General features: G+C 35.9%; 3 protein-coding genes across 3 annotated transcripts; all 3 read left to right on the top strand.

Moving 5' to 3' along the window:
• Positions 1-11,392: 11,392 nt before the first annotated feature.
• Positions 11,393-13,326, top strand: LOC114366599 (uncharacterized). Its single transcript, XM_028323524.1, has 2 exons — positions 11,393-12,169; positions 12,385-13,326. Exons 1-2 carry the CDS (start codon positions 11,414-11,416, stop codon positions 12,802-12,804), a joined length of 1,176 nt encoding a protein of 391 aa, XP_028179325.1. The 5' UTR covers positions 11,393-11,413; the 3' UTR covers positions 12,805-13,326.
• Positions 13,327-18,268: 4,942 nt separating this feature from the next.
• LOC114366604 (uncharacterized) lies at positions 18,269-29,385 on the top strand. The gene is made up of 6 exons (XM_028323530.1): positions 18,269-19,055; positions 19,310-19,737; positions 24,003-24,223; positions 24,630-24,772; positions 27,677-28,447; positions 28,702-29,385. Exons 1-6 carry the CDS (start codon positions 18,333-18,335, stop codon positions 29,131-29,133), a joined length of 2,718 nt encoding a protein of 905 aa, XP_028179331.1. The 5' UTR covers positions 18,269-18,332; the 3' UTR covers positions 29,134-29,385.
• A 653-nt stretch (positions 29,386-30,038) lies between these two features.
• On the top strand, positions 30,039-31,513 carry LOC114366596 (uncharacterized). Its single transcript, XM_028323519.1, has 2 exons — positions 30,039-30,906; positions 31,009-31,513. The coding sequence occupies exons 1-2, from the start codon at positions 30,142-30,144 to the stop codon at positions 31,432-31,434; spliced, it is 1,191 nt and encodes a 396-aa protein (XP_028179320.1). The 5' UTR covers positions 30,039-30,141; the 3' UTR covers positions 31,435-31,513.
• Positions 31,514-72,089: the final 40,576 nt, after the last annotated feature.

Raw genomic sequence — 72,089 nt, forward strand, 5'->3', positions numbered from 1 at the left:
GCAACAAAGAATTTCTTTGTTACAAACATTCTGCCATTAGACGTGGGCTGTTAACATAACAATAAAAACACTATTGCACAAAATTAAAGTCAGCATACGTTTTTGTACATCAATTTTAATCGAATGTTCTGTTGGGGGGGAGTTCTGATGCCAGTTCGTTCGTTCGTTTCAGCCAAATGACGTCCACTGCTGGACAAAGGCCTCCTCCAAGGTTTTCCACAATGCACGGTCCTGCGCTGCCCGCATCCAGGCTCTTCCCGCGACCTTTACGAGATCGTCGGTCCACCTAGTAGGAGGCCTGCCCACGCTACGTCTTCCAGCCGTGGTCGCCACTCGAGAACTTTTCTGCCCCAACGGCCATCGTCTCTACGAGCTATGTGCCCCGCCCACTGCCACTTGGTTTTAGCAATTCTGCGAGCTATGTCGGTCACTTTGGTTCTCCTGCGGATCTCCTCATTTCTGATTCGATCACGCAGGGAAACTCCAAGCATGGCCCGCTTCATCGCCCTTTGGGTGACCTTGAGCCTTCTTATGAGGCCCATAGTAAGCGACCACGTTTCGGATCCATAAATCAACACTGGCAGCACACACTGCTCGAAGACTTTTGTCTTGAGACACTGCGGTATTTCGGACGTGAGTATATTGCGTAGCTTCCCGAACGCTGCCCAGCCGAGTTGGATTCGACGATTGACCTCTTTCTCGAAGTTGGCCCTACCTAACTGGACTGTTTGTCCCAGGTATACATAATTGTCAACAGCTTCGAGTGTAGAGTCTCCAACCTTCAAAGGAGTGGGTGCGACACGGTTATTAGACATGATTTTTGTCTTGTCCATGTTCATTTTGAGACCCACTTGTTGAGAGGCTCTACTGAGGCCATCGAGCATTGTGCCTAGATCTTCCAAGGTTTCAGCCATGACTACGATATCGTCCGCGAATCGAAGGTGGGTGATGTACTCACCGTTGATATTTATGCCAAATCCGCTCCAGTCCAAGAGCTTGAAGACATCTTCTTTGCCTGGCGTTTGTGGATTATGAGAAAGCCTTCGATTCGGTCGAGACCTGGGCAGTGCTACAGTCTCTCCAAAGGTGCCAAATTGACTATCGTTATATCGAAGTGTTAAAAAGTTTATACAAAAACGCCACAATGTCAGTCCGCCTCCAGGATCGGGACTCGAAACCTATCCAGTTGCAGCGAGGGGTAAGACAGGGAGACGTCATATCTCCAAAACTGTTTACCACCGCCCTGATGCCAGTACTATTCAACTAATATCCCAGTATTTTTTGGTTTGATAAAGTGATCTTTCTCTTTAGAATTGATATGGAAATGATGCGATTTGACGATACAAGTGAAAAAGAGAGTCAAGTATCACTGATTTCTTCTAAATTGGATCTCTTCTTTATTGCCATTTCCCTGTCGGAGTGTTAGATCCCCTGTTATCCGCTAGATCCACTGTTGACACAGACAAGATTGACTGTATCTAATTGTTGTCTTGTCACCACAAAAGCGGTTGAACTCTTCTGTTTATTTGACACCATGTGGGCTGATCCGTAAACAGTTGCGGCATCCAAAAATAATACCATCTAATTGAAACGTACGCAATTACAATAATCAATGCTTCCACTAGATCTTTGAATCGCCGAGGGCTAAATTACCCGCCCACGATACAAAATTAATTACAAACCATAGTCATTGGTTCGTAGACCCCTGTAATCTTATTAGTAATAAACACAAGTTAAGTTGGTCTGCTATAAGCCTAATTCCGAAGGGCAGTGGCCGTAGGGCGGTACGGAAAATAAAAGTTGCGTCTAAATAAAATGAATGAAGCCACGATAGCCGAACGGTGAATATGGAGATAAAATATAACTTTTTATGGGACTACTATACAATGAAGTCTGGTGTGACACTTGACAAAGATGGTGACTAATGAAAAAAATCCTTAATTTATTTTTTCTTTTCCCTTCATTTTAATAAAGGTACTTACTTTACAAACTTTTGTTATATCAATGGTTATCAATGGCTCTATTGTATCGTGTAGTTTTTGTTTACGTCTCTATGTACGGTATTACGGTCCTGTACAGTTGACCACTGTAAATATACGAAACCAACGTGTATCGAATCCGTTTACTTTTCAATCTCCAACGAGAGCTGGTGATAGGATGTTTATCCTCCTGGTTATATCAATACGTGGGAGGAAAATTTGCTACGTGGACCACGATAAGGAATTGTCCTGCAGTTTTCAAGACGCCTATAATATAATTCAATACTCAATAGTTACATAGACAATTAAAACTTACAGAATGGAAAAGGAGTATAGATTTCGTTGTTTTAAATAGGAATGAATAAATAGTTTTCATTGGTGACATGTGAATTTACATTTTTACTGTGTATATTAGCGGAAATACGTAATATTTGTAATGAACTAGTAGTTATTTAAAGATGTAAGAAACTGTTGTGCATTAAGTATTAAATTAGGTTCGACCTCACAAAGCATCGTCATATCTCAAACGGAACGGTTTCCTTAGCGCCTTGGGAAAGCTCCGGAAAATTTACCGACAGTAAGCAGTGTTCTCTCAGCTCGTAACTCAGTGGAAACTTTAAAGTATGGACACGTAACCTCTTTATAACAGTTTCGAGCATAACAAAGAAAAGTAGAAGCAGTGAAAAACGACGTCTGCGTTTCAACATTTCAGAGAGAGTAAAGTTTTCATCCGTGGTACATCTGTGGAGTGCAGTTATCGTTTATAAAGGAAAAATGCTGGAATTTTCATTTGCGGGGCGATGGTTGTCGTAGAATATGAATATTCAAGAGTTGGACAGTGCGACGGAGGTTCTAGGATATTATGTTATGCTACTCGGGATTAAGTACTTACTGTGGTAGCTGTAGCTACTGACTGAGCGAAGCATATGCAACGTTTTTATAATAACGCTGAATTTTTAGTGTAGGTAGGTACTCGTAGGTTTGGTTTATGTATAGGAATATGTTATCTAGTTTCCATACAAGCTCTACTAGCTCTTGATTTGGAATTAGTGCCATATATTTTTTTAATTGAAACGAAATGATCAATGACAGACATGATCATGTTTACTTCCGATCCGCGCTGTCTGCTTAAGTTCATTATGAATGTAAAAGTGGTAGATACAAAATCCGTTACGTTTTTCTAAGGCTAGTCAGTACAAACCAACTCTACCGAGGAGGGACCGTCTATGACACTAGTGCCGAGTTTTTCTTTAGTCCCCATTTGACGGCCGCAACGAAGTCATGTTCCGTAAATGGTGGCGGCTACGTGCTTCTTTTCTCTTTTGAGTATTTCAGGCAATCGTGGTTAGGGTTATGACATCACAGAGATTTTATCCCTGCAGAGCCTTTTTTGAGTTAAAAAGATTGTAGCAGGTAAGTAGTTACACTTAGCTAAGAAACATCTGGCAGCAATTTGAGTTGTATATGTAAGGTAATCAAGCGGTAAAAATACGAGTAATGACATAAAAGTTGGGAGTAAAAAAGGGTGTGAGCGGAAAGAACTGTAGGCCGAATGAGTTAGGTCTTGAATTTTTTTTACCAAATCCTAACTTCATTGTTACATTTTATTCTTCCTTTTAATTTATACCACTGTATCCGGGACATTCGTAACGTAATTGTGGAGCTACCAAGCATTTTCCGCGATCTCAACGTAATTAATTTGTCCAATAAATTTTAACTGCGATTTTTTTTTTGAGCTGAATTTATTGCTTTAATTTCGTCATTCTAAAAAGTTATAGACTTGATAATCCTAAGTTAAACTTCTAACAGCTGATTTTCCCAACGCTGGATTGAAGAAATAAAAATATAGTTACAGAAAAATCCATCTCAAAAATCCAGTCCACCCTGAAATGGAAGGGGCATGTTAGCAAATACGTGAGAGTTTGAGAGGATAGGATGGATGGATATTAGTTACTTGTTCTCGCAAAAAATACTCGACGGATTTTGATGAAATTATTTATTTGTAGTTTCACTCAAATAATAAAAAATGCGGGCACTTTTATTGGAGTTATCAATAGTTCAAATAAACAAAAAGTTAAAGTTTTTATTAATATCGTGGAGAAAATGGCTTTCTTGACCCAAGTCCTTCAAAAGAGCTGAAGAAAACAATTAGAATTCCATTCAGACAGTGCGATTTGTTTGATGACCATTTTCGTTTTTATCTAACGTTACTCCAGAATGGTTTCAAAGAATGATTTGCATTATCACTTGCCGCCTAAAACCGATTTGACTTTCAATAAAATAATTTAAGTCGACGGTAAAGGATATTATCTCCGCGATCGTGGGGTCACTAAAACTAGCGCTGCACTGAAAGCTAGCGCAAATGCTATTTACATAAATTGATATTTAAATAGAGTTGCGATAGAAATGAGAGCAGAATATTGTTTATGCCGTCTTAGCATCTACCTACTTGCAATCGCTTTCGCATATAGGTACCTATCGCATATCCATTGGTGTGGAAATGCCTGATTAATATAAATCAAGAATACTTAGATCAGTATCTACATAGTGCCAGTAATGGACATATTATACTGATTTTCATTTTGGAAGCAATTTAAAGCACATCTATTTTTGGGATGCTAGCTGTAAAAGTATCGTATTTTTTTTACGAGTGATACAAAATTGCGTTTACTTGCTACCCTATCACCTTGCTTTACAAAATGGTAGTTTGACTCGGAATCATTGTTCTAGGTACTTTATCGTCTAAGAAGAACCATAAACTCAAAGATGAGACGATGACGACAAGACAGATATCAACGATTGTTTTAAGCGCTAGAACTTTAAAACATATCTTTAAGATTTATTGGACCTAGCTTGCTATAGCATTACCGTTTAAGGAGCTGCAGCCTAACCAAGATATTCCCATCAAAACGAGGTTGTTTAGTATTCAGCAAGGGTTGTCACCCGAGCCGCGACCTTCGTCAAGGCGCTCGCAGCGACACCTTCAGGAAATAGAGGACAGTCAACTTGTTAAAAATGGGATCGGAAATGGTGGATTGAGTATTCGCGATATTTTTTTAATATCGTAACTAGTTTAAAATAGTATGGAAATTTGGGCATGTTAAATAGGGAGCTTAAATATTGCGATTTTTAGCAGTTATCGCTTTTAGTATCGCGTGTACATAAATGTAGATGTTTGGCTTCTGTATCGATGCTACATCGTGACTGAATAGCCTTTGTATCGCTGCAAAAAGTAGCAATGTAAAACTCTTATGCCCGTTTTCAACATCAATCCCTAATTTTTAAATGATCCCTATCTATTGTTGTAACACATAACAGGAATTTGGTTTTTATAGGGGTCACTCAAAAATTAGTGATCGATGTTGAAAACGGGCATTAAATTTTAAAATCCGCCATAGATTTCTGAAATTCAATAGGGACAACGGTTTTACGTAATCATATCTTTTTTAGTCAATCTGCTTGATATAATTCCTTGATCAAACTTTGAGAAACTGATTCGTCAATTTGCTATCCGGAATTGAAGCCAGAACTTCCACATAGCTCTAGCCGTAGTCGAGTACCTAACTACAGACGGCGTGGCGGCAGCATTAGATATCTGTCTAAACCAGTAGTACTTACAGTAAAGCCATCAATCAGTCTAGTCTAGACGAACTTAAACAAAAGATATTCTGAGGTTGTATTCTCGATAAGGATCGTGTAATGTAACCGACAAACACCTCAATAAAATACTTATCACATTTCGTTTGTCTTGACTAAGCGAAAAATAGTCGATTGATCAAATACCGACTCTGGGAACAATTTATTTACCGTGAACAAAATTCTAACGCGCCCAATGGAACGGTTGGAATAACTAATTCAAGTGTTTAGATGTGTTGAATTCAAAAATGATTCCCGAAGAAACAAAAATAAAATAACGATCATTTAATTTTATCTCATTAAATTCATTAAGGATGAATGACCTACCTACATATTTTATGACTTCGATGTATTTCTAAAAGATTAATACAAGGGTTAGTAGTCTTTTGAATAAATAAAAGAAACTAGGTAATATCATATCTAAATGAACTTTCACAATGTGTTTTTCAATTGCATACCTAAAATCACTAATGTACGAGTACATCATTTGGGGTAGGTATGTGGCGGCGGAACGTTTTGTAATTTAATTATTTATTTTTAGCAAACAAAAATAGACATGCAGCGGACAGTGTCGGTAAAGTTAGTTTATTGGCGGCATTTGAGTGAAACTTCGTCGATTCTTTATAACTATTGCTAATCCCTCAAAGTCAAAGTCAAAGTCAAAATTTCTTTATTTGTTTAGACTAATAAATAGTTCTTACAAATCGTCATATGCTCTTAAGGAGCCTCTACATGTCTCATAATCTTTTTACCCTACCAGCGCTTCGAGACCAACATTTGGCAAGTGCTGAGAAGAAGCGCCGCAACAAACTCAGTCACCACTGTCTGCCGGTTAATATAAATAAATAGAAATAGTAGTAGTAGGTACATTCGATTCAGGAGCAGTTCACTGAATTTACCATGCATTCTTGTATGGTGTATCATAATTAAGTATGGGTATACAAGATTGCGTGGTATATTAAACGAGGTAGTGACGTGCTAATATCTAGACTTACATATTAAGGTACTAGTAGAAATGACTCGCATACATAAATTTGAATAACTTGGATTGACCAGTCCCCGAAAGCAGCGCCTGTTCACAGACATGACGAGTGAACCAGCCATCGCTTCACTCGACCATATTAGAGGGAATGTAACGACCCGCCTCACTACGCCACCACCCCAGAGACATTTTAGTGAGAATGACAATTCCAAGTTATCTCTTTAAAANTTTTCCTTTTTCCTTTCGGTCCCTTCCATATGGTTGACTCTAGTGTCCATCGTTTGTCTGTGTATCTTGCTATATGTCCTGCCCACTGCCACTTTTGTTTTAGGGCATATTGTAAGGCGTCTATAACTTTCGTTTTTCTTCTTATTTTTTCGCTTTTTACTTTATGTATTCTTCTTAATTTCATTACACTTCTCTCCATCGCTTTCTGGCATACTACTAGTTTACTTTTTATTTTATTGTTGTATGTCCACGTTTGGCATCCATACGTAAGAGTAGGCAAGATACAGGTGTCCAGGACAGTTTTCTTTAAATGGAGAGGAAATTTCCCTTTTACAGTGGCAATATATTGTATTTAATATTTATAAGCTGTTCTTGTACAATACATAATATACTTACTTACATCAAAATAATAATGTTTCAGTGCCAAACCTATTTAACTCTCTTTTCAGAGCTAAGTAGGTAGCCATTTTTGTTGACATAGTCAGACCTAGATCTCAAGTTATGAAAATTTTGTACTAACTGCAGGTATACGTATACGAGTACCTATTAATTAATCTAGTAAGATAGGTACTCATAAAAATCGATATAATAACGATAACAACTACCGAAAATTCCCAGAAAGTATATCTACTGTCTGATTATTTTTGTTTGTAGCTACTTTGTTTCAGCAGCTTACTCGTGCTTACCAAAGCTTTCGGTTAGCTTTAAAATCCTGCTTTATAGCGACGTAAACCCGCGCAACGATTTCATAACAAGCGCAGCGTTTTGAGGGCTTTTGTAAGTGAAACAAACTATGTACCGAGATAAGGAGCCAATAAGCAGTAACGAATGCAAAGCCGAGCGGCCGGTTATGGCCGCGGGCATTAGGGGTGCCAAATGCCAAGGCTGCATAAGCTGCCAATATGCATAGCGTATTTAGTAAACGCTAATACTCTAATACCCACAGATAAGATAATACTCTAATGGATTGTCTGTGTTTCAGCCAAATAGTGTCCATTGTCCACTGCTGGAGAAAGGCCTCCTCCAAGGATTTCCACAGCGACCGGTCCTGCGCTGACCGCATCCAGGACCTTCACCAGATCGTCGGTCCACTTAGTGGGAGGCCTATCCGCACTATGTCCTCCAGCCCGTGGTCGCCAATCGAGACCGTTTCTGCCCCAACAGCCATCGGCTCTACGAGCTAAGTCCTGCCCACTGCCACTTGAGTTTATTAATTCTGCAAAAAATAAAACATGCCTAAAAAGTAGTTTTCTACAAGATAGCAACACCTACGTAGAAAATACAAAAACTTCAGAAAATATTTCCTCCACCATCCAATTTGTTAGATAAAGGATAATAAAAGCGTGTCGGCTGGCAAGATATCGGCAATTTGCGGGTGTTTGGCAACCCTAGGCGGGGGTCAACTAGGCTGTTTGCCGTAATAGAAGTCTGGAGCCTGCGGCGGACTGGGGGTTAAACACCGAAATTGATAGAGATTCGCGCACATTATGCAGATACGATGTAGCTTGCGACTTTAGGATTAGAATTTTGATAAGGCTTACCTAGAACTGTATGAAATTAGTGCAATGTTGTCTTAAAAAAAGTTATTCTTAGACAGTAAGATTTTCGAAATCTTCACTTCAATATAATATTATGTCTAGAGTACCTGTATATTCGTCTTAAAACTTTTACCAGTTAGTCTGCGTTTATTCAGCAAGTAGATATCTCTGCCTTAGTTTTGAAGAAACAAAATAATTATGTTCCTTTCTTGGAACTACTGTCCCTTTAATAAGTAGGTATTTTTCAATTAGAAACGTTTCCACGACGACATTGCATTCATAAAGTATCGGATACTTCCAGTAATCAGTAGCCTTATTGATTCTCTACCATTATAGACATAGCGCAGTGGAATCAGTCTGTATTTCAAATGTTTTTTTAGATACCCCGTAATATGAATATGGACCATATCTAAGTAACCAACAACTAATATTTTTAATAATGAGGCAACAATCCTCTTTTGAATTAAACCATATTATTTATACAATTTCTTGTAAAAAATTAAACTGCCAGCAGAATATTACTTGGGATTTGATCTACCAATGCATACCTGCTTTATATTGGACTTCTTGAGTCAGAAAATCAGCTCAGTCATCAAGCTTAGTCCTGTAGATGGAATCACAGGCATATCTTGGAACCCTCTATTCACTTAGCCCGACTGTTTTTTTCTAACTGTGGTTAAGCGAAGAAGAAAACCCCGTTACAAATGAGCCCAATATAAGAACTTAACCTCGAGTGCAGGGACAAATGAGCTCGATTTCTCCGTGAGCTCATAGGAATGAATGACTCCATTACATTTAATCAGAATCGACGTTGTGATTTACATTGGAAGCCTTTTGGGGTAAATTTCAGAATAAGTAACAGTATACAGGGTGTTAGGTAAATGGGTATATGAGCCGACACTAGCCCATGTTAACATGGTCATATAAAATGGTATGGTGAAGTCAGAAATTTGATTTCATTATTTTCATTTTTTAAATTTTCATACAATTTTTTTTTATAAAATCCGATTTGTATGAAAATTAAAATAATTAAAATGAAGATATCCATTTTCTGACTTCACCATACCATTTATATGCCCATGTTAACATGGACTTGTGTCGGCTCATATACCCATTTACCTAACACCCTGTATACCTACCTACTTCCAAAATGTAACCTATAGGGATTTTGAAAACGCTCAACACATCTAATTTGATCTTTCAAACCCATGCATTGTAGAGTAAGCACAACGATATTCAATATCTAGGCATTTTTTTATTTTATAAGTTAACATAGAGGTCTAAAATAAGGTATGCTTAAGTATAATAAAGAGTGAAAAGGGTGAGCATAAATAAAACCCATTGCTACTACATATGTGTACAAAACTACAAAGCTTCATAACGTAAAATTTTGTCACAACGTAGTCTAATAATGTTGGCATTTATTGAAGTTTACGATGAAATTGCTAGAAAACATAAAAACATTATTAATAACTTGTATTAAGTTACACATTAACGTCACAAAGTAACTATGATATAAAAGCCTCAGCAAAATTGAGATAAATTAATTTTAAGCTAATAAAAAGTGTTTATGCCCATACGGGTAATTTTATGTGCAATATGTTAGGCGTAGAATCCGGCGAAAGTGCCTTCAAACAATATTAACTCAATATAGTTAAACTTTTATGTTGTCTTTATTCTAGGCCTTACTTTTAGCACCTACACGGAGTCTCAAAATTGGATACATAACTTTGACAGTTATTGTCTCAATTGTCTCAGTGCTCATACGAAACAAGGTTCAAATCTCGGTCCAAACTCTAGTAAAGATGTCTCATTGTGATTGGTCTCTAAATAATAAATCGAGAATTAGATCTTTCCTTGAGACTGAAAGCTCAAGTTTCTCAATTTCTGTGTTTGAATGCACTTAAACTATGTACTGCACATTTTTGATAAAATGGTACTATGTAGTCTTAAGTCTGTTCAATTTCAGAAAAGACCTTTCGTCGCACAAATTGTCTTAGGGCTTAAAAGTTTGGAAGAATCAAAAAATGTTGCAGAATGTATAGTCTTATCATCTTCTCAGTTCAGTAAGCTCTGATTGTGAGTTCATATTTTATTAGGCACTAAGGCCATTCGTAAACACATCAATCGCCGGTTATCAAAGCTTAAAAGTAATAAATTAAGTTAACAATTAAATTATATTTTACATTATTATTATTGCTTTTCCCATCAGTCTGAAGTAGGCAAAGAAATTAATATAATATTAAAAATCATCCATTAATAAGAGCTGACTGAAATATTATTCTTTATTCATCCACGTCAATGTTTTATTTTAACTGTCTACACTTAATGACGTTTAAAATAGCGTAACTAATTGCATTAACTTCAGATGACAAATGGTTTAATCTATATATATAAAAGAAAGTCGTGTTAGTTACTTCGCTTATAACTCAAGAACGGCTGAACCGATTTAGCTGAAAATTGTCAGGGAGGTAGTTTAGAGCCAGGAGAAGGACATAGGATACTTTTTATCCCGTTCGAAATAAAAAAAGTCTGCTTATTTATTGCCATTAAGGCGGAACAAAGTTCGCCGGGTCAGCTAGTTTTAAATAAAGTATAATGTTATTTAAAGCTAGATAAACGTTATATTAAAAGGATGTCTAATGAATCGAGACACTAGTCGAGTTTAATAGAATTCCAAAATTAGTAAAAGCTAACCATTTTAGTGTTTTATTTAATGATCTAGCCTCTTGTTTTAGTGTTTGGCTTTTTTTGCAACTACGAGTATCAATTAATATTAAATATCCATTTATTTTAAAAACTTTATTAAGTGGGTAACGTTTGGTTAAAAGTATCTTAAAGTATACTTTAAGATACTTTGTGTTTGATGTTAGATTTGTGTAGGCATTACAATTTGTTCTCTAAACAAAATGATTTATTTATGTTAGTACTATTGAACGAGCGTGCATAGCGATAATTAACGACACTAATTATTATTGATGTCGTGCAGACCGGTATATTTATTAGTTTTCACAAGCAACAGATCAGTGGCTAGCTAACCGTCATTTAATATGGATCCACATAATATTCAACAAAGGAATATTTTAGAAAAAGTTCTCGCCCGGGTCGCTGAAAAGTTATACATACAGAGATGGCGCTACGAAGTCAAAAATGCAATGCAGGATATTGTTAACTACGTCGGCTGTCTCATCCCTGTCATGCTGATCGACGATTCCCGTGACGTCACAATACCTTTGATGATAAAACTCAATGAAAGTCATACCGTGCCAGAAATGGATCATTTATTCAGAGGAGCTTACAACAGGGAGGTTTACGTCTATTCGACATTAGTGCCGCTGTTTAAGAAATATGCGAATGTGCCAGAAGATTTCTTCCCGTCGTGTTTCTATGCGGAGTCCACAAATGACAGAGTCTTAGCACTGCACGATATGACTATAGATAAATTTGAAAGATATAACAAAGGAAGATTCTTAGATGAGGATCATTTAACCCTGACTTTGGAAGCTGTTGCCAAATTACATTCGTTTTCCTTTATTCTGAAAGAATTGAATAAGCTGAAGTGCGATGAAATCATGGAACCATTTTCGACACAGAATCAACCCCACTTTGCCAAAAGTTTGAAAGGGTGTTTTAAAAAATATGGTGTCGATATGTTTCAAGGCACTAAGCATGAAAAGTTCTTTATTAAAATGTACAAGACAATGGACAATATGACTGTGTTTTTTGATGAACCTGTAACAAAAGCACATTCTTTGATTTACGGGCATGGTGATCTCTACAAAGAAAACCTTTTGTTCAAATATTCTGTAAGTATCTAAATAATCATGAAATTCTATAGGAAAATATGTTACTTTTTACGTTAAAAGAGTGCGTTAATTTTTATGCTACTCTTATGAGACTAAGAAAAATATAAGACCCAAAATCTTTTGATTCATAAGGTACTCTATTCTGTAGATCTTGGACTTATAGACTCGTTTACAAAACGACATCTGTATTAAAAATATAATATTTTATTTTTCAGAACGAAAAGCCAGTGCAAGTATGTCTACTGGACTATCAGCTGACCCATCTAATGAGTCCAGCGTACGACTTTGTACTCCTAATTATGAATAGCATTGATTCAATTGTCAGAAAGAGGCATTATCATATTTTTTTGTCTACATACTATAATACTCTGGAACGCTCTCTGCGAGCCAAAGGGGTAGATGCCAATAAAGTTTATTCAAAAGAAAATTTCAACGAAGACATCAAAGTAGTGTTTTCAATGTGTTTCGGTATGATTATCTATTCATTTACACTGTGGTTAGACTTAGAAGGTATGGAATCTCTTGTAGATCCCAAAGGCATTGATCCAGAAGACAAAAAGGATGAGGTCGAGTTATTTAAGAAGATAATCGGCGATGTAGTCACAGATTTTAGGAATTTTGGAGTGTATTCTTAGCATTTTGTGGTTTTTAAGAGTTACCTATAAAATTATAATGACATTTTCAGTCTGTAAACATTAAAATCTTTTTATTTGAAGTTTCTTTCAATGATAAAAAAACATCGTAACCGATATTATAATCACATGTGTTTACAAACAAACGATTGATATAAAAGCATGAATATTCAGAGGGCCGTCACGTTTATTGTGACTCGGAAAAGGTTATAACGAAACAATAATCCAATTTGCGATCTTCGCCATTACATTTTGCACGTTTTATTTTCCATTCGGGAGGTTTCCAATGAGATTTGGGATAGCGATGTGAAGTATCGAGGTATCGATTAATTTTAATACTCGTTTATTGCGAAGTGATTTTTATTATGGATTTTTAAAGCTATTATAACATATTTTTTCATGTCACATGTTGGTTGTGACCGAACCTGTAAGTAACGTTTCCTATTTAAATAATAATAGCAATTGTACCTATTTAGGTTGTTGTTATGTAATGTTTTGTATGTCATGTAGTTGGTATACCTAAATCCCAACTAATATTATAAATGCGAAAGTAACTCTGTCTGTCTGTCTGTCTGTCTGTCTGTCTGTCTGTCTGTCTGTTACGCTTTCCCGCTTAAACCTCGCAACCGATTTTGATGAAATTTGGCATAGAGATAGTTTGAGTCCCGGGAAAGAACATAGGATAGTTTTTATCCCGGTTTTTGAAACAGGGACGCGCGCGATAAAGTTTTTCTGTGACAGACAAAATTCCACGCGGGCGAAGCCGCGGGCGGAAAGCTAGTAAATAAAATAAAAATAAAATAATGGTCTCATTTCACTCCAAGTTACTGTAAAATAGTTTTTAAATTGAATCTTTAATTAAAGTCTACGAGAAAAGGACCACCTTGCCAGGAAAGGAGGCCTGTAGGTGAATAAACTTTACATAAGGCAAACAAAAGATAGGAATAAAACATTTTTTTTCCTGCTTGAATTTATTTATCGACAAGTACAAAGCGGGCACATCACTAATTTGGGAACAATAGAGGTGGCGGGAAATCGCCGCGATGTGGATTGTTCATTTTCGTTTTGCATATTATTATTATTTAAATCAGGCAACCCTTCTCAGTGACACCTACGTATTCATTAATCGCGCGGCTTAGCATATTTTGACAGTGATACAATTGTAATTGACCAATGTGGTGTGTGGGAACGTTTTTGGAGATTTTGATCTTAACCGTTTCTTGACCTGCAGGTCTAAAAGACTATTATAAAACGACAATCAAAGCTCAATTCAAGCTCCAACAAAATTAATTAATTTACACAAATAAATAAAAAATAATAAATAAATACTTATCCTTAGACATTTACACTGCGCTTCTAGTCCCAAACTAAGCAAAGCTTATACTATGGGTACTAGATAACGGATATGTAAGTACATACAATACAATATAAACATACAAGATACACAATCACAGGTGTACTTTAACTAAGTACACTGTGATTGTGTATCTTGTATAGTCCTATTTAGTTTAAAAGCAAGATTTGACCATTTCATAATATAGGCCTAAGAATTATTGTAGTGTTTAGGTAGGTAAGTTAGTCCTAAATGGGCATGGGACACTCATTTTCAAGTAAGTGCTCTAGTAGTCAAATGTCTAATTAAACTACTTAGTATTAAACGTTCCGGGTAACTTTTACAGTATATGCGAAAACATCACTAAGTCCAAGCCAGATTCACAGACGTTTATTTGCTTTTAGCCGAAATGCACTCATATGTGTGATGAGCTCATCATAGTTAAGCTATGAGGGAATCCAAGTCATTTCGGCCTATTTTGGCGTGAGCTTTGGTTGCAAAGCTCGAAACAGTCCGCCCTCAGAAACGCCCCTCACTTACTCGTACACTAACAATTAAAATTTAATAGCACAGTCTACTAAATTGTAACAACACACATCAAAATAAACTAACTGCAAAAGCATCGTAGTTTCGTTAGTTGTTATTTTGCAATAAAAACGTAGTCTTATGTTGTAATTAATTGTATTATACCTATATTGTAGGTACCTACTTAACTAAGTACCTATTTAGAAAATGGTAAGTTAGTGGGCACATGATAGGTTTATTATCAGAAATTCTCTAAAGAACTTATCTTAATCGCTGAAAGTAATAGTATAATACACTGTATAAACTCTAAAATATCATATAAGCTGCTTAAGTACAACTTAAATAAGTTTAACAACAACTGATATAGTTCTCAAGTTGTTTAAATTCAACCGACGTTCTTTAGTCGGCGGGAAGCAGATTGCTACTAAAGTTAGTTTAAAGTCCGTAGTTATGGGAATAAATTTATATTTCGATAAAGTTTGGTAGTAAGTCCGAGGTAATAGCATACTGTCGACAAATCATAATTGAGGATTTATCTTCTCTGGTCGATGCAATCATAGATCCGATTTATGAATCTTTAAAGTCGATTTAAACTCATGCTTAGACTTTAGTCTCTCAGCTGTATTGAATTGACGTAGGTACTCGTAGGAATCTAGAATCGAGAAAAATAGGGCTTATTCCCCGTTGATAATCCCCGTCAACGGGGAATAGTGAACTTTTTGTTCACTAATCCCCGTTAACGTCGTTATATTAGGATTTTATTTTTAACGTAATGGGGATTAACGAACTTTTTAGTTCATTATTCCCCATTATAAGTTTTATAAGCTCCAATTGGCGTTAACGGGGATTAGTGAACAAAAAGTTCACTATTCCCCGTTGACGGGGATTGTCAATGGGGAATAGTGGAATAAGCCAAAAATAGTTGATTTAGGTTAATACGAGTTATAATATTTTATCTACAAACTACATAGTAAATGAGTGAGTTTACGCTGACGTCGTTTACTTACTTACGTTATAAATTAAGCCTATTTTTTATTTGCGTGCCTACCTCTATCGTATCGTAACTTATTACTTATACAAGTTGAATATTTCTAATGCGGTTGGAACAATTATTTTTTTGGATCTTGGTTTTTGCGGTTCGCGTTGAACAACGAAAAGCATATTACCTGTCAAAAGTTAGAGGAAAATACCTATAATTTATTAAATTGTATGGAACCAAACAAACAAATACCTACTGGTAGGTAGAAAAGCAGACAATGTAACAAGAGTAAGATAAATATGTCATCAGTAATTAATATAGATTTATTAATTAATAATGTTACGCTCAATTTAAACAAAAGATAAGAGAAGTTCAAAAGGGTTAATTTCTTATTGGAAATAACATAAATTGAAATAAAAGATAAAGAAAATGCAATGTAAAGGCAGTCGACTTTTTCAAGTTAAAAGCTCATTTTTCTTATTAGTTTAAGTAACTTAACAAAGTAAGGTGGGTGGACCATGGAAGACCACTCTAACGAGTAAACGCTTTTTATTCCTTTATTAACTGGATAAATGAAAAAAACAAATTATCAAATAATAGTTTGTTTTATTGTGTAGAAATATAAATCACTTTTTTTTAACCTAGCTTTAATCAGTATTCATTAAACTTAAGTTTTGTTAAGCTCTTCCAAATGGCCTTGCAAGCAACACGGCTCCAAACAAGGCCAATATTATACATCAGTCGTTCAACTTAAAAATAGAGTTGTAACAATTAAATATTCGCTTTTACTAAAAATACATAATAAGCTCTTTCATTTAAGCAAAACATTAAATGCTCAATATATTTTTATCATTTTTAAAAAACTCAAAGAACATTACTTGAACACCATCGTATAACTAAGAATATATTATTGGAAATTATATAAAACAGTAGTAATGAGTATTATATTGACATCAAATAACTTGCCAACGCGTATTATAATGAAATTAAAAACTTTTTTTTTTACCTCAAATGGCCTTCTTATGGGTCCGTTCTTTGTAAGGCCAAAATGAGTTAATATGAGTTAAAAAGTTTAATAACCCTTGTAAATAAAAATATTATAAATATAAAACATTGTTTTAACTGTAACGGTACGTATTTANTACACTGTATAAACTCTAAAATATCATATAAGCTGCTTAAGTACAACTTAAATAAGTTTAACAACAACTGATATAGTTCTCAAGTTGTTTAAATTCAACCGACGTTCTTTAGTCGGCGGGAAGCAGATTGCTACTAAAGTTAGTTTAAAGTCCGTAGTTATGGGAATAAATTTATATTTCGATAAAGTTTGGTAGTAAGTCCGAGGTAATAGCATACTGTCGACAAATCATAATTGAGGATTTATCTTCTCTGGTCGATGCAATCATAGATCCGATTTATGAATCTTTAAAGTCGATTTAAACTCATGCTTAGACTTTAGTCTCTCAGCTGTATTGAATTGACGTAGGTACTCGTAGGAATCTAGAATCGAGAAAAATAGGGCTTATTCCCCGTTGATAATCCCCGTCAACGGGGAATAGTGAACTTTTTGTTCACTAATCCCCGTTAACGTCGTTATATTAGGATTTTATTTTTAACGTAATGGGGATTAACGAACTTTTTAGTTCATTATTCCCCATTATAAGTTTTATAAGCTCCAATTGGCGTTAACGGGGATTAGTGAACAAAAAGTTCACAAAACTTCAAATATTTCTATCGTTGACTTTCGTCCAATTCTGTAATCAATAGATTATCTTCAGCTTCAGAGGCAAAACATTGTATTGGCTTTAGTCATTCGTGTTTTAGACATGTCCCTAGTGAACGCATGAATTATTTATTATTTACAACGAGGTAAATAAAGATGAGACATTGAAATCTAGAAAGATTTCAAGCGATGGGCCTTGTAAGGAACCATTGGCTTTGCTGGGAACACTACCAATATTTTAACTTAAATCGAGGCAAAACTATTATTTTTTTCTTTAGTACCATAAACATATCCTTATACGACAGTTCACAGTAAAAAAATATGAAATAATAATAGGTTATCTAACTAAAAACGTACGTTTTGCTGTGCGCGCGAATAACAATTGTAACGTCGATGACCGAAGTCCACGAATCGTGAGATCGCACTGCCACAATAGCGACGCGAGCGACTCGCCGCCGCATCTGTGGCCTTAAGTTTGATGGATCTTAGTGTATAGCCGAAGGAATATGTGTTTTCATGTCAATAACTACGACTTTTTGATAGTTGGCCTTCAAAGGAGCGTGGCCTTCCATGGTCCACCCACCTTATAAAAAAATAATTTTAAAAATAATACTAAGTACTTACTTACCTACAGGTAACTATTAAAAATATTTTTTTTTGTACAGGGAAAAGAAACATTTTGTGATGGATCTCAAAAAATTTTGTGATTTTTAATTTTCATGAAGATCTTACTCGAGACTTTTTCCAGTAACTAAGTATAAACTTTGGTCCACGCCCATGTCAAAAATTCATCCTGTATTGCATTGCCATATACTTATGCCGCGCGATAAGTACTTAGTAATTAATTATCTTCATTATGTAGGCATTTAATTATACTTACCTACTTGCTGCGAATAATATTCTCGAAGTCTTGACACAAACAAACTAAGTGCTTTGTGAGAGGGGTGTGCGGCAAATTTTCAGTCAACATGGACGAAGTAGATAATTTAAGGAAAGCTCTGAACATCGTGGCCAAGAAATTGGGAATCAAAGAATGGCGCTACCAGCACAAGATTGCCAATGGAGACGCCTTGAACTTTCTGGGCAACTTGAAACCTGTCTTGTTGATAGACGAATCGACTTCAGAGGAATATCACCTTATCATTAAACTTGCTCCTTACCTACAAGGACTGGAATCCGTAATCAAATTCGCCTACGACAAAGAAGTGTACGTGTATGCTACGCTGTTCCCGATCTACAGAAGCCTGGACACTGGGATCGACTACGAGAAGTTGTTTCCGAAGTGTTACTACGGAGATTCAGATAACCAACTGTTGGTGATGGAAGACATGACGACGCTTGGATTTTTCAATTACGTTGGACAGTATTTAGATAATGACCACATAAATGAGTCACTAAAAGCTGTCGCCCGATTACACGCGCTGTCCATGATTTTAATTGAAAAGAAGATTCATCTACCCAATTATAGTCTTCGACCATTTGTAAGCAGTGATCCAGACTTTTATTTCTCAGTAATGACTTACTGCATGCAGAAACATGCCACGTTATTCCAAAATATGAGTCACTACGATTTATTAGTGAAGCTGCTGAATAATTTTTCGAATAATATGAATTATAGCTCGCTGAAGGCTAGAAAATTGGTGTATGGACATGGAGATTGCTGGAAGGCAAATGTTTTATTCGAATACAGGGTAAGCATTCTTTTTTCGTACTTACTATACGTTACCTGCACTCATATTAGATAGGATTACACAGTTTTAGACAGTTCAACACTTACTAAAAAATATTCCACCTCCTTTTTAAGAGTTCCACATTTCACTGCTGCATAATTAAAATAAACTCAATCAGCAAGATCCCGTTGCTGTGCTGTGCTGTTGTCAATCTATAAACATATAGAAAAGTCTTATTTAAAGCATTAAAGTTAGTACAATTATTTGTATTGCAGAACAAGAAACCAGTGGGGGCCTGCCTAGTCGATTACCAACTCAGTCGGCTGATGAACCCAGCACAAGATGTTCTCTACTTCGTCATGACTTCCACTAACTCCAGCATGAGGGATCAGAAGACCGTCGATTCTTTTCTATCCACCTACTATAACGAACTAACGAATATTCTCCAAAAAAATGGCTTAGACTCAAAAATTTTATACTCCGAAGAGGATTTCCAGCACGATTTAAAAGAGGTATTTCCTATATGCTTTAATGTAGCGTTTGTATCTTTCACGATGTGGTTAGGCCTTGAAGATATGAACTCCTTACATTTTAGAACGGAGAAGGATATTCTTGAAGACAAACGCAAGGAGATTGAAAGTCAACTGACGAAGATTCTATGGGAATTATTGATAGACTTTAAGGCTTTGGGTTTTTTAGACGAGTAAAATAACAACTCAAGCAGTTCGCAAACAAACGGCCAAACATTATAGCAATTGAGTTATTTGTGAACGAACATTGGTTAGAGGGGAGGAGTAACCTGTACGTACCTACTTATTGATGATATTATTTAGTTAGTTACTTACCCAATAAGTATTCTTGTTGAGAATCAAAGTGAGCTGTTCTCAAACTTGTCTTAGTCTTGCTGTAATAATATAACCAGTTCAAAAATACAGTTTTTCATTATAAATCTCCTGTAGGGTTCGAAGTTAGGCTCAACTTAGACCTACGGGGAACATATGTTTTTTTTTTTTTTTTCCATAGGTCGCTGGTTCAAATCCGGCTCGAAGGACCATATAAATCTCCTGTAGGGTTCGAAGTTAGGCTCAACTTAGACCTACGGGGAACAAACTCTCTGTCTGTATCGGTATTTTTATTTAGTTCAACCAGTAGGTAACTTATCTCGTCTCATCAATCTAAAAGCTGCAAATCTAATGTAAATACATTAATTATTTACAAAATAAATCATCTATTTACAACTTACTTGCATTTTTACTTCGATGTTGATAGAACCTACTGTTAATAACAAAAGAAAATTAGTTATAAGAAGTTGTATTTAGAGGTTCGAAAATACTACACCTATTTTACTAAAGAAACTGATTTTGAAAATCGATGGCTCCTACGTATAAAGACGAAACTACGTATAAGCAATGATTTCCCTTTGCTCTAATCTATAACATCAGCAAGAAAAAAATTTTTTTTTCCATTAGATACAAAATAAAATTTTAGGCAAATAGGTAGGCGTATGTGCAAAACTACGCCACGTATAAAGCCCAATCATTCGATTCTCCCATCTATTCGAGTAGTTGCTTACATAAAAATATATTTTTTATAATCTTAATCTATACTTATAATAAATCTGTAGAGAGGTCAATTCTGTACATGAAATATATTTTCAAAATAACTTTCAGGGGGTGATTAGTGATCGATACTGATGCCAAAAATGCAATCAGTAAAATTTTTGTCTGTCTGTCTGTCTGTCCGTCTGTATGTTCCTTATAGAAACAAAAACTACTCGACGGATTTTAACGAAACTTGGTACAATTATTCTTCATACTCCTGGGCAGGTTATAGTAGGGGAGACCTAGGAGAGTTGTGACAATTTTTACTCTAGGGGCCATATCTCGCTCAAAAAACATTCCACAGCTATGAATCATACAAATTAATGTAGCGCCGTTCCTTCTGTTTTCAAAACAATCACCAAAGTTAACTAAAGTATTAGGGTTTCTAAGAAAATCACCAAAATCTTAGACCACTCTCTCTGTCACAACTCTCCTAGCACCGAGGTAAGTTGTGACAGGTACCGAGGTGAGTTGTGACAGCATTGTATTTCATCTATTGGACATAAAAATACCATAATACTCAATCAAATATGATTTTTTAGCAAAAAAGTACTTTAATCATCATTTAGTAACAATTAAAACAAATAGTTACAGGATGTCGTTACACAGATTGAGCCACATTTCTCCGGCTTTCATTTTTCTCCCACACTAGATTTTTTTAATTATATTTTTTAGCTAATATAGTTACTTAATATATTTTCTTCCTCTTCTGTAAAAATAAAATAGTCGCGGTGGCATAATCCATGGACGGAGCTTCGCCTTCTGGGTTTACTTGATAAGCCTCTTTCTTCTTAATATGTATATCTTGACAAGTTTAGATTGTAAGAGGTCGCAGCATATTATCTTAAACTTTAACCCTTTTTAACCTATCACTTCATAAGCTAGGTCCTATATTTCGACTCCAGCAAGCAGTTCCTCTATATGGCATTCATGTATAGTTATTAGGCAATCAGAATCAAAAAACTAGCAGCAGGCGATTATACAAATTATGAACCTACTAACACACAAAAAAAACATCTAAAAATATCGTGGAAATCGCCCATCAGAAAAATTAAGTAAGCTAGGAGAGTTGTGACAGGCTTTCACAACTCTCCTAGGTGTTTAAAATGACGACTTGGTTCGAATAATATTTTTTATTTTCTAAACACGATGCGCACACAAAATATCAGTGCTACATTTTGAGACCTGAATAACCATGCAACTTAAGAAAAAATAACACAACAGTGCACATTATACTAAAACATGATATAAACTTAAATAAAATTATGACGAAAAACTTACTTTTCGCATTTTTTTGTACACAGACGTCATATTTACGTAACCGAGCCTCTAGCGCCGCCCGCAGGTCATTTTTTTTTTTTTTTTATGCTATCCAAGGCAGGTATTTGACCGCAATCGCACCTGGTGTTAAGTGAGATGCTTAGTCAAGAAGAGCGTCTTAAAAGCGACAAACAAACGTTTTTACCAGCTTCCTAACTATATTAAGTAAGGAGAAATCGTCCTTGTCACAACTCACCTCTGTCACAACTCTCCTAGGTCTCCCCTATACTTAGGAATTCCCACGAGAACAGGAACTAGCGGGAAAATCCTTTTGTATGAAAAATCTAAACCGCTTAAGTTAGACGCTTGAAATTTGGTATGTAGGTACCTTAGTAAACTTAAAGCTTAGTTACAACAAGGAATTCCCGAAACTCCCGCGGGAACGCGAATTCGCGGGAAAAGCCTTTTGTATGAAAAATCTAAACCGCTTAAGTTAGACGCTTGAAATTTGGCATGTAGGTACCTTAATAAACTTAAAGCTTACTGACAACAAGGAATTCCCGAAATTCCCACGGGAACGGGAATTTGATGGAAAATCCTTTTGTATGAAAAATCTAAACCGCTTAAGTTAGACGCTTTAAATTTGGCATGCAGGTACCTTAGCAAACTTAAAGCTTAGTTACAACAGGATATTGCAAAATTCCCACGGGAACGGGAGTTAGCGGTAACAAACATTTGTATAAAAAAATCTAAGCCGCGTAAGAACGGGATCCACGCGTACGAAGTCGCGGGCGGCCGCTAGTCTTAAATAAAGCCATGAAAATTTTTTAGCAAATTGTTTTATTTATAAATTATGACACATTATACAGTAATTTAATTTTAGCGTTAGGAGTCGCATCTCAAACTAATTTGAAAATTATAAATAACTTGAAAAAAAACGAACTGCCTAAGGCATCGTGGGTTCAATTCCCGCCTTAGGCAGTTCGATTTTTTCAAGTTATTTATATTTTTTAAAAATATGACACATTATGTTAAAAGACCTAACTAAATCTTGAGCACAGTATATGGGCGTATTTGCGTTAAAACGTAATAACGATACATTAAACAACTTTTTCTAACTGATTTATTTATTGATATAGCTCATGATAACAATAAAATAATTACATGCATAAATAAAGAGAGTAATCGCTTAAAATATTATATTTACGTTGTCATTTAAGTCTCTTTACGTTGAAAAATATACATAAAATTATAGAAAGGTTTCGATGGCCCCTACCGAAATATGGTGCAGTCCTGTTGTCCCCCCTGGCTAGGGGAGACAACAGGACTGGATTTTCAATAAATGATTTGAGGACTGTGTAAACATTGGGTATTTAGAAGCCATTTATTTTTATAACATAATTTGTGAAAAACTTGACTGAATACCATATTGCCAAACTAAATACCTAAACGTATGTCAAATAATAATTAAAACATTTTGTTAACGAAAAAAATAGAAGTGAAAACACATTAACTCCATACGGTCACTACGAGTACAAAAGAATGCCTTTGCCTTGCCTCTAAAAGACACAAACGCCATTGTGGCTCTTTAAAATTCCATACATCGATAAAATCGAGCGCCAATTATTTCCCTGGAATAAGGCCCTTATGGAGGTAGTGGCTTTTTTCCACGGGAGATTCTGTAGGTATGAGATTGTGGCTTTTGAATAAAGTGGAATATCTAAATAAGTATTGAACTTTTTAATACAATTGTTTTACTGAAAGGTGTATTAAGGAATGAAGAATTAAAAAATGAAATAAAAGAAAAAAACCCTAATGATCATTGGGGCAGTCTTCGTCGGGTACGACGATATTTATATGAACAAATTAGTATACATTCTAAAATTTCCCTTAGTCATAAATGATTTTACTTTATATCACCTGTAAATTCCATTCCTATATTCCATCCTGATTCATCCTTATATTCTACTATCCTTCCCGAGCGAACTTACATTGCCACTAGTACTACAAGGCAACAGTATGCAATCACAAACTCACTGGTTGATTGCAAGACCTTTACATCGAACACGAAAGTCTGCAAATTCATCGTTTACAACGTCAACGCAAGACCGACCTGCGAAATGTCGATCCTGAGCTCCACTTCAAGAAATGTTCCTGACATCTGCGAAGTCGCAACTTTCTCAGCCTACATCAACACGTTCCAAGAAATCAAGTCGAATAAGTGGATCTTCATCCTACAACATAAAACTCCATATGCATTGAAATGCGGCGACAAAACCACCCATGGTGAAATATCCGGGACAGGCATCATTTCGCTAGAAGAGAATTGTAAAATGTATACAGCGTTAACGACACTCTCAGCTGAAAACGGGAAGACGTACAACACCAGCCATCCTATCATAACTGTGGATTTAGAAACCATTTGTATTCCAGAATACTCCAAACAAGAACCATCACTGGAGTTAATACCCATAAAAATTAACAACATTCCACTAGACTCACTGAAAACATTAAAAGAAGAAATTAAGATACAGACGAAACACATAAATCAAAAGGAAATCTTCATAGAAAAACATTCGTCAAAATTTTCCTATATCAGTTTTATAATTGGATTTACTACTAATATTCATGTTTTAAATGCTGCAAGATCAACATATTCAAGATGTTCCGCACAAACTTTACACGTCATCGTAGCGGGTGTATACAAATTTTTAATAAGTAACTGTTTCGACAGACCTCAACGACGACAGCATGTACAGATACCCATGGCTTCACTTCATCATACAACAACTTCTATATCTGAAGACGAAGACGAATCGCCCACTGCAACGCCCAATCCTCAAACCTTGGGCAAAACCGCCCAATCTTTGTTCTAAGGTAAGGGGGGAGGTGTTAGATAATAGCATTTAGAATAAGTACTTCATATTGTAATTACTATCCCAAGTAGCATTCGGGGTTATATACAGGGTGGAAACGATAAGTGATCTCACTCGATTATTTCTAAACTATACAAGATATCGAAAAACTGATTGCTGATCCTGAAAGTGCTTCACAAGCTCTTTCAAACGGTACCAATAATAGGTTACAGAATAAACTGGAACTATTCGAAAATTCAATGTTTCTAGCTTCCATACTAAATGTATGCCAGCCACACAATATTAGAAGTGTAATTTATTTTTTGTTTAATAATAAACTTAAAAAGTCGGTTAAATAAACTCGTAACTTGCATCTTATTTAAAATTATTTGTTGAAAACATTAGTATTAGGCTTTACTTGCTATAATATTATCAAGATAATGAGTGCCATGCCACTGTGATAGTACTAAATGTATGGAAGATGGAAACATTGAATTTTTGGATAGATCCAATTTATTCTGTAAGAAATTGTTGATACCGTTGGATAGAGCTCATGAAGCACTTTTAGGATTAGTAACTAGTTTTGCGATATCTTGTGTAGTTTTTAATATTATGTAACTTTACCAAATGTATGGAAGCTGGAAACATTGAATTTTCGGATAGTTCCAGTTTATTCTGTAACCTATTATTGGTACCGTTTGAAAGAACTCGTGAAGCACTTTCAGGATCAGCAACTAGTTTTTCGATATCTTGTATAGTTTAGAAATAATCGAGTGAGATCACTTATCGTTTCCACCCTGTATAGCATGTCTAGTCGTTCACATGTACTCCACAAGCTGTGTATGTCAGCTGTATACGAGCTGTATAGCTTGCTATAATGCTTTTATAGAACCAGTTTGGGCACAAATTAGACAGCCTTAAGTTCACTATGGCTGTACATGAGCAGTATAATAGCAGTTTAAGTAGTAACATCGGACTTAAGGCTGACTTACGGCACTATATGGGACGCAGTGTGAACTATACAACGTAAATGAGTGTAATAAAGAGTAACAAGTGGCTAAATGCACAGCTTTCAAAGTCCGACAAAAGTACTCCAATGCCACCTAAAGTTCACGTGTGTCCTAAATTATTTCCACATTTTAATATTAGTTTGGTATTTGTACGTGAGTGCCAAGAGGGAAACAACTCGGGCTGATAATCATTTATGCAAATAATAACACGGGTTTTAAATACTTAATAATGTTAATGCCATTGGGAATGCAACTTTATCGTGAAATGTATATACATATTTACAGCTAAAATATTTACGCGCCTCTGTAAAAACGCGATATTAATTTTAAAATATTTAAAACTGGCTGAGAGGAAATCTACAATTTTCCGTTTTTGATATTGTATTGGCATTATAATTATACTACGGTAATTAATTATAACATGAAACCAAAACTCAATCACTCTATCTGCGAAATTTGTGATAAGTCTGCATTAATTTTGGAGATTTATTTGGTAAATATTTTAGGTTATGTAGAACAAAATGGTGGAAATGAAATACGGCTATGTGAACTGTTATAACTCCAATTTAATGCGGTGAGCGTATATTAGGTTCACATGTGTTCTGTTAGAATGCTGTTATCTATATGCAGTTCCACATTTGTACCACTACAGCGCTAACGTCTATAAATTTATTCTAATGTGAACTTATGTACAGCTTTAAGATGTACCTAGTTCAGGTCAATTGTGTATCTTTAATTCTTTCAAATACTGAAATTTTAGAGATCCGCAATAAAAATTATTAATGTCCGTTTAATCGCCTAGGCCAGGTACTAATAGTCAAGTATGAATACCTAAAGCATCAGACGGTAGTGTTCCCGGTTTAAATTCGTTTATTATGCCTGACATTTATTCAAAGCGGAATGAGGAATACGATTTTCAATAGCCCATGTTCTTATTTTTTTGCGAAATGTTAAATAATTGTCCAAATCAAAATTGTATTCACTATCACTAGAACTGCAATCATCACACTCTGATATCTGTATATTTTGAAGGGAACTTTCAGGTTCAGGTATAATATTTTCTCTGCATCATGTACAGAACCACCATGAACAACTAAAAACAGGCTTGGGGAAAAGTGTAATAGAATATCACATTCACATTCATGTTCAGCTTAAAGCAAATAAGATTAGTACTTGTGGACAAATAAACTGCTATTGATGTTAATGGACAACACATAATAGTCCTTTTAACAGCCTACAGTGCACATGCGAACCATTGAAACACTTTTGTACAGATAGTAAAAAAAGGTTATTTTAATTATCACAAATATCTAAGTCCTACTACAACTGTATAACAGTCTAAAACAAGTAAACATAACAGCCTTTGGCTTTATAAATGACCACATGTGTTCTATTAAAATGCTAGCTCTATAACATCGTACAAGTAGACCGTTAAACAGCGGTTGCCGTATCTCTACCCTCCTATAATGCTGACTAAAGGATAGTTGTTAGAGTATTATAACACCAACAATCGTATAAAAGTATAACTCTACACTCCTATAAGTCCCTTAGACAGGTATAGGTGTAATCACCACGAGTGAACTGTACTAATGCTTTAAGTACACATTGGAACTAAATGTGAACTCTTAAATGGAGTAAAATGCTACTTGGGATTTGTTTGTATGTATGTAGTACACTAATTAATTAACTATCTTTATTCTTAAATGATTTGTTTACCATTCCCATTATTTAATTGTATCATTACTTAATGATTGTTTACTATTCTCACGATAACGACTTTACTCATAAGTGTATCCCCACCATTCCCGAATCCTTAAATACCCAAAACTCCTTAGTTCTAGTTCAGTTGTATTAGTCGTATCCTAAATCTCATTGTAACCAGTTGTACTTTTAAAGTTAGTTTTTAAAAAGCCTAGTTTTGCTTTCACTACGTAACAGGGGTGTGCGGCCAATTTTCAGTCAATATGGACGAAGTGGAAAATTTAATGAAAGCTTTGAACATCGTGGCCAAGAAATTGGGAATCAAAGAATGGCGCTACCAGCACAAGATCGCCAATGGAGACGCCCTGAACTTTCTGGGCAACTTGAAACCTGTCTTGTTGATAGACGAATCGACTTCAGAGGAATATCACCTTATCATTAAACTTGCTCCTTACCTACAAGGACTGGAATCCGTAATCAAATTCGCCTTCGACAAAGAAGTGTACGTGTATTCTACGCTGTTCCCTATCTACAGAAGCCTGGACACTGGGATCGACTACGAGAAGTTGTTTCCGAAGTGTTACTACGGAGATTCAGATAACCAACTGTTGGTGATGGAAGACATGACGAAGTTCGGATTTGTCAATTACGTTGGACAGTATTTAGATATTGACCACATAAATGAGTCACTAAAAGCTGTCGCCCGATTACACGCGCTGTCCATGATTTTAATTGAAAAGAAGATTAATCCACCTAATTATAGTCTTCGACCATTTGTGAGCAGTGATCCAGACTTTTACTTCTCAGCAATTACTTACTGCATGCAGAAACATGCCCCGTTATTCCAAAATATGAGTCACTACGATTTATTAGTGAAGCTGCTGAATAATTTTTCGAATAATATGAATTATAGCTCGCTGAAGGCTAGAAAATTGGTGTATGGACATGGAGATTGCTGGAAGGCAAATGTTTTATTCGAATACAGGGTAAGCATTCTTTTTTCGTACTTACTATATGTTACCTGCACTCATATTAGATAGGATTACACAGTTTTAGACAGTTCAACACTTACTAAAAAATATTCCACCTCCTTTTTAAGAGTTCCACATTTCACTGCTGCATAATTAAAATAAACTCAATCAGCAAGATCCCGTTGCTGTGCTGTGCTGTTGTCAATCTATAAACACATAGAAAAGTCTTATTTAAAGCATTAAAGTTAGTACAATTATTTGTATTGCAGAACAAGAAACCAGTGGGGGCCTGCCTAGTCGATTACCAACTCAGTCGGCTGATGAACCCAGCACAAGATGTTCTCTACTTCATCATGACTTCCACTAACTCCAGCATGAGGGATCAGAAGACCGTCGATTCTTTTCTATCCACCTACTACAACGAACTAACGAACATTCTACAAAAAAATGGCTTAGACTCAAAAATTGTATACTCCGAAGAGGATTTCCAGCACGATTTAAAAGTGGTTTTTCCCATGTGCTTTAATGTAGCGTTCCTATCTTTCACGATGTGGTTAGGCCTTGAAGATATGAAGTCCTTACATTTTAGAACGGAGAAGGATATTCTTGAAGACAAACGCATGGAGATTGAAAGTCAACTGACAAAGATTCTGTGGGAATTATTGATAGACTTTAAGGCTTTGGGTTTTTTAGACGAGTAAAATACTTACAACTCAAGTAAGTAGTTCGCAAACAAACGGCCAAACATTATAGCAATTGAGTTATTTGTGAACGAACATTGGTTAGAGGGGAGGAGTAACCTGTACCTAGGTACTTATTGATGACATTATTTAGTTACTTACCCAATAAGTATTCTTGTTGAGAATCAAAGTGAGCTGTCCTCAAACTTGTCTTTAACTCTCTCTGTATCGGTATTTTTATTTAGTTCAACCAGTAGGTAACTTATCTTGCCTCATCAATCTATAAGCTGCAAAACATGTTACATTAATTTTATTTACAAAATAAATGATATTTACAACTTACTTGCATTTTTACTTCGATGTTGATAGAACCAGATAGAACCTACAAAAGAAAACCTAGTTGTAAGAAGTTGCTATTCGATTAAACACGAAAGAATGCAAAATAAATTTCGAAACTTGATGCGTGATTTCCCGCCAAGAACCTTTTTTTGGTTCGATACTTTTCATTTGCAGGCAAAGGCAAAGGCATTACGCCTTACAGCCAAGGCTTCACTTTTTATTTTTCTTAGTTAATTAAATAATGTAATTAATGGTCTTAGAGAATTAAATATTCCTGTATGTGAATGGTAGATGATATGTTTCCCTTTCCTTTTGAGTTTCAGTAAAGCTTGCAAATAACATAAACTTAATTGGTTATTCAAACTCATCTCCTCTCCTCTCCGCTTTGGTCGAAACCGGGCCTAAGTGTATTGTTTTACTCATTAACGTCCTGCTGATCATTAAATAAATTAAAAATATTATTTTATTTGCTACTTTCATAAAAGTTTAAAAGTGCGATTCGGAACGTTATTTCGTGTAATTTGACATTGACAACCAAAAAAAAAAAAAAAATTGACATTGACATTTGACTGACAATTACATCAGCTGTTTGTGTTTTGGTTTTGGCTTTTTTCTACATTCGCAATTTTATTTTTATTCTAAAAAAATTACTAGTTAATAAAAAAGAGTTCGGAATTCTGTGAGCTAAAAATGTCAGTGACGTCCGAAGAATACATTCGCAGCATCCTAGACGTGATCGCTTCAATTTGTAACCTGGAAAGCTATGAATACTCCCGAGAAAGTTTTAAAACTATTGCGCAGAATTACTTCGGTGTACTTGTTCCAGTTAGTTTAACAGCCAAAAATGATGGGAAGATGGTGAACATAAACTTGGTACTTAAATTGGCGCCGACCGACGAAAGATACCGGGTCAGCGGTGCAGTAGGTGTCATGTTTTCGCGCGAAATTTATGTGTATTCAACGTTGCTGGCAAAATACCATAGAATTCAGGAAAGTTTTCCTTTAAAGGACCATTATTTGATGCCTACGTGCTATTACATCTGTAAGGAATATTGCAAAGAAGCTATAGCTATGGAGAACATGTGTTCGCGAGGTTTTACTCCTTACACACAAAGTCCCTTCTTGGATTATGCTCATATCGCCGTCTCACTTAAATCCTTGGCCAAGTTTCATGCATTGTCATTTATATTAAAGGAAAATGAACCAGAAACATTCAAAGAAGTTGAGATAGTCTGTGTGCCATTCACTCAAGAAACAAATAAGAGATTTATGGAAATAATTTTAGATAGATTACAAAAAGCAATTGAAAAATTTAATGGCACTGGATACGTAGAAGTCTTGAATGAACTGAGGTCTAATTGTGGCATGTATGTGGAAGCTGCTGCTTCCTCCATACAAAAACCGTGTATTTGTCATGGTGATATTTGGAAAGAGAATATTCTTTTTAAATATGAGGTAAACACTGATTTAATTAATTGAATATTATGATTAATGATATTTACATAATTTCTTGTCACATATTAAATATTTTTTAGTAACAAAATTTCTTTTTTTCAGGGTCAGAAGCCTACAAATGCATGTCTTATTGACTATCAAACGGTGAGAATAAGCAGTGCGGCATATGACACATTATTCCTAATCACCACCAGTACCAATTCTCATTTGCGCAAGAAACATTACTACGAACTTTTAGATTTATATTACAATACATTTGATCAAATTCTCAGAGATGCCAATCTGGTTCCCCAACAAGTGTATTCTAGGCAAATGTTTGACCAAGATTTGAAGACTGTTGGTCCAGCCTGTTTTATTATTGCGAACACCGCTCTGTGGTTGTCAAATGGTCTTCAAGAAGTGGGACATGTCCGTAGCAAACAAGTTTTTGAATCTCACGAAGAAAAAGAAGAGGCTGTGAATAGGTATAGGAGTATAATTCAAAGTATCATCGAAGATTATAGAAGTTATGGATACTTATCTTTATAAAATTGTGCCATGTTGGATAAAATTTAATTTGTTATACTAACAATATTACAGGCTTAAAAAATTTTATTGAATTTATTATATTTTTGTTAATAAAGTTTTTGTTATTATAACTTTTGCATTATGATTTATGTGGATTCTGAACTTATGTAGGAAATGTTTTGCATACAAAATAGGCTATTTATGTATTTGAACCTTTATTTCATACAATATCAGAGTGAAAAAAAAACAAACTTAATGCCTTATGGCACTCTGTTCCAGGCAACTAGGTATAGTAGACTATTTTAGAATTTATTTTGGCTTACTAAAATAGGAGATATATTTCATCATAAGGGCCCTTGCTCATATTCCCAATGGTCTAATAGTCACTAGATAGTGGCATAGTAATGAGTTAGGGTTCTATTTGCACTACTTTCCAGTGAAATTGTCCGGTTTAAGTGCACCGCCATTCTGAACTTAAACGATGCATATTTAGTCGGCACTAGTGTCGCCACCTGTCGGATGGTTTGTGGATACTTGGAGGACTAATTTATAGTGTCCGATCGAATATGGATTTTCAGCCGAAAACGAAAACGTAAACGAAGCTTCGGCTACAGTCTCATTTTCGGCCGAAAACGAAAACGAAAACGAAAATGACCTTCAACTGTCAAACAATGTTTTCGATCAAATATCCATAATTTTCGATGCTTTTACACTTTTGAATCGTTTAAGTACTTAGTCTTGTAAACAATATGAAACAATAATTATGTAAAATCTTCGAAAACCGTAAATATTTTGACAAAAAACATATTGTTTGACAGTTGGCGGCATTGAAGTAATATTACTACGTATAGAACAGACATCGCGAACAAAATATGTACAGTGCGGGGTGCGGGGCGGGAATTTGACGGACAGCTGTCAATCAAATCCATGACTATCAAGTTTCATAATTTATGGCGATAAAATCTGCACCAGAAAATGTCGTACTTCATTGATAGGATTGCACGAATAGTGACGTTCCTGCGGTCGCCTCATCATAGACATTGTGAATCGATTGTGAAAATATGAACAAATCNGGACACACTGTATAAATTTTTTTAAGAATACTTAGGTTAAAACTTAGATTACATAGGTACTACAAGTAGCTCCTCGGTTAAGTCATATGTCAAACATTGAAGATACTTAAATACGGCTATTTTACAGTAAATATAAATTTAGGGCATATATGTTAAGAGTCTTATTTAATTTATTGTACAGAAACGGACCGAGGAAAGTAAAAAATCTATTTGTATAAATAAATTTGGAGATGGATTGCGAAGTGCAGACTATGTCTTTCCGTCTTTTATTAGTCCGATGATTACTATATATTTTTAAGCTTATTATATGAGCATAAATAATAGATACAGGACTTTGAAAATGAGACTGCGGCAATTTTTTCGTAAAATGGTTGTGGGAGATGGGGCACTGTGAATTAAGCAAAAGAGTTTTAGTAAATCCGTTTCATTAATGATCAACAACAAGGATTGATCTACCTTTCGCAGTTATTAAATAATCTCTGGGTGTTGCTTAAGATAGTAATTCATGCTTCCAAAATCTTAGAAATTCGCACGAAAATGTAAAATGGCTCTTAATGAGAACTCTTAGACTTTATTTGTATTTAATTTTGAACTTGAAAAATTCCCGCAGGACACCCTTACAACATAATATTAACCTCTTCACACTTTATAACTTCAAAACAGTGTGACAATACCGCGTCCGTTCAAGTCTGATTGGAACCATGAGTGCACCCGATTCACTTCGAAGATATCCGATCGTCATACGTCACCATGTTATTCACGTATTTTTGATATTCGGTTTGGCCGAAGCTTCGGCTGGTTTTTGGCCGAAAACGAAAATATGGCCGAATGTCCATTTTTTGGCCGAAAATGGCCTTAAACGAAAACGAAAACGAATATTCGGTCGGTCACTACTAATTTATCTTCAAAGTTCGTACAAGTTTAGTTTCTAACAGTTCGCGCCATTATTGTACTAGTTGTTGCTCATGGTTCCGCTTGAGTGGTCTTCGTTTTAATTATAGCGAGACTGACGTGCGACTTCGTCAGTTGCTTGGATGAGGATGAGATAACAGTCATTTAGACCTATTTTAGGTACTTATTATCTTATCACGAACTTCAGAACTCTACTCCAGAAGTCACTTATTTTAACCATCTTCGCAATGTCAGATTTTTTTTGACGTCGTTCTATCTGAAATCAAGAAATCTATTCGTAAGAGTTAACTAGGTTCTTTTGAATGGGTATAATTTTAGTGTGGTATCCAATTTCGTTAGATTCCGATACAATTTTGTAGTATATTGAGTAAACAAATGCAGAGTTATGAAGGAATATCTAAGAATTAATCCATAAGTTTACACTTTTACAGTCACCCTACCGACACTACTCAGTTTCAAGATTGAAATAAATTCTCTCCGCCTGGAATCACTGTTTGCTGATGCTGAATGGGGCTAATTTACCTAACTTAAGTGCTTTTTATTTATCATTCGACGACCCTCCGCCGTTTTCATTTTTTCTAGTGCCATCAAATTAATTGGCCCTTTTTGTGCAACTTAAGTTAAAAAGGGAATGTTATGAATTAAAAATGCTAGGGAAATCACTGAGTGGCTGCGGGAAAGAGTGAAAAGAAAACGCGTTAATTTTTAAATAAAATATAAATGATTTATTGCATTTTTTCTTAATCGGAGTGCGTTAACTTATGCCAGTTTCACAGCCATACCTACTTGTGTGATGCCTTGTATTGGTATTTATCTTGTTTTTATTTTTTTTTCTTCCATTATTATGTGCCACTGTCATGTCTATGTAATTGCCTGTCTTTGTGTGATGTCCATTGTAATAAATGTATCTTTCTTTATTTGTGAAAAGAAACACAAATATGGTACCTATACTTTGTTGACCGAAGTTATTGAATTTAAGCTAGTTTCATCCCTTTGATCCTTCGTTAAAAACGACAGTCCTTAGCCCAAGTGGTAAGACCCAATCGTTATACTCGTACTTTACAGGAAAAAACATACTGTTTCAGTACTGACCTGACTTAGGGTGAGAGGTTGTTTGCGGGATAACGCATGTTAACTACTTACGATTTACTTAATTCAGAAAATTCCACAATTTTTCCCTTCTGGATCTTTTCAGCGTTATCTCTTTATCCGCAAATGAAAACTGAGGCCAGTTTAAATGATGGCGTTACAAATCTTCCGTATTGTTAGGCGCCGGTTTGTATCAGGCGTTGAAAACTTGTTTTGTAATAAATTCAGCGTTACAAAGGTGAACTTATCTCCCTTTTGTTATCTCGTAACTGCTTAACTAAAGCCATTATAATAAAACCGTCAACTGAAGTACTAACAACAATTTCCTTCGGTCCGAGGTCCCAGTGACTGCAAATTTTCACAAACTACTTACTTATTAATTTGTTTGGATCTAGGAGTTTCTTGAGTAATTATGCCTAAATAACGGCTTTTTGAGGGTTAGGTATAGTATAGGCTTAACATTAAACAGCAACCGTGTACTAAATTATTTCACAATAAATTAGTAGATAATTTATAGTCAACGGACTTTTAAAGGCCATTTTATGCTCTACATTTTCTTGAATTTTACTGAGCTAATAATATTTAGCAGTTATCTGTAACAAGAACGTTTGTAGTACATACATGTATCTACTGTACTACTTATAGCTGTTTTTGGTTAGTTAGTAGGATGGTGCAAATGCGGCGTCCTTTTGAAATTTATGGTCATAAATCTGTAACTTTACATACATTATGACCAGCAACAGTATGTATGGCACACTGCCAAAGTAAGGCTTCATTCTGAAATACAATAGTATCGCTTGGTATCGTTGTTGGGCCCAATTGTACCTAGGTACCGGTTAAATAATTTTATGGAAGTATATTTTTATTATTGTAATAAAGTAATTCGGTGACTGAAAAATCCCATCCCGTTAGCCTAGTTTAAGTAATTACCTACTCACCTACAAGCTGTATCGTTCCTGTTAAACTAGCGCACAGCACATGTTTTCATTCAAAAGATGGTGTATGTATATCCACAGAAATTCAATCCCGACCCACTTGGACATTTCGAACAACAATGTGCCTAACTAAATAATCCATCCCAACTAATATTATAAATGCGAAAGTAACTCTGTCTGTCTGTCTGTCTGTCTGTCTGTCTGTCTGTCTGTCTGTCTGTCTGTTACGCTTTCCCGCTTAAACCTCGCAACCGATTTTGATGAAATTTGGCATAGAGATAGTTTGAGTCCCGGGAAAGAACATAGGATAGTTTTTATCCTGGTTTTTGAAACAGGGACGCGCGCGATAAAGTTTTTCTGTGACAGACAAAATTCCACGCGGGCGAAGCCGCGGGCGGAAAGCTAGTAAGATATAACACAATATGGTGCTTCTTAGGGTGCCATCACACTGGACGGTTTGCGTCCTTCCCCTTTATTCTTTTGAATAAATAGATTCTGTTCTTATTTCGTTTCGAAGTTGCAGCGCTGTTAACCAGAGGTGTGAATCACAATTTTTTTGTTTGGCCAGGCCTGGCTCACTCAGCGCGGTACATCCGATAATTACCTACAGCGAAGCGCCCCGCCGGCGGGTATTATATCAGTTTAAATTCGAAAAGTAATCTACCGGATTTATCTTTTTTTTTTCGCTTCCCAAAGATGCTGAAAGGTATGTTGGCCATGTAGGTAATCAATAATTCTTAGGATAGTATAGGAACCTAACCTACTATGAAGGTTTTCCATAATGAATGCATACTTACCTACATACGTACCTCATTACAAATAAGTAGATTAATTATTTTTTTCACTAGACAGCAACCCTAACAGCGTAAGAAGAGTTCAGAGGCACGCGATAGAAAGAGACAAAACTTGTAGGTGAATAAAATTGTAGGTACGTAGTGCTGTGCGAGCTGAATTCCACTGTATCGCGTCGTAGCAAGACTCGCATTTATTTAAATCGTCTTGCGGAGTAATCCTTCTGTACCTGTACTATTACTTATTCTGTGGTTTGGCCTTGAAAACGCACGCACGAATGCGTACAACGAAGTGAATGTTGAATTAATTAGAAATTGATAAATATTATTTACATGTTAATTAGGCGCTGTTTTAATTCGACGCATTTTTTTGTCTATCTAAACATAGTTAAGTAAGATAGGTTTGTGTAGGAAGTAGGTCTTTTGATTTGGTTACTTTTGTATATTGAAATGTTCAGTTTTTTCGCAGCGTGCCGCAAAGCTAAAGGCAACATTGTCAGAGGCTGAGCTCACAAAAGCTTTGACTGAAAATAGAGACCAAAATTGGTTGATTGGGCTTCCATTTCGAATCCAGGTTTTGTTCGGCGCCCGGTTAAAGTTATAAAAAAGCTTTTTGGATTAAGCTTCCATATAGTCGGGGTTAAATGGACGGTCGATTGATCGGTAAAAACTATTTTACTCTAGTTTTTTCAGCTTACGTTTCAAGTAAATCGAGCTTTCTAAGCTGTGATAAACATTTTTCATGAATTCTGATATTTACGAATTACGGGAGAAACCGCGGGACAAAGCTAGTTATAATATAGGTAAGTTTAAATTGATAAACATGTAGTTAAGTAAGATTTATAATGAATTTTTTCCATTCATTAATATAACCATTAGGTAATTCAATTAAGTATTGGTAGAAACAATGAAGATAAACAGTATCAATTAATGTCCAAGGTTATCTATTCACATTCACGGATACGTTACGATGTCTTAAATCACATGAGATGTGATCATAAAATACATAGTTGCAGCCACTTAATTATCAACAACAACATCCGGGCAACATGGAAAGCATTGGGGGAGGCCTATGTTCAGCAGTGGACGTCCTATGGCTGAGATGATGATGTTGAACTATCAAGTAGATAGTTTTGTTGTGGGATGAATAGAGTGACTGACACAAGCAATAAATACAGACTTTATCTTTGGAAAACAATAATAATAATAATAACAAGTATGAGGCTTCCTGAGAGTGTCATCATCATCATCATTTCAGCCACAGGACGTCCACTGCTGAACACATAGCACATAGGCCTCCGCCACATAATTTCTCCCAAAATCTGTCTAACAAGGATACGTAATAATAAAAAATAAAAGCGTATTTTGAATCGTTATACTTCTAGTTTCGTTCGTTTCAGCCAAATGACGTCCACTGCTGGACAAAGGCCTCCCCCAAGATTTTCCACAATGAACGGTCCTGCGCTGCCCGCATCCAGGCTCTTCCCGCGACCTTTACCAGATCGTCGGTCCACCTAGTAGGAGGCCTGCCCACGCTACGTTTTCCAGCCCGTGGTCGCCACTCGAGAACTTTCCTGCCCCAACGGCCATCGTCTCTACGAGCTATGTGCCCCGCCCANTCCTCTGTCTTTAGCTTGGTCAGTTGGCTTTGGCCAACAGACAGATCTCTTGCGAACACTTTAGAGCCCTTGTTTCGCTCAATCGCCTCTTTAATACGGTCTGTATTAAATTGGCGTAGGTCGCGAGTCAAAGACTTGGAGATCTGTCTGTTAAGGCGCCGATACTGAGCAGCATCTTCAGAGGACTGCAGAACCAAGTTCCGTCTCTCTTCCATGAGTTGATTGGTGAGGTCAGAGATCTTTTTGGTTCCTTTTGAACGACGGGTTTTAAAGAACTTAGACTTCTAGTTTAGTTTGAGATTAAGTTCAGTATCTGCGAGTATCTAGGAAAAGTCATTAAAAACAAGGTAGGTAGGTTGGTTTGATTACTTCCACAAACTGAATTAAACTGGGTACAATACCACTCCAATTTAGTAAAATCTTAATAAAATCCGATACATGACTGCGATCCCGAGTCCCGACTCGAAGGAGCGAGCGAAATTCCTTTAGCATTATGCAGCAAAGGAATCGGAATGAGATTTGCTATTGTATTTTCTGAAAGGAATATTGGCACAGAAATCGACAGTTTGCCAAGCTACTGTAAGGAATAAGGACGTGCCGGGAAATCGAAATCGAGATGCATCAATGGAAAATAATCGAATGAAACGACAAAAATATCTTTTAAGATAATGCTCTAGAGACCGGGTGCGTTGAATAAAGTAAGAATAAAGAGTTGTGTGATAATTTGAAGACATTTTTAAAGGGCGCCCATGTATTTAGGTGGGTTAACTTTAGCTGACATTTTTGGCTGAAAATAGCTTCTATTAAAAATACATTAAGGTGCCATAGTGTTTATCTTAATATGCTTTTCGTGTGTACTCGCATATAGTAGACACGTCATATGTCCTTAGAAATTGAGCTCTAACTTCCATAATGATATGTGATGAAGCGATTCACTTACTACATAAAGTAAATTTTAAAGAATAAGCCATTTAAAAAAAAAGAGATGATAATCTATTCGATATCGATACAAAATCGAGAATTTTAGCTATGACTTAGGTCATGTCTCTAGACCGCTTGCTTATTACTTACTGAAATCATTTTAAAGTTTGTGTGCAAGGAATGGTTGGTGCGAGGTCAGAATTTAATAGTTTTCTGGTCGATAGAGGTCGAAGTTCAAGTATTCAAGTATTTATTTAGCTGCCAATTTTAGAGCAGATACAAATTTTCCTGCCAATAGAGGGAATACTGTATGATCAGGGCCGGACCGTGAGTTTAGGGGGCCCTGGGCTAATACTACTTAGGGCCTCACCTAATTACTATACTGTAATAAAAATGTGACAGTAAAATATTTATTGACTTGACTTAGCTGGGGGGCCCTTTGAATCCACGGGGCCCCTTTGAATCCACGGGGCCCTGGCCCAAAAGGCCATATGATCCGGCCCGGTGTATGATAGGGAAGCTATTTTCCAAGACTCTTTTAACAATTCATATTACCTATGTAATTTAATTTACCTGTTCGTTCGTTTCAGCCGAAAGACGTCCACTGCTGGACAAAGGCCTCCCCTAAGGATTTCCACAAAGACCGGTCCTGCACTGCTCGCATCCAGGCACCTTTCGCGACCCTCACCAGATCATCGGTCCACCTTGTGGGAGGCCTGCCCACGCTACGTCTTCCGGCTCGTGGTCGCCATTCAAGAACTTTCCTGCCCCAGCGGCCATCTCTACAAGCTAACCTTTACGAATTTATTTGTATGGTTATTTTATAACACCTCTCGTATGTTTGGTAAATTAATTTAGCTCGTCTAGACAGGTTCAGCAACAATAGACTATGATTATAATAGAATATTGTTATGAAAATAAAAAACGGTATTATTTGTTGGTTCTGAATTTACGGTAATTCGAATATAACCTACTTTCCATGCACGTGTTCATTTTGGGTTAATTTTAAAAAGAGGTACCTAGGTACTTATAAACTAAATAATCATTTCCTAATGTAATTTTTATACCTATATTATTTCTCTTTAATAAATTGTTACAATGCAAAGATCACTTTTGCTCCATTTCTTAACCATACCCATTTATTTTTGCCTCAAAACGAAGTACTAGAGGAAGTATCATTAATGCATGTTTGATTATGCAAGTATTTTAGTGGTTATTCTCGATTCTGACCTTGGCAAGTCCCCAAAGTAAGATTGCTTTGGGCATCTGCCTACCACATGAACCGTAAAAAGCTGATAGGCCTTTGTTATTGTTGATTTATGTCCTTTTCAGGGGCTTTAACGAAAAAACGAAAGAACTCGCTTACAGTTGGAATTTCAGCGTACCTAAGGCGCTAAGGGAGCCGATGATTTATATTCTTTGATAAAATGTTTTTTTTTTCAAACTAATTCCATTTTAGTGCTTACGAATAAAAGTTGAATTTTCAATCTGAAAATGACTGGAAAGATTCAATTGCTGGCATTGTCTCGTTATGATTTTATTGTCAGTTGTCTTAGCGACATCTCGAGACAAAGGTTTAGCAAGAGCTAAGAAAAATGATTTTACATAGCTTATTAATCTGTATTTTATTTTACTTCTAAAGAAAAAAAAGTCATAATGTAAAATAACAAACAAAATACCTACTTATTTTTTATTTGAGTTTTAATGTACTATTATTAAGTGGTTTTTCTTGTGAATACCTACATAATTTCTTATTTCTACAGGAGCAGTTGGAGATCTTTGTAACCTGTAAAATGAGATTCCCTCAGATAGACATAGATTTTGTACAACAGGAACCTTTTAAGTAGGTGCTCTTTGCTAACTAAATTGAATAATTATCTCATTCACAGTTAAAATCGAACTTATTTTACAAAGGAAAAACTTAAATGTAATCTAGAGTCTATAACATGACGTAGAGAATGTCTATAGGCTGAAAACTGCGCGATTGTTGTCTATGGCATCATGGCGGCGGATTGATATTCAGGGCCCGCGCGGCTGTAAGTTAGCAGCCACGTCATAGCGCCGTTTGTCCGTGATATTTTATTACGGTCAGCAGGGTTGTCTAGTAGTCTATGCCCCTTTTATTTTTGACTAGCTGATTTGTCCCCGACCTTCAGACTTCGGTGACGTGTGAATCGGTTTTAAGTAGGTAAGTAGTTTTGCCACATTATCATCAGCCACCAAGACTTCCAAATTTTCAGCGTCTAGTAGTGTTCTCAAGCTATTTATACACAGAGTTTGCAATAGAAAATAATAAAAAAAATATGCTAATTGTTGTAGAGTCCATTAAGTTTGATTCTTACTCTTATGAGAGACAATCAGACACATGCAAATATTAAATATTTAAACTGATTCTTGAGGCAATGAACACATTGATTAGGCTCTTTGTTGCGCTAAATCTTTGCCAGTCATACCTTACATACATTGTTAATGAAGTCGCAGAATTATTTATTAGTAAAACCGTTCCAAAATACGAGCAGAATTTATGAAAATGGTATCAACCCTGCGACAGTTCAGTCTGGATCACGCTTGTATCAGTGCGGACGCGACGTGCCTGGCATAGCGACATAATAATATGTCTTACCTTTGCTTCATCGACAAATTCGGGATATCTTAGAACCGTGTCGCGATGACGATTGCCATAGTAAAGCCTTTGTACGGATGAAGGACTTTCTTTCTAACTGCGGCCTTTTTATAAAATATACAACTTACGATATTTATGAAAAAAACATTTATTTAACTTTTATTTATTTTTAAAATCATTTTAGTTAACTTGTTGATGCATTAAAATAAATATTAGGTAGTTTTGCGCCTTCGCTCGTTTCTTATTTAGTTTTATTTTGCAATAGGCTTAAACTGGCCAGTTCCAATTTTGAGTAAATTCTTTTTCTGTGGGTCTTGAAAGTATAACTTTCATGCGTTCTAAATTTAAATATGTATGGATGTACAGTCGCGGAATGAAAAGGTTCGTCAGTTTTCAAATTGATTCCTTCAACGAATCGCGAGCACATATTACCTTTTGAAACTATGTTACAGAATAATCTCGAGTTAGAGAAAATAATCTTTAACTGTTCGTCAGTAAAGTTCAAAATTATTCAGATCAAAGTTGTTTGACGATTTATCTTGTCAAGAAGATTATTATGATTGATAAACTAAAACCTTCTTGTTGGTTCAACCTGCCATTATTATTTCTATTAAATAAAAAAAACTACTGTCAATGTCATTATTGCATTGCACTGATGGGATAGAAAAATAAACGAAATAACGAATAAGCAAAACCTTATTCGTTAGCAAACGTCATATTATTTATTTAAATGTTAGCAGCCCTGTTTCTTGCACTGTTATGTTGGCAGGTTTGACTCTTACAGTACCTAGTGCAAGCGAAAACCGACACTAAAGTGACGAACCTTTTCATTCCGCGACTGTACCTACCATACAAAATGTCTGCGGCCACTAAATAACTGGCTGCTTATCTCACGTCAGCCTTATTTCAAGCGAAATTAAAAAAAAAATAAGATGACGTCGCGTTCCTCAACACTTTTATTTATTTTTATTTGAATTTTGACGTTCCTGATTCAATTAACATATTGCTTTTTACAAGTTCTTTTGAGACAAGTACCTACCTACCAAACACAACTGTTTTATGCAATGGTAGGTAATTTTTTTCCTTGTGCTATAGTTACACAAGAATTTGCTAAAGCGAATGTTGTGATATTTACTTTTATGCACGCATTAAATAAGCAGGGTATTATCCTAATTATGGTGCAGGATAAAGCCTTCCTCAATTACATGAACCCTTTGTTATTTTGATAACCCGCGTAAGTACTTTTTGGACAAAGACAAGCTAAAAAGGATGAGTTGACTTAGACTAGTCTTTTTGCAAGTTTTATCATAAAAAATAATTAAAACTTGATAATTATACCTATGTTCAGCAGTGGACGTCCTGTGGCTGAAATGATGATGATGATGATGATGAATTATACCTAAGTATATTATTTCCTAGGCAATTTAGTACTATCTGGGGGCACGGCAGTGCCCCCACCAAGTCGAGCAAAAAAGCGGCACGGCCGTACCATCCTTTTCTCGAAGCAATTCAGGCCATTTTCGACTGCCTGTAACTTCGTTGTGGATAAAACTAGAAGGCTGAATTTTCATTAGCTATGCAGGCATTGTAAAGACACGGTATATTTAAAATTTCATTCAATTTGAACCAGTAGTTTAGGAATGATAACGGGTCAAAGTTACTTAATTTTGTCACTCACTGACTCACTGACTCATCAAAATTATAAGGCACTTCTAGCAGACCTAGAAGCTTCAAATTTGGAATATAAGTAGTGTTTGGTGTATGAATCAAGGAAAAACTAAAATATTTGGGGGCACGGTAGTGCAACCGCCAAGTCGAGTAAAATTTTTCAATTTCGGTCCAGTTTTCTAGATACATAACTGCTGTCTACAAAATACAAAAAGAAATGAGATTTGGGGGCACGGTAGTGCAACCGCCAAGTCGAGTAAAATTTTTCAATTTCGGTCCAGTTTTCTAGATACATAACTGCTGTCTACAAAATACAAAAAGAAATGAGATCCCATCAAAAACAATACTTGTCAAAAAAACCAAGTCTCGCAACTCAGTTGTTCTACGGTAAAAAGTTGTGAGATCCATGTAATACCAAGTCCAGGCCAGGAAATCTTTAACGTTTTACATAAATATATTGACTTGGCCATCGCATGAAAACACGTGTAAATTAAATTATTTAGTGCGATGGCCAAGTCAATAATTTATGTAAAACGTTAAAGATTTCCTGGCCTGGACTTGGTATTACATGGAACTCACAACTTTTTACCGTAGAACAACTGAGTTGCGAGACTTGGTTTTTTTGACAAGTATTGTTTTTGATGGGATATTCTCTAATCTAAAACACTTATGTGTTTTGTTTAACTAATGTATAACGCCCGTATTGATTAATATAGACGAACCAATCCCAGAGCTCTAATACGCTGTGTGTTCGATTTGCTGCTTCACTTGAGCAAGCATCGTTTGTGAATACCGGCGTAAGATACATAAATAAGCAAGCTCTCAAGTAGGATTTCCTATCTTTTTCATACTAAAAGTCTTTCTGGTCTATATGACCTGTTAAAGTGATAAATTTAATATTTGATTTTAAAAATGGCGCTGGCGACTTTATTTCCCGAGTAGTGCTCCATCACTTCTCACAAGTTAAGACCCTTAACTCAATTTGTCGGCTTTGAAGTCGGGACTGGTTTGTAGATGTAGCTATATTTTATTTCAAATATCGAATAAACGTTATCTTAGCTCGTTGGTGACAATTTTAAGTTCAGTTTTCATGTTTTGTTTTACCTGAATGCGCCAGAAGGAGGGTTATTTTAAATAGGTCAGTGCATTAAGGACAGATTTTCATATTTTAAAAAATCCTATTGATAGTTTATTAATAGCTTTATTAAAAAAATAGGTAGGTTCTTTCCCTATTTTATCACTTTGTTCGTTCGTCTAAAAGCAAAATTTTCAATAATCAGCGAACTCTCCCATCTAGCTCATTGTTTGATAAATAATAGGACTTCTTATCATACAAAATGGTAACATTACTTTTTATTACAAACCCGAGTTCGCTGACGAGTCCAAAAATCTATCGCCGCTCCAGTAATTGGCAGAAGTCAGCCAACGCCACCAACACTTAAAGCTGGTCCAGATGACGCGTTTTTATTCGGGCGTTTCGAATCGCGTGATTTTGAGATATTTACTAGAGGTTCATAACTTCATACCTCAGATCATAGAAAGAGAATAGATATGAAGTCGCGCGTAACTACAACGAGAACCAGTGTCCCCACATTTCCCCCACCACAGCTCCCACACACACATTCAACTGTGTAAAAACAAAGCGACTGAGAGTCTACGACAACATGTGCAACCGGCTTAAAAGTGCTGTGATTGGCCAGAAGGCGTGCCTTATGGCCAATCAATGGCCGCGTGACGTGACGCACACTTTGAAAAAAGCAATTAGAGAGAAGAAAGATAAAATGGAGTCGATAAGATATCGATACTTTAAATCCTGGGGGCAAGGCTCGAAATTGGTTTAAAAAACTACTGGTCAAACGTACTCCAGGTACCTATCTATTGAACCTATAATACTTATGTATTAAAGAGCCGTCGATTAATAGCGCGATTCGAAAAGCGTGACTAAAAACGCGTCATCTGGACTAACGCTTGGCTAAATTGAGTTCGGTGGGAACAATTGTGGCAGTTAAACTTGGTTGCGATTAACTAAACGTCAATTGAAGAGTTGCTGATAGATGACTTGCAACTTGTTCTTAAGTAATGGTGGTAAAGCGGTTGGTTAACTCTTTCAAGTTGCAACTTTGCAAGGGACTTGAACTCATTGTTAGCTGATAGAATAGAATAGAATAGAAAGATGTTTATTTCCCTGGTTTATATGTTACATTATATACCCACAGGCAAGTAGTGTGTTCGACCTATGGGTGTGTCAGCTACTTCCAGTCTACTTATGTTTGTCTGAAAGATCAGTATAAGTGTCGTGTAATGCGTGCTTTGTGCTTATACACTATACACTATACAGTGCTTGTTAGCTGATATTATGATCTGAACCTAAAGAGTAAGGTAAGAGTTTCTAGGCTTTTGAAGACGTCTTTATGACGTTAAAACGAAATTTAGCTCTACCTTTGCTTTGAGATACGAGATGACGAGTGTTGAGAAAGCTGATAAAGTTTTTCAGTTTTTGTTTCAAATAGGTCATTTTAACATCTGAAACTTTATGCAGCAATTGTTTAGGAAAGTACCTTTATTAGATATAAACATCAAAAGATGGACATTTTGTGTTAAGTTTGTGCTGTCGATTGCACATAATGTGAACTATTTTTCATGACACCCATTCAAGTATCCAAGCTGTTATAAGAAATCGCATTAGAATGTATGAAGTGGCCTCTGTAATCTCAATTACCAGTGTACCAGTGAACTGAATGAGCTAAGGCGAGCTTTATCCTAAGCTAAGCGTAGCTTAGCAGCTTACACCCAGTGGCTTGTTAGCAGGCGATTGGGTGAGAATTTCCAGCTTGGAATTGCCTGCAAATACCTATGAACTTAAGGCGTACATAAGGCAATGACGCGTTCTGATGTGGGGAAATCTTTTAGTATAAAATATGTTTGAAACGAGACTTCTCTGTGGGAATTAAAGTTATAATACAGTAACCTTTTTGTCAGGACTGTATGATTTAAATATATTTTCCTTTGTCAAATACTTCATTGCTATGCTATTCATTTACTTTACTCGTATACTATAAGCTTGTATAATGTATAACCATATACAATAAAGATCGCATGAGGCTGTATAATTAAAGGACACTTGGTAGAGTCGAATTAGAATTATTTTAAGAAGGCTTAAAGAAGGTGTTTAGGACGCGAATTCGAAAACATTTCGTTAACTTACTAACATGTTCATAAGGGGACTTACCCCAGTTGTTACGAAGACGCCATTCCAAGAAAAACTCATAAAGAATTATACTGATACAAACAGGAACAACATTAATGCTATCAGAAACAGCTAAGCAAAACTTCGGAGCGACTCCGACAAGTGTCAAGTTTATTTTCAGTTCAGAGCGAAAATTTTCTCCGTTTTTGAAGCGAATGTCCCTCATTTTCTACAATCAGCATACAAATTACAGAATTTTGGCTTTATTGTAATTGTCATGGGCCCTTCAACTGGCATTAACTTCGTAACTGCTTTTTGTTATTTAATTATTGTTTGTTAAAGCCAGTAAGAGAGCTGATCTGGTACGTGACATGAAATTGGTATTCGGCTTAGTGGTTTGAAGTCGGGGTTCCCGGGTTCGGTTCCTATCTGTGGCTACTCTACATTACTGTTATTGTGCTGATAATTCGTTTGGTTGAGGTATAAAAGAAGAAAAAATCTTTAAGGCCTCCTATTTTAAAATAAACGATAATGTTTCAATGGGTATGATACTTATCCTTTTTACCAGTCTCACATTTATTCTTATCAGTAGTTTAGCATGATCCATGCAGTAGGTATTTCCTATATGCATGCAATGCTCTCAAATGATTACGAAATCGTTCAAGTGTGAAGTTGCGTGTTATTTTCCGTATTCCCACCTGCGCCGCACAAATAATAATAATAATGTGTATACAAATACGTCACATATGAGTACGTTTGTATAATACATGGAGAACCCTCTTTCATTTCCCGTGCGAAAATATGTTGATTCAGTAGGCCCCTAAAGCCTTGTTTGCACTAGAACGTGAAAACATGGTTTCCACACATGTTACGATGGCACAACTTTGTACCTACCATGAGTTTACGTTAGGTGTGCTCGCTAGCGAGTACGTCAAAAATCTCTATGAAGATTTTGTTTCTTGAAAGTAGCCACTAGGGGCGCTGCACAATATGTCATACAATTAAATGTCATTTTTTTACGCAGTCGCTAGCGAGCACACCTAACGTAAACTCATGGTAAGCACACTTGTGTTAGTGTATTTTACACGTCATGTGGCATGTGTCTAGTACGAAAGTGTAGTTCCTTAGAAGAAGTATTAATGTACTTAATTCTAATCATCATTTTTGGACAATCCAAACTAAAGTTAATTTTTCACTTTAAAAAACCGGTTCCTTCAGCTTTTCTCAAGTGAATAATCACGCGTAGAGATAGTAATAACATACGAGTAGGTATGTGTTTTTCTGATTCATTAAATGCAACAATACAATTAAGATATTCTCATGTGGTGTCTCGTAGCACTCGAGGCAGCCTTATTTTGTCCCCGCTTCCGGTGGCAAATTGACGGGGAACGAGCGATGCGACGTTGTTTATTTTATCTTTCACTTCCTGTTTTTTCCTACGCAGCCACGATTCGATAAATGTGCAGGTGGAAATGAAATCATACGTTTATTTGCACAGAAAATGAACTGATGAACTATTTTTGTTATTTCAAAGCTACTTCGATTACGAAATCAATTTTGTATAAGTAAACAAGATCGCAAAATTACTGAAGTAGCTTAATGGTTATCAGGTAGCCCTGTTATAGGTTTTGATAAATAAATATAATTAACAGTCAATTAACAAATCAGTAAGTTCGTATAAGAAGTAACTTGATGTTCCGTATAAATGCTGTAAGTAGGTATGCTGTTGAATTTAATACTTTTTGTGTTATTTTGTATTAGATAGATAAAACGTTTATTTGCATAATAGAAACACACATTACAAACAGAAAGTACCAAAAGTAGGATAAAATAGTACCCTCAGGACAATATATGACATGGTATGGTAAAACAGAATGAAAAAAGAAATAAGAAAAAAAAACATACTAGATGGATTTGATTCCTGGTAAAATAAGGAGATTTAAATAACTTGAAACACTAAGATCTAGATTACTATTTATTTATTTATTTAATAGAACAATCTACAAGACATTACTATGCACGAGATACACTTTTTAAAACCATAAAAAGCTTTGCATTAAAACCGTATTGTATTAGAGCCATTGAACTTTGAATTCGTAAACAATAATATGAATTGATTTTTATTTTTCTCTGGAACTAAATAAGGAATTTCTTTAAGTTCAGTCGTATCTCATTTCAAGGAGGAATCTTTGCAAAAACATGTTAATATTACGTGATGAATATATAACTGGTTTCATGTATTGCTGTGCTCGGTATTTCTCTGGAGGGTAGAAGTAATGAGGTTATCTGACAGGGACAAAGTTATCGATATTATTGCCTAAGGCCGTATACAGAAAGAAAGCTGGAAACTTATAAGCGCTTACCGGCGCTTGACAGCGCTGGTAACCCGCGCAGGAAAATATAGGTATGAACGCGCGCCGATAAGCACTGAACGGCGCCGACAAGTTTCAACACGCGCTGGTCAGCGCTAATGCCATTCAACTTGCTTCCTTTGTGAACGAACGGACTAGCGCTGACAAGCGCTGGTAAGCCCTTATAAGTTTCCAGCTTTCTTTCTATATACGGCCTAAAGCATAAGCAAAGTTGGGAATAAACTGGTAAGTTGTAGGAATGTTGAAAGTAGAATTTACTTTGTAAAACGTGTGCGTATTTAATCAAATCTTAAGCTATGCTACTATGTAGTTGTAGGTAAATGACGTTATATGAAAAAGGTTTTGTATTTATTGTTATTGTTAGGTACAAGTGTTTGCTTGAGATAAATCTAATACTCACCGCAAACATTTATAATTCATTCCCTGACTGTACGGTTAAATGGAAAAATAATGTAATTTTGAGCATTGATTTTCCTGAAATACGAGTAGGTACACATGTTTACTATATTTCAACACTGGTTTTAATTTTATGATAAGAAAAGCTAGATAATCCTTTCTTTGTAAATTTGTGTATTAATTGCAAAGTTTCTGACAAAAGACAACGAAACATCAAGCTAAATATTGTGGCATTTTATGCAGTTGTAATAGGGACAATTTTGTGATAAAAATGTAAAGGCTGATGCGCTGTTCACTGTACCTACTAAAGCAACTGTGGCTGTTATACCGTGTTGACAAAAGCAACCACCTGTGAGCTGTAAGTCATGGCGCTATTCGCTACGGCTACCCATTCGTAACGCTTTGCTACGGTTCTCGCGCGGCTACGATGCTTGGTTTGCTACGACCATATAATGACTACGAGTACGTAGCTCTACGAATAAGTAGAGTCAATATTTTAACTATTATATTATGTACTTAATTATCTCTAAAACTTTTAGGCTGAGTTGCACCATCTAACATTAACAGCACCTAACTATAACGATAACCAGTGCTTTTTATATGGAGTTTGACATTTTTTAAGGTTTGTTAAAATTAAAGCAATATGGTGCAACAACCCAGCCTTGGTCTCAAGTAAAAAAATACTTTACTCAATTTTAAATGTTCAAAAAATTTTAATACTTTACTCGAGTAGATCATATTTTCCTGACGTCATCAAGCTACTTTGGGACTTTTGAGAAGATTTTTCAAAAATAAAATTTATTAATGTACAAATTGCTTTAAAAACAAAACTTAGCAGACTTGTTTGTAAAAATAACTGGATTTTTTTACCACGAATTCTTTTGAAGTATGGAATATACTTGATTGTTTTTGTAGATAAAGTTGAACTTTCCATCAACCCTTGATATTTGATTTCGACCTAGACACTTTTCTATTTATGTTAAAAATAAGTTTTGTACAAAAGAATACTTCAATGTCGCACAATTTAAATATCTGTTTTTGCTATAAAAAGTTAAGAATGTTCATTGACCTTAATCCAATGTTATAATTTATATATCATATAATTATATCATAGGAAAACCATGTACTTACAGTTAATTATAAAAAATACTTAAAAATTAAGGTGATTTGAGAACTACGGTCTACTTATTTAAGTTCTCACTGATGAGTTTCACAATAATTGAGTTGGAATGTAACGACTATTTAAATATTACAGGCCTGAATTGTAAACAGTCTTTCGGTGATATCATTACTTATCATCAAATAAGAAAAAAATAACATAAAATACATGTTTAAATAAAAGGAGGTTCTCATAAAATATCTCAAATGGGCTGTTTAACATGACTTTCGTGTACGTGTAAAGCGTCTTTACGACGTCGGTCGGATGATCGCCGACAGTTTTATTCGCCAATAACGCGAACGTGTGCTGTATATCTCTGTAACCGAGACCCTTCAAAAGATTCAGATTCAGGTCTGTTTTATTGTTAGAAGTGATTGCTCCCGGGTGAAAGAACTTTACGGTTTGATGGCAGGATTTGTTTGGCGCCTACCTGCAGACTTCAACCCTTCATTTGCATGCAAAAGTTTAGCAAAGGTCAACCTTTTCGTGTTTGAAGAATACACGGAGGAATCTAATTTTATTTTCAGTTACATGTCTGGAAATGTGCTGTGCAGTTTGTTTTTGGAAAAATTTTAAATGACGAGAACTTAATTTAAGTAACTTTTGGTTCAGAGAAGTAAAATGAAGCGAATAAAGTTAGAAGTTTTGAAAATTTAAAGCAGAAGATTTAATGAAACAGCCAAATGCACCAACTGTCGCGGTCTTGATGTAATGATGTAGGATTATAGACGTCAGTTCTTGAGACTGTATAGTTTCGTTGAAAATTTGCATTTATTACAGCTGCATAAGACGCCACAGTGTCTGTCGTCAGTAGTTTGTCAGTCTTACTAGGCTGAGTAGCACCACCTAACTTTGACCGTAACTTTAACGGTAACCGATGTTTTTTGTATGGAGTTTGACAGATTTTTGGCGTTTGTCAAAGTTAAAGTAAGAAGGTGCAACCCAGCCTAATGTGCTACTGGCAACTGTCTTTTGCTGACATCATCTTACAGCACATCTAGAACTAAGTATTTCGTTTTACACATTGGCCCAATCAACTTACTGCATTCAGGGTGATTCACCACACTACTATGCCATATTGTGTGTTAGGTATTTAACGCAATAGTCGAAAGCTTTATTACAATTAAATTAGTCTTTATTACAATTAATGTACGAGTATGTACCTATAACTATCTATTTACTTACCATCGGAATCCCCAAAGATTTTCTGTTGCTCGGTATAGCGCCATCATTACAATAGTGAACAAAAAAACTACGTCACTCCCGCGAACCGATCTCGGCGAGCGTAATTCGCGGCGAGTGAGAAAGCAAGACAATCATCGTTAAAAGCGGCATTGTTGACGTTAATGAAACCCGGGAGATACCAACTTTGTTTGCCTTTGTTACCCCTGCCGGCTCGGTTTTATTCTGGATCTTAGGCATAAATGGTTGGCGGCCCCGCCGGCGGGGTTTTTCTGGAAAAAGATGGGTGCGCTGACCTTTCGGTTAGATCAAGGAAAATGTAATCTCGGAGACATTAATATTCTAACAATTAGATTAGATTTTGAATACCGAGAAATCTTACAATTAGATTTCTAGGAAATAGGTTGGTCTATTAGTGAAGCTGTATCAAAATCTTTACAGATATGCTTGGATTAAGTTTATTTAAGCAGTTAATAAGTCACTGTTGACATTATATTAAATAGGTAGAAAATGGTGATGGTTTTTGAAATGAAAGTTCTACGAGTATTTAATCTTTGCCACCGCAGCCTTCAGGTTCGGCGAAAGTTTGATTTTGTTCAGAACCTTTGCTGTTTATTTAAAGTTTGCGTGCCGCATTGTTTGGTATCATCCTCGGTTGGCATCGTGTTTTTGTGGGTTAAGTGTGATTGTGTTAGGTCGGTTTCATAATTCCCTTTTGATGGTTCATGTGTGAAGAAAAAGTAATGCTGGGTTACACCATCTTACTTTAACTTGCAACCCAACCTAAGAATGATGACATTACCTTTTCGTAGTGATTAGGTTTACTTTTGTTGCATGGCATCGATTTAATTTTCTGTCAGTTCTAAAAATTAGACTACACTATACATATTTGGCTAGTAAAGTCAGCGTCAAATAGTTCGTGACACCCAAAGTAGCCAAAAAGTTAGCAAAACGTCTTTGATAATTGAAATAAGGTTGTATTGTCAACTTTTTAGCCAATTTGGGTGTCACAAACTATTTGACGCTGACTGTACTTATTTATTTCGGAAATATTGGCTCCTCTTTTAAATTCCCAATGACCTAAGAATGTGCCTTTGTTTGCAATGTTAACATCTTTTTTTGTCCTAAAAGTAGGTACATCATGTTTTTACTTCAGGAAAACCTTTTACATTGTCTCGTCAGTCCCAAGGTGCATTCGACCGTTCCGTCTGGTTCTATTTTGGCCAGTGGACGGTACGAATCGGGTTTTAGCCACCTTCAATCATGTCTCAAACGCAATCAACGGTAAAAGGCTTCGATCCCGCTTCGTCCCGCGGGCACCCAATGATAGGATGAGCTGTCTCTACGCGGCAATTGGACAACTACTCTCAGTCTATTTGGTGTCTTGAATTGGATTGTCAAACGAAAGACACGGCTAAAGCCTTGTTACACAACCTTGATAAACAATAGTCATATCAGTCCAGTAACTTGCTTTTAGTAATTAACTGAAATACTCTCTAATGGCCAAAAAGCTGTCTTAGCTCTATTGCATTTGACTGTGAATGGTGTTTTGTATAATAATAAATATGAACTCGACATAATTGACAGGTTCGGATATTTAGCTCACGAACCAGTGAACAGGGACGCATGGTAGGGAGTGCTTTTCGCTTGTCAAAATAGAACAATAAGGATTGACTCGATGCATATTACCAACTACCAAATCAGGTTAGACTAGGCTTAACTCTGAGTAAAGTCCGACTATTTGAAAGATGGTTGAATACAGAAAAAAGATCGTAATAAGTTCATACAATCTTAGGTTCTCTCAAAATAAAGACATTACAAAAATGTAAATACTCGTTATGCTGTTTTTACTTTATTACAGGGAATAATTTTCTTATTATATTATAATATTCCTACATTTAATTGGGCCTAAATGGCGAATACCCAATGGCCGATTACGAGCTCGGTTTGTTTCGCGAGTTATTCAGAATATCTTTCGACATCATTCAGCAATTAATTCCTGGAATACGGGAAGTAATGGATTCTCCGAGAACGGGCCAACCGTTCGGAATCCGGAAAGCTCAATGCAATCATCATGTTTTATAGGGGCCCCTCTCGTGGACGTTGAGCGAAAAGGCTTTTCGTAGACGTCCGATTTCTGGGAATTGGTAGCTGGGAAATGCGCAACGAAACGTGTCTGAACAAACCTCAAGAGGATTTAAGACAATATTTAAATCAAAGATAAATTCTAAAAAAAAACTCAATTGGCACTAGAAGCAGCTTTTTTCTTTCTCAATCTACTTAAAGCTTCGTGTGGCTTGCACACACAGACGTTATCAAGTAGTAAGTAGGTATAACTCGTTTATTACGAGAAGGTAAGTATTAGTAAAGAAAGATTAACCGAATAATTAAATGAAAACATACAATTTCGAGAACTGTCTGATAAGGGAAGAACACTAGGCTACGTCATAATAATGTGTCATTTTATTTAATGGTGCTGCACTGCAAGTCCCAAAGTCCCATGTCTTTCCTTCCTGACTTTGTATTTTTTAAAAGACTGTGTTTACCCAATATGTAGAGCATTTGTAGTCATAGTCAAAGTCATTTATTCCATAAACAATAACATTATCGTATTGGAAATATTACAAAAAACATGAAAAATCAAAAAACGTCAACCGATATAAAATCACAAATTAAAGAACACAGCATAAAACTTTAAGGAAGCATTTAACAAAATGAGATCTTTACTTTTTATCATTTAAATAATCCTCAATACAATAATAACATTTCTTCAATAACAAAGACTTAAGCTTAAAAAAATCGTCGGTCTGCACCACCCCTTTAAGCGTTAAATCGCGTCTGAAATTTCATTATCGGCCAGTAGCCGACCGGGGCGATTTATTTGATGTAAATTATCGTTGAATCTTTTGTACAGGGCTTTAAGCCCAACAATAGACGTGTGGGCCCAGTTTATTGCCGTACCAAGTTATTAAATCTTAAACGGTTTTCGCGGGAAGCGGCTGGAAAATTTGTAAAGCTTGTTTATGGTGCTGTATTATTTAATTTGTTGTACAACCTTTTTGCTCGAAAATACTAACGCAAATGGCTTTAATTAATGCTTTAGGGTATTTAAGGCTTTTGTTACTAATCTATTAATTAAATACCACTTCATTGCTTTGTAAAAATAACAAATAGAATGCTTGGTTATCCTATTTTCCAAGTTTATTTGTATGACTGTTGAATACAGGATTACGTTTATTTTTATACGTTCAATTATTTTTGTCATCTGTATGTTAATTTCACACGCTCTCTCGCCCACAAACTAAGGCATATATTATGTACAGCTACTCGTATTTGTATATGCTTTACGGTTAGCAAACACCTGTGGCTTTGTTAGCGTACCCACATAAATTATAATATTATTATAGTTAGTAAAAATATTTGTATTTACTATACAAGGTTATACCTACCTTAACACTTTAAACATGTAAAAATAGTCCTTTAGCTTCTGTAAAAACTTACACCGGCAAAGGCAACTACCAGGCCAAGTGGTCGTCTTCAAAGAGAAGTAATTGGCGACCAAAACTAGTTAATAAGGCAAATGGCCGTCTTCTTTAAAATGAAGTAAGAAAATACGCATTTAAGCCATGAAAATAGTCGTATCTTCTAACACTGGCCGCACAGCTTTTTCTTTCTCTGCTATCACAGCAGCACTTTGTCTTGCTACGCATGGCAGTACATTGAGTTAAATACAGTGGTTCTTATCTCGTTGTAATACAGGCTATTTTGCAACAAAACTGTATAGTCTCATGTGCTGTAGCTGTACTAGTTTGTCTTGGCAGGTCTTAGGTCAGCGGAGTGCCTTTTGCTGACAAGAATAATGTTTTTCGTTGCAGTGTGGAGCCGTGGACGAAGTGAAACAGATAAAAAACTTATATTCTGCAGATTTATGCAGTAGGTATACTTTGTAATGTATTTATGCTTAGAGATTTTTGTGACTAATTTAAATTGGAGTTATTATTGTGACTACAATCATCATCATCATCATCATCATTTCAGCCACAGAACGTCCACTAACATACTGCTCCGCCAAAGACTTCCACATTGCCCAGTTAGTAGCGGCCTGCATTCAGCTCCTTCCTGCTACCTTTATAAGTTGCTGACATAGCCTCACGGATTAGCAAGCTGAAGTGGCAATGGGCAGGGCACATAATAAATAAATAAAACGTCTATCTTGACATCACGAAAGCCTTCTAAAATGTGTGGTCAATCTGGTTTTTTACATGATCTAGGTAGGATTAATAATACTAACACACGCATGCATATACATAGGTACATTACACACGCAACACACACTTGAAGAGTAGATACTGTGATATTTTTTTTTGTGTAAATCTTAAAACATTAGTGACTATCCACTTAATATGGCTGCCACAGAATACCAGCGTTACGCTCTAGGTCCTAAGGTATGTTATGGCACATGCTGAGTGGCTGCCATTTTACTTCTTTAACTACATAAGTAAGTAATTATGTTGTTGTAAGTAGTCTAATAGTCCAGTCAATGAATGCCTTAACGACGGTGTAGAGAGAAATCCGTGGAACACAATTTCTGACCTCGGGACTTTATTTAGCCTGGTTAGGTGGTGAACATAGCAAAAGTCCCCGCCCTTAGCCCTTGAGCCGGCGGGGAGAGGGGGGTTTAAAGGTACCACTTTTCGGTTTTTCGCTTAATCCTCGGAAACTATGCGTCCTCGTGACATGACTACTATGAACTAAAAAAAGCTTATTCAATTTGCTACAGGTGAGACCGTCAAGTTTTTCTATATCTTGTATAGTTCTTGCGGCATCTGCTCTAGAAGGTCTGTAAAATTGGAAATATTTAATTTTGTCTTACATGTTCCCATCAGGAGAAAATCGACTAAATCAACATTGAGCAAACACTATAGACATACGGGAGCTTGCTCAATGTTGATTTAGTCGATTTTCTCCTGATGGGAACATGTAAGACAAAAATAAAATTTCCAATATTATAGACCTTCTAGAGCAGATGCCGCGAAAACTATACAATTTATAGAAAAACTTGTCTTTCTAATCTTTAGCAAATTGAATAAGCTTTTTTTGGTTCATAGTAGTCATGTCACTAGGACGCATAGTTTCCGAGGATTAAGCGAAAAACCGAAAAGTGGCACCTTTAAACCCCCCTCTCCCCGCCGGCTCAAGGGCTAAGGGCGGGGACTTTTGCTATGTTCACCTCCTAACTAGTCTAAATAAAGTCCTGAAGTCAGAAATTGTGTTCTACAGTTTTCCATCTATAATGCTTTATTGACTGGACTATAAGGATGTTTGGACTAAATAAAAATATTTTTCTTTCTTTCTTTCTAAAACTACTTATTACGTATTGTATACCTATACGTAGGTACTTATAGTACCGAATGCCAAATTCACTCGCTGCACCAGTCGGGCCTGTCATGTGAGTTGCATATTTACCGCGAACAATAGAGAAATCTGATTTGCAATGACGTCACTGAGCCATGCTTAGATATCGGTGCTGGATGCGGTTTGCAAATGGACGGGTTTATTCAGTTTCGTGTTAAAATTAACCGTTAGGTCGATACGAATGAAAATGGTTTAAATAACGTTGTTGCGGCCTTACTCGCGCCTCGTCATATTCTAATAGCAAAATCTACTTCTAATGTAAATGTCACATAACTTTTGTCAGTCAATACTTTATGTTGAGAACCATTGTATAAAATCACTTCTCTTTTGAATTCCGATCGAACAACATCAAAATTGTAACGTCTCAAGAATACAACGAAATAAGCAGTTTCCGAGTTTTATTTATAAAATTCCATCGCGTCTGCAAGGCGCGAACAAACGTGATGTATGAAATTACATCCCTTCTTCTCATTTACAGAGACTTGCCCGCGCAAATTTCTGTTCTGTCAAGGTGGATTTAGAACAAACAAAAAAAAAGAGCTAGATTCTTGATATTTTTGGGTAAAAAAAGTTCGTTTTCGGCGTTTACACCATGCAAATATCAACAAACCCAAGAACTAGGATTCTAGTACATAATGTTATAGCATTCTTAGATTCTGTCGTCTCTCTCTGTTTACACACAACAAAGTGGGGATAGAATGAGCATTCACTGGTTTGGTCTAAAGTTCTAAACCCATGTTTACGGAAATACTTAACCGTGCGCTTATCCCCTTTCAAAAACCGGAATATTAATCTTGTTTTTCCCATGGGTTTCAAACTATCTCTACTTATTTCATTCAATTCATTTCATTAAAATTGGTTTAGTGGTTTAAGCGTGAATAGGTAACATACATACAGAGTAACTTTCGCATCTAAATAGACGTAGCTTGTAATAATAGGGAAGTAGGGATAGGGATTAAAATAGTTCTGTGAATCCTTTACACTAGGCTAGGCGCGTAGGTGGAACCAATCATATTAGCTGAACAACTCAACCGAATGAAAATTTAGTTTAAGGTCACTTGACTCAGTACCTTCATACACCCACGGCACCTAAAACCTTCTCGCTAATGGACCAGGAAGACACCGTGTGGTTTTTACTAGCCAAACTCGATTACGAGGTCGGGGGTCCTAGTAACCCCTTACTGCCCCCTGGGGTCCAAGCAGGATCAAGTGGCTATACAGGTTGTAAAAAAAATAGAGCCAAAAGGAGGTACTTTAGAGTCGAGTGAAGAATACTCTTTCATACTTTTGCAGCCAGGGGGCGTCATTTTAAAATCCTATCGATGAATTTAGACGACAAATGTATGGGCTTATCATGAAAGATCGATAAAATGCCTCGATAAAAGTTTACCGTGGGGCGCGTCCTATGATTCCTAGGCCTACTGTAGGCGTAGGATGCGCACCGTGATAAGCGGATCACGCTATTTTATCGATTTTGCCCATAAATTTTGACGTCGATAAGAGTATATCACGGCGCGCATCATAGCCCATCTGGTCTGTATGAAAAGATGTGCTTATAATAATGATTTCAAGGTACAGAAAAGTTCGTACGGATCGATACTGCTCTGATTTGGTGTGGGCAATAATCTCATGTTATCTTAGGCGCTGACCAAACTGCCTCTTAAAATAGAGGTGGTGTTTGTACCCACCCTGGGATTTATTTGGTTTAAAATGTTCCTTTTAGTTACATTAGGTAACTTTACGCGTGTCTTTTCTTTTCCCATCAGTTCAGACTTTAAATTATTTGGGCCTAACTATAATCCTAAACATATTTTAGATGAATTTTGCGATAGTCCCGAATCCCGTCATAAATTACCTTAACAAGAAATAAAGTTAAAGATTTTCTGTCAGAATTTCGGTTTGATGAGTTAATAATGAACTAAATAAATTGACCATAGTAGGTAATTTTTTTTCTAAATTTTTGTTAACTATGTAGGTGTGATACTGAATGAACATGTTTTCTTTTTTCTTTCTCATTCTTAAATCAAGCTTAAATTTGCATTGTCATCGTTCATGACGTGAATTTGCACCAAAAATGAGTCTGATGTGTTGAAGACAGTACATCATAAAGATCGCTGCACACTGATAATAATATTTTATTCCAGTCGTAACTCGGTGGAGCAAAACGGTCCTTACTACATGGCCTACTTTAACAACATAAAAGTTAGGTAAGCCCGCAAAACAGCGACTAACACTAAACTAACGCGTAGGTACTTAGAAAAGGGCGATTATTGCGTCATCCCAGCGCTAATACATGTGCTGTGGACCCATTAAGGGGAATGGGCCCAAATGTGCCATTACCCAGCCAAAGAACTGCTGTGGGTACATATGTTTGCGTTAGTAATAAAATCGTTTGTTTTGCCGTTCTCCTCTTAATGTGTTTTCTTTTTATACCTAAACTAACTTAACTTTGCACGCGACTTCGTACGCGTAAAATCGGTTGAATATTCTCTCTTATTGGTTGTGGCAAGACGTTTTAAAAACAGTATTTTTTGAGAAATGGACTATCCAATACAAAAATATTTTATCGATTTGGTACCGATAGTTCCTTTCTGAAACAAAATTTTCATGGGTCTCCATAGAAAAATTATTACGCAAGTGTTGAATGAATAAAAAAAAGTTTAATCTTTTGTGTTGTCGACTGTACATGACTATGTTCTATTTAATTTAGGTGATGGTTGAAAACAAAATGTGTTCGCCCATTAGGTACTATTTCACGTAATGTGTCTGATTACACAGAATTACTTACTTGAGCGGAAAGCTTATAAAAACGTTCGCTGTCAAGGGCCATAGGATCCTTTCTCGACCTGATTTGAGGCTACAGAAACTCCGCTATACAGCCTTTGATCCCTTAGACGTTTAATGGAGCTCTGCGAAGGCAGTTTTTGCTTCTATTGTAAGCTGATTAGGAGATATACTGCAGTGCGTATCTAAAACTAGGCACTTCTTATCTTAAAGAACATCTGATTGGAGTTTAGGAATTTGGCTTTTGATTGAATGCCACCGTCTATTTGTAGTGCTAAAAAGTGTTTTTTTGCTTAGATAAACAAATGAAAGTCCATTTAATAAACCATTTCTTACTTCGATCCCATCTTTCCCAACTTAAAATGAAAAGCAATCACAAAATGTATTGGTAAGCGCATAACTCAACAAGGCCTGGACCAATTTTACCGATTCTTTTTTTTTAATGTTCGTTGAAGTCCAAGGATGGTTTTTACGGCGAGATTTGCAAAATTCAACCCCTAAGGGGGTAAAACGGGGTTCACGCGTACGAAGTCGCGGGCGGCCGCTAGTTTTTTATCAAACCTAACTGCTAATCTATAATAATGAGTAGATCTTTGTGGGCAGAGGTATTCTGAGTATATTCATGAGGGTAATGTCTTATTCACAGTGGGTAATAGATAAATACGCCCTATTTGTTGCCCTGTATTGCGCACTACGTAAAAAGTTGCTGTAAATGGTTCTGCCTACCTACGCACTGATAGGGTTGCCAAGAATTTAGGTACTTAGTTTTTGATTTTTTTCCGTCACAGAAAGACAATCCATTAGTAGGACGCGAAAATTATAATACGCTGTCTTTCCTGAACACTTTTAATCCGGGCCTTTTCAAGGCGAGAGTGAAAGGCACTTACAGGGCAGATAATATGTACCATCCTAGACTGCATGCGATTGCGGTTAAATACCTGTCTTGTTATGCATAAAAAAATAAAACTTAAAAGTTTCACGGTCAGCATATTTTGGAGAGAAAAAAATATGACTTAAAAAAGTATGAGGCTAACTGAAGTCATTAGATACGGAGACGGCAATATTTCTGTTACGCGTTGTGTAATTTTGTATGAAAAAGAGCTAAGGTTATTTTTTAATCTTCCATTATTTGCGATTAAAGGTGTCTCTAGTGGGAATGGACTCAACCACAGTAGACGTGTGTTGTCAGGCAAACAGAGAAAAATAGCCAAAGTTCATAAGAAGCTTGAATCACCTTATATTTATTTATAAGGCTTATCAGATATACTGCTAATTAGTCTAATTACTAAACAGACGCTCAAATAGAAAATAATTCTCTATTAAGAAATGAAAAGCTTTCCAAAACCGAAACTCAAAAGATTTATAAATTCAAATGACGTTATCTTTTACAACTTCGCTCAGGAGCGCGGCAGCCCTGTCACACAGGTGACGTTTATTTCTCTTTATTTCATTCTCAATAGAATACATTATTGTTATTTATTTGAACGCTCCTTTTTGCGAATGGGAACGCTTTGTCGCCTACACTTGCGTTAGCAGATTCGGATTACCGTCACGTGTAGTTATGTAGGTGGAAGGTACTCAAATAAAAGTGTAGGGCAACGATAAACCCCTAACGTGTTTAAAAACCTAAGCGTTAATTTAAATCTAAATGGATATGGATGTTACGCAAATTAAAACAAACCCACAACATGGCAGTTTATAAAACCGAAACGGTTGCACAAATACTTATTAAATTAATCAAATGTACATACTTACGTAGTTAACATTTGAACTGTCTATTTATTAGACTTGATGTGATGAGAAAGTCCGCTGTCAGATAGCGGAGGAAACCTTGCTTCGACTTCTTTTCAAGGCAGTGCTGCTCCATTTATTTTCTCTAAGCACCGTTGCATAGACCACGACGTAAATAACTACGTGAATTTAATCTCTATGAAAAACCTACACTACCAATTAACCTACCATACTCGCACATACTCTATCTACGTAGGTGCATCGTTCAATTGCTGCGACGCCATTCAGATGATCGGCATTTCGCGGCATTAACGCCCACGGCCGTCATACGCCGCGTGCCAAACATGCTCGCAGCAGACTATTGCCTCCACTCATGCATGTTACAGTCAAAACTCATATTCGGTCGAAACCACTTTTGACTGCAAACATCAGTCAAAAGTGGTTTTAAGAGCGTTAAAGTTACAGAGCGTTAGTAAAAATTTCTTTTAACTGCAAAAAATCAATCAAAGGTGGTTTCGTCCGATTTAAAATCTTACCAATCAGACAAAATTCATAATTTTGCTGCAAATATTAGTCAAAAGTGATATTGACCGATTATGAGTTTTGACTGTAACACATACACCATTACCAGCCCTTCGCGATTCCCTCCACGTACAAATATATTTTGAATATCACAAATAAGTAATAACGGCTGTAATAATACCGGTATGTGGGCAGTAGGGCAGTTATTCGTCGGAATACAAATTTAGACGTATAACGGCTTATTTACATGTTAGGCTATAAAAATTTTAGGGCGATAATTTCAAAAAGAAATAGAGTTAGCAAAAAGATTTTATTATGAAAAAATATTGCCTTTTATGTGTTACTAAATGAACTTTGTGAATAGTTATGAGTTCTTTACATTATACTTTGATTTAAACTAACTCGAAACTAAGTAGGTATTATTATATTTTGCATAAAACTTGATTTCGCTGAAACTACACTAAAAATTTACCTCCTCGTAAACTGTTATTGTCGCCTAAAATGCGCCTAAAAAGAAATTTATAGACTCTCAAGGCACTAATAAAAATAAAGGATTCGAAGAAAAACATTACCTAGACACACCAAGTCAGCACTGCAGGGCTTATTTTGTACTTACAGGCACTAATGTGTGAATCAAATCGAATCAACTGAAAGAGACTAAAAAATAGAACATCGCCTTGCTGAAATGAACTGCTGTTATCCATTAGTTCCTGTTTCAAGAGTATTAAAAAATACAAGAAAAGTTGTACCTACCTAATAATAACCTGGGTCGGTATTGAAGCAGTCTAATGGTGTCTTACATCTGTTACACGACACTAACCATAAAAGTAAACCGTCAAAATAGGTCCTGCTTAAAATTGTAGTCACGTCCCAAATATGTACTGAAGAAATCCTATACGAGCAAGAAATTGGTTACTGCTGTCTAAGATTGCGAATTGTATCCGAGTCGATTTCCGACTGAATGATTTGGAACACGTCGTACCTTCCCTTTTATACGTACGTGGATGTTTGTATTAATTTAGATTTGTACCATAAGTTTTAAATAACTTGAAAAAAATTAATTGTGTGGGGTGGTAATCGAATCCACGACCTTTCGCTTGCCGGACGACTGCTCTTCATCATCTGAGGTACTTAAGCTCGTTTTCACCATCAATACCTAATTTTTAAGTGACCCCTATGAAAACAAAATTCCTATTATGTGTTACCAAAGGGGTCACTTAAAAATATACATTTAGTTTGAGATGCGACTCTCAACGCTAGAAAATTTTAAAAACTTTGTACCATACCATAAGTCCTACAAATTAGCGCGAAAGGAATTGTAAGGAATCGTTGTTTCTTGAAATAATTATAAGACATGATTCGTAGAAGTAGAGGCTTAATTTGCATGGAAAGAGACAAATAATTCACTTTGATTTTCCCTTTCAAAATGTATGATAAACATTCACGGGCTGATATGTATACAGTGTGTTTGGGATGGGCTAACGATAACTTAAGGCGATGTTATTATGTCAATTTTTTAAAAAGTTTTTTAGTCATTATTTTTTATTTTTGTTTTTTTAATGACACATGTTATTGGCTTATAAATGCAATTTTTTATTTATCTGTAAGACGGGCACATAATAAATACAAACATTTTTTATGTAGAGTCGCATAAAAAATAAAAAAATCCGCCCCCATTCCAAAAGGAGGGGGGCGTTTTTGTCGATAAAATTGACATCACAACATCGCCTTAAATTATCGCTAGCCCTATCCCAAACACACTGTATAATGGTCCCATAACTAGAGGCAATTTTTCAATCGTCAGATAACTTTTATCTATAAAAATAATATTGCCACATCTTCATAAAAACTGCCAATATGACTAACTTATTTCACTGATAAAAGATGTTTATTATAGAAATATATTTCTGTAAGGGTTGTTTTTTCAATTTTTGCGATAGAGCATTTTTATCTATATAACTGCTAGCTAAGTAATTCTTCGTCAGTAGGTACCTAATAAAAGTATTCGATTGGTATTCATGAAAAATATTAATAAAAACTTTCGGCTGTCCACGAGAAAAGTTTTGCGTATTGTGTTCCCAAATAAAAACCCATGGCGGGGCCGTACTACGTCGAACTTTATTTAATTATAATACCCACGTGCCTCGCAGCTAACAGTGAAATTAATTTTCTGAAGTCTCCCTCCCTTGCCATAGTGCATATTGAGTCTAAGCAGTAAGCTAACTTTGTAGACGACAGTACATCAAGAAGCTAAACACTGGCATCTTATGTAGGATTATTATTAATAAGAGCTAAAAAATGTTTCTGTACTTGCAGGCAACAAGTATTCGAATTCGTTTGGAGTCGTGTTCGCTTGGATAGTCAAGTTCTGTTACAGAACAGATACAGATGGCAGTATATGGACCTTAAATACTTTAAAATGTATTTAACCTGCATTAACAACAGTCAGCTGAAGAATTTAAGATGTAACGTTACGTAGGTATTTTGAAATTATTACCTTGCTTAGTATACTCGATAAGTAATCGTGTTCGTTTTATAAAATAAAGTTCAAACATCTTATTGAGCAAGTGAGTAGTAGTAGTTGAGAACCCTTGTAAATCAGTGCATATAACCTGCTTAAAATAAAAATATGTATTACTTTTACAATAACGTACTGTGCCCTCTGAAGCTTCGATGTATTCTAATAATATTTGTAATTACACTTCACAGGTACAAAACTCCGATACTGATCCTTAATGCTTAAGACATTAAGGCGCTATTATAACAGAGTTATTGTTGTAAACATAAGATAGTATTGGCGATAAACGTTTTAGTTGGCAGATGCGATTTGACGTAGCCCGGGGGTGTTGTGATCGGTTTATACAGGCTGTTACATTTTGTGTACAGCTTAAACTGATGTTTACTACCTTTTTACGGTAGGAACTTTTTCTTTATCGATCGAAAGAGACGTCAAGTTTATTAAGGGGACCTATTACGTGTATTTGAGTTTCCTAAAAGGATTTCCACATCCTATCTATTATTATCAAACAGAAATAACCACTGTATTTTAAGAACCTTTACGCCGTGTTGGATTGATTGAAAAAAAAAACAGGACTGTTTTTCGACAGGTTTGCTAAATATAATTTTCAAGTAAATTTTGATACTGTCATATCATTATTATTCCATATCGGAGCATTTGTAAGCCGATAAGATTTGTGGTAACCCAGAAGAGAGCACCCTGTATGGGCGATTTAGGTGATTGGGTGGCACAATGAAGATTACACGTGCCGCTTGTTTATTGTTATCATAATCGTGGTATTTCGGTATTGAGGTCATCCCTGAACGATTAAGAAAGAGAAATATTTATTGCAATTTAATCTTAGTAAAAGGAGTCCAGGAATAAATAATTACATGTATTAATTCATGTTGTTTGTTTCCTTAATATTTTTTCCTAAACACTACATTCTGTGAGATACCTAAGTGTGAATAAGGTATTGTAATAATAATCCCAAAATTATGATTTTCTATCGTAAAATGGTCCTTTTGCAAACCTCTAAGATTCACAATCAAAGAAAATTTATAAATAGCTACGGTAGAGTCCAAATTAAATTTTCCGTTTCAAAATTTTCAATTGGTGCCTTTAAAGTTTCATCAGATTTTCTATTTTACGAAACATTAACTGAGGAACCAACGCAAAAGTTATTGTTTTCATAGTTTGACTCAAATTCGATGACAGCTGTAGAATTTTTTGTGTCATTTTATTTTGAACTATATTTCGTTGAAGTTATAGTGAGAATTTGTTTGAAAGGGATATTTTGAAGCGAGAGTTTCCTTACTAATGTAAAGTCGCATGAGCTGAATGACGGTTGGCCTCTCGGGGGGCATTAGAGCGGTCCGCTTCACGCTTGCCGATATTACACGAGTTAGGGCTGCTGCTTTGAGAAAAAACAGAGACTTCGCAAAAGAAACTAGAATAACACCCATAATCACAAACGATGCTTGCTTAAGTGAAGCAGCAAATCGAACGCACAGCGTTGAATGGAGCTCTGTGATTGGTTCGTGTGTGACCCTGTGCGTCCACCCGCACTGTGAGACCTCATAGTAATGTTTGTGAATACAGGCGTTATACTCAACGCAAAGACTCGTGGCAGGCCAGGTCATAAGTAATTTTTGAAACAGAGATTTACTTGCTCTGTGTTATTAATACACCGACTGCCATGAATCTTTGCGCCGAGTAGGTATATAGTTAAATGTATTCTGTCAGTATTTATAGGTGCCGAAATGTATTGCAGTGAAGCTCAAGAGAAGAAAATACATAAGAATGATCTTTTTAATTGTTTCTTTTCATAATATTTTTTTAATCAAGTGCACATTTTTCAGGTTGCTATGTGACTATTTTACCTCTAATTCCTGACACAAGCACAAGTCAAGATCTACCTAACTTATAGCTATACTCAGGAATACTTAAAATAGTGGAGATTGGCTAGCTACCTTTATAATCTTTCTTTAACCAAAAAAATATGTATAGTCTAGAAATTCTACGTGCTCGGTGACCGGGCTTTAGATACCATTAGTGTCTTAATTTGATTAGTTTCACCTGCAGCTATTACAAGTATGAGTGTACCTACTAGTCGACACCAGACTTATTTTAAATTGGTATTTTAGAAGATTTTTTTGGGCTCAAGCCAACCCTAACAATAACTGCTGCTGTGGTATTACTCGATTTCTTATCCGCGCTACAGTTTAGTTATTATTGTTGGTTTATTTAATCTTTCGATTTTACTTTTCATTGAGCATTCTAAGATAAGACTGAAGTAGAGAAGTATCTGTAAGGCTTTATTAAATGTAAAAGGTTAGGTCGTTTTAAAAAGAAGCTGGAAAATGAGAACCTCCTTCTTTTTTTGAAGTCGGTTAATAATATAAAATGTTACTCAGTATTCATGTTTTGTAGTTTTTTCTCACTATAAAGTATCAAACTATGTCCAGATGCTTCTATTTAGAAGAATTACTTAATAGTTAGTATGTTGAGTCCATATTTTATTTGATTTGATTTTTATAACTTTACTAGCGGCCGCCCGCGACTTCTTCCGCGTGGATCCCGTTTTACCCCCTTCATCTATCTTACGCGGTTTAGATTTTTTCATACAAATGTTTTTTCCCGCTAACTCCCGTTCCTGTGGGAATTTTGCAATATCCTGTTGTAACTAAGATTTAAGTTTACTAACGTACCTGCATGCCAAATTTCAAAAGTCTAACTTAAGCGGTTTAGATTTTTCATACAAAAGGATTTTCCCGCTAATTCCCGTTCCCGTAGGAATTTCGGGAATTCCTTTCTTAGTGCACCTCTACGGTACCTAAGCTACGTCCCTTCCAAATTTCAAGTGCCTACTTTTAGCCGTTTAGGCTGTGCGTTTATATGTCAGTCAGTCAGTCAGTCAGTCAGTCAGTTTCTCCTTTTATATATTTAGATGACATAAAAATAAGTACAAAAAACTGCTAAACCCCTGACTCCCTAGGTGTAAGTACCTGTGTTACAGGAGCCATTGCCCACACTCAAGTCGGTGAACATTATGGAACTAACTCGGTAGGTAGCTCAATAACTACAACGGACTCGCTGGTAGCTCTCGAACCAAACAATCCATCAGTTCCAATGTTTGGGCACGCCACTTAACGTTATCCCGCGTGAACTAATCCACCGATCTTATCCGTCTGGCCACAGTATACAATAATACAGTAGGTCACGTACTAGTACCTTTACTGCTATGGAGAAAATGTATTCAAAAAGAGCAGCCAAAGCAATCAAATGGAAATGCAAAAATAGCTCATGACAATTTGTAGTTACAGCTTAGCTACACTTTGCTGAAGTCATAATCGTTGGGAGCTCTCGATCTAAACAATCCATCAGTTCCAATGTTTGGGCACGCCACTTAACGTTATCCCGCGTGAACTAATCCACCGATCTTATCCGTCTGGCCACAGTAGACAATATAGCAGTAGGCTATGTACCTGCTGCTGTGTAAAAGTAATGTTAAATAGAAATGTACTTAAAAGGAATGCCAATGCAAGCAAATGAAAATAGAAAATTAGCTCACGACAATTTCTAGTTACAGCTTGGTTACACTTCCTTGGAGTGACGATTTGGAGTAATCGACGGCAGCTCTCGAACTAACAATCCATCGTTCGAATTGGGCACGCCACTTAACGTTATCTCGCGTGAGCTAATTCACTGATCTAATCCGTCTGGTCACAGTATAAGAAAGGGCAGAATGCTATGTACCTATGTGGATTACGTTTAACAATAATAATAAAGAAAAATTTGTAAAAGTCTAGGAAAATTAGTCAAAAATATAAAATCGCAAAAAAGTCATATTTTTTTTCGAATCTTTGTCTCATCATAATCATTAGCCGCTTTCAACTAAATAGTTTGATCCTAAGTTTAAAGTGTTTGTAGGACAAGTAGTAATAAGGACATTATGGAATTTCTGTTTCTAGAAAACATTATTTATTTATGCATTCTGAGTAATGTATTTTTATTTTTATTTTTCTTTATTAGGAAAACGTACAGCTTATATTATGATACATGTAGAATAAAAATAATAAGTCTTACACAAGCCTATGAGTTTTCACTGGTAATTTAAAATTGAAAAGACAGATTCACAATACTTAATTATCTAACTTAAACATTTAAAACCATGCGCAAATTTTATTTGTAAGGTGTATTAATACACATTTTATGCCTTTATTAGGCCACGGAACATGACGTGCTTGTTTATTTTACCCGTTCAGCGAAACGGAGCTACTGTTATCATAATTTACTGTGATATCATGCAGTGAAACCGATTTGTCTGACGATATTATCTCTTACTACCATGTATTTAGGTTCAAATTGAACTTACGCTTCTGTTGTAAGCAACAATTAATAGTAAATGAGCCTACCCTCATAGAGATTTTATCGCGAATCCATGGTTTAGACATCAATCCATTAGTGCACGTAGAATTTGATTTCTGGCTGTAAAATTTAATTGTTGTGGAGCTTTGTTGGCAGTATTAATTTATGTGTAGAGTACTTTTTAATAAGTTTACTTCCTTACCATAAGAGAAAGTTATGAAGTAGATAATGTTTGTCTTGTTCATTTATATCGATCAATCAATAGACTTGTCTCAATCCTTGAGTAAACTCAATCAAGTTTTGGAATGATTCTAAAACTCTAAAGTGGTATATTTCTTATTTTCAATATTGGTAACAGGGCACATCAATAATTTAACCATACTTGTAGTAGCTCTACCTTAAAACGCCCGTTATGATAAAGATACACATTTCATACGAAACTTCCTCGTGTAACATTAAACGATACCCCACTTGTGAATGCTCATTGACTTAGTTGAAAGTTTCCAGCACATTCTGCTAAAATTCTGTAAGATCCTTAGAAAACCACAGCTGCAGCGGTGCATCCATCACGAAGTTGGCGCGTGCTAGCTCCGTTAATTGTGCCTGGAGTAGAGGATTTACAGACGCTTCTTTAACACCGTAAGCTTTCAGACTGTACAAGAGTTGAACTTAATGTTAACAAAATTAAGTTGACATGGTTATTAGCTATACTGCAATGCTGTGGAGTCTTAGTTGTTATAGGTTTTATTGTGCAACAGAAATGTAAAGTTCGGTGTAAAGGACCTTTCACCGTCAAAATTTTTTGAACTTTTCAGTGGAAATATTATAAATGCTGAAGTCCGTCTTTCATCTTATCACGCTTGAATCATTGAATTACCGTTGATATTTGTTATAGATCTCTATAATACATATGTTATCTATCTAGATTGGGACTCAGGGAAAAACATGGGATAGTTTTGATCCCGGTTTTCGAAAGTCTTTAACCCTAAACTAACAAATCAATTTAGAACCATTTTCGTTAAAAAATCATAGAACTGCAGCAAACTTTGTCAAGCCTTTTACAAACAACACTAAAATACTCGCAGACAAATCTAAAATAAAATTCGTTGCTGGGCGCTTTATTTGTGGGCGATTTATTCCGCGCCGTAGCGGCGTGATCCCATGGGTCTGTCCCGACTCCAATTGAAAAAGCTACAGAATGTTTTTGTTTGCAAACAAAACAGTGCAATGCACATTTTATTTGACTAGTGAATCAGACGAGCAGCCATTACTGTTTTATTGTGATCATTCACACTCGGAACGGCTTCAGACTACGAAGTCAAGTACGAAGCAGACAATAGTTGTCTGCTGCCTACATGGATCTTGAAATGATAGAACTGCTATGTTCGGCAGCTCTTAAAGTAAACATTTTGTTGAGAGAGAAATAAATATTGTTCGGTTTTTGTTTTATATAAAACTTCGTCGTCTTTATTTTAGTTGTACTTGATGATTAATCAGATAAAGAAATAAACTTGTAATATTAACAGCAGGAGTTCTGAATGTAATTATAACCTTTCTTAAACCATCCATTCAGGTTCTTTACGCTAAGAATAACATAACAGACATTTGACATTACAAAATCGTCGAGTCTCAGATTCTTCAAGCTTACATCATTACGCCGATTGTCTGACACACAAAACCTTGCTCTATGCTTGGTATATAGAGCCCACAATAGATTACATGGTATGCTGAACACTTTGAGAGACGGTCGACTAGATCTTAAGTTTCTTCAGCTCGCGAGATTCCTGTTTGCGGAGAGAATAAGCCCTGCTAAGCCGGGATGTGAGCTGTATGCTCTGCAGGTCTACTTTCTAACCACGTATACGTTGTTTCAGATCTATCTATCACTGTCCCTCATGCTGCATCTCGCTATGAGTGAGAGAGACGAAAACATTCGGAACTTCTGATACCCTAGTTGGAAGTGCCTAGCTTTATTGTTTTTATCGAAACTTAGCACGCGAAATAAATACCGTTACTTTGAACAATTAGAGCTAAGGTGACGATATTTTGTTGGCTGTATAAGTAGCGACTGAATTGCATTTATTTTGTTTATAAGAGGCATGTTGTGGCATTAGAATTCCAAATCGCATTATGTCACACATTTTGTATGCGGAATCCCTTAAGATTTGTATGTACGATCAACAGCTTGTATCGTGAAAAAAAGGAATATGTAATCCTTTGAAGTAGGTAACTACACATGTTTCATAGAAGTCTATGTTTCATAATTATGTCTGTGGTTTTGTCTGAACATAATCTCTCTATGAAATTACGCACAGTTACTTGGTATTATCAATTATAATTTCAAACGTCAATGAAAACTATTGTACCTAAATACCTAAAATAATAAGATTTATTACATTGTGACGAATGTCTAATGAAAATAATCTCTTCTTCCTAGAATTCTCGTTTACTAGATTCTTGTATTAATTAACGTGCTAAACGCTACAAAACTAAGTTACGTAATTAATATTTCAGTGAGAAATCTTAAAAATTAACGATGTCTACCGTCGTAATTTTCGTCAGCTCATCATTTTAGTTGAAACGTCGATAAGACAGATTAAACATTGGCTAGATACGATAGCGACAAATGTGTAGAAGCAAAAATAACCACTACTTGTTTCTCTATTTCTAACATAAAACAGTACCTACCTTCAATCTGTGCCTCTACCATGAGTTGCCATCGAAAACTTGTATTCGTATACTACAGTCGATAGAGATTAAACGTGGATCGATGAAGTTTGCATTAAAATCATACCATGAGTTCAATTACCGTATACTTTACTCGCCAGCGATAATTCGATGGTTTTGTGATGTCATGTTGGTGAACATGTAAACGTATCCAACTTCACACTCTATGAATGGATGAATGAAAGAACGAATGCCGCTCCTTTCTAACTATATAGAAAAGATAGAGTAGGAAATAACAAAAATGTCAAAAATAACACTGCTAAATTTAAGTGTCCTAAAACAGTGCTTAAAGCTGAATTAACATGATGATTTTAAATTTGTATTGTTTATTTCTTGTCATTGCGACTTTGACGCAGCTGTTGCCATGACAACAAATAACAAAACATGTTTTGTTGAAGGATTATTGATGAATAATTTTCCACAAAAAATTGGATTTTAACCACGATAGGAAAATGAGAACCTGCGCCTATCCGTTTAAACCGATTGTATAATTTATGGAAAGGTAAGTTGAGTAAAAATAAACATACTATGTAGTGGAGGAATTTCGAAATTAAACGAATAATTTTGAGCTGGTTTTTTTGGATAAATACAACCTTTCCAGCATAACTTCCACGTGCCTAGCTAAAAAGCAGTAATATGAGTGCTAGATTTATATTTTCTAGATACAATAAAGTTGTTTTTCTATAGATATGGCGATCTCAG

The sequence above is a fragment of the Ostrinia furnacalis genome, unplaced genomic scaffold (genome assembly GCF_004193835.3).
Source record: "Ostrinia furnacalis isolate ACB-3 unplaced genomic scaffold, ASM419383v2 OfSCF0639, whole genome shotgun sequence".
NCBI classification, from domain to species: domain Eukaryota; kingdom Metazoa; phylum Arthropoda; class Insecta; order Lepidoptera; family Crambidae; genus Ostrinia; species Ostrinia furnacalis.

Excerpts from the sequence above, each read along its gene's own strand:
- LOC114366596 (XM_028323519.1), top strand. The coding sequence starts at position 30,142 with ATGTCAGTGACGTCCGAAGAATACATTCGCAGCATCCTAGACGTGATC. Across the intron at positions 30,907-31,008 it reads ATATTCTTTTTAAATATGAG|GGTCAGAAGCCTACAAATGC; the intron begins GTAAACACTGAT and ends TCTTTTTTTCAG.
- LOC114366604 (XM_028323530.1), top strand. The coding sequence starts at position 18,333 with ATGGACGAAGTAGATAATTTAAGGAAAGCTCTGAACATCGTGGCCAAG. Across the intron at positions 24,224-24,629 it reads CATTTCGCTAGAAGAGAATT|ACCTCAACGACGACAGCATG; the intron begins GTAAAATGTATA and ends CTGTTTCGACAG. Across the intron at positions 28,448-28,701 it reads ATGTTTTATTCGAATACAGG|AACAAGAAACCAGTGGGGGC; the intron begins GTAAGCATTCTT and ends TTTGTATTGCAG.
- LOC114366599 (XM_028323524.1), top strand. The coding sequence starts at position 11,414 with ATGGATCCACATAATATTCAACAAAGGAATATTTTAGAAAAAGTTCTC. Across the intron at positions 12,170-12,384 it reads ACCTTTTGTTCAAATATTCT|AACGAAAAGCCAGTGCAAGT; the intron begins GTAAGTATCTAA and ends TTTATTTTTCAG.